This window comes from Sminthopsis crassicaudata, chromosome 3 (genome assembly GCF_048593235.1).
Source record: "Sminthopsis crassicaudata isolate SCR6 chromosome 3, ASM4859323v1, whole genome shotgun sequence".
Taxonomy (NCBI): Eukaryota; Metazoa; Chordata; class Mammalia; order Dasyuromorphia; family Dasyuridae; genus Sminthopsis; species Sminthopsis crassicaudata.
In genome coordinates this window covers 43,989,014-44,061,102 of record NC_133619.1, presented here as the reverse complement: position 1 = coordinate 44,061,102, position 72,089 = coordinate 43,989,014, and positions in this window count along the sequence as shown.

The window sequence follows — 72,089 nt, the reverse complement described above, 5'->3', positions numbered from 1 at the left end:
TGAGTGTGAGTGAGGAGTTGAAGATAATTCTGAGGTTATAAACTTAGATGACAGGAAAGATAGCAATATTCTTGGCAGAAATAACAAAGTTTGAAATGGTTGTGAATTTAAAAAAAAGATAATGAGTTTTTTTTATTATGTTGAATTTGAGAAATCTTTTGGACATCCACTGGTCAATGCTCAATAGACACTTGATGATATGGATCTGGAGCTTAAGACAGACGGGCTGAAAATATGTATGTGGGAGTCATCTTCAGCGAGCAGATAATTAAATTTATGAGACTTAATGACATCATGAAGTAAGAGAGTATAGCAAATCCATATATATATATGTATATATATATACACATAATCAGGCAATTAATAAAAATAGCAGACACATTTATAAAGTAAAGGCGCTTTAGAATTTTCAAAAAATCTCCATACGATAATGAGCATCACAAAAACCCTACAAGACAGTTTCCAATTATGTTCCTATTATAGATGAGAATACTGAAATTAAGGAAAGTGTTTTTTGCCCAGGTCACAAAGCTAAGATGAGTGTGAGGTGGAATTTGAATCCTGATTGATCCACTATAATATTTGCTTTTTATTACAGAACATTAATTTCATAGGAAAATATTTCTAAATTCTATTGCTGTTGCCCATGTTTTGACAAAGGAAATGGTGATTTTCAAGAATGTTAATCTCAATCAATAAGAAAGAACATATGTATTTAATTTTGAAAGGCTCTGGATTCTTTATATAATCAATTTTTTATACCATGATGTAATTAAAAGGTCAGATATTGACTTGCTTAACATCAAGACATGTAGTTTATGTTATCCAAGAACTATCAGCAAGACACTAATTAATTGAGGCATGAGATAGGAAGCAATGCTTTATGATGAAAAAGGCAGTGGGTATGAAGTTAAGAGATACTGAGTTCAAATCTACCCCTGCGCTCTCTTACTTCAATAAATTAATAATAAGTTCAGTAAAGTTCAGTAAACCTGGTAAATTTATCCAACAATCATGAGCCTAAATTAACTAATTTTTCTCTGTATAATAAAGAGGTTAGATTAGCTTGTCTTTTCTTTTTCTAAATCTTAAGTTTCTATTAATACCAACAGTTTACAACTGATGACATGAAAGGACTGAATTCTTTAATGTACCTTGAGTTCTCTAGAGGGGGTTGTTTTTCTATAAGCCCCTAGTTTGTTTTCCTTCTGAGCAAAGTCCCAGATAATATATTATCGGATCCCTAGTCTCTGGGGAGAAAGATTCATTCTACAATATCAACATGTTGCTTGCTCAGCTTCCTCAAGTATGTTCCATTTTCAAAGGATTCCAGATCATCAGGTTAGTACCAAGAAGGCTGGATATCTTATTACTAAAAAATCATTTCTTAGATCCGGCTGAAATTTGTCTCTTTCCATTTTCTGTTCATAGTTCCCATAACCTCCTGCAAAATAAGTCTATTCTTTTCAGTAGAATAATCTTTCAAATATTTGAAGACAGTTCTCATGTCATCCTTGAGTCTTCTCTTCTTTTGGAAAATATTCCCTGGTCAATCAATTGTATCTCATATGACACAATTGTCAAGGTTCACGGGCTGTGCCTCAATGCGTATGCAATAATGCACCTAATGCCTTGTGCCTCAGTCCTTTGTTCTTATATCCATATCTTAGCCACATAGAAGGACCATCTCCTTCATGAATTCTTTCCAGCTTCTAAGCTGATGTTACATTTATTATCTAGACCTGCAGATTTCAAAATTTGTTCTGAAGACTTTGGCAATCCCTAAGACACTTTCAGGAGGTTTAGGCATTCAAAAAAGTTTTACAATAATACTAACATAATTCATATTTAATTTCTAATATGCTAAATATCAAAATATATGTCACATAAAGAAACTTTGTGAGTCAGGATTTTTAATAATTCTAAGAAGGGCTCCTGAAAGCAAAATCTTGTTAATTTTTGGTCTACATTATGTTTCATGAATATTGATAGACAGACAGATAGATGATAGATAGATAGATTGTAAGTTCCTTAAAAGTAGACTTTGACTTAATCATATTTTACACATCTCCCAGTACCCAGCATTAGATGCTTAGTCAATACTTAATAAATGAAAGGACACATATTCATCTTCCCCAATCCAGTATCATTCCTTCACTACATATCTAATATATGTGAGTTTTAAGGACTAAAATTTCGAAGATGATATGGAAAGCATAAATGCAAACTTCACTCAGAAACTTAGATAACAATATTTAGGGTTTTTAACGTTGATATTCTGAAAGACAATATTTTATTTTTTCTAGTTTCTCTAAATTATATATTCTACCCCCTTCTAATGGAATAGATAAAATTTGATCAGAAAAAGATCAATTATCATTAAAATAATCTCAAGAAGCACAAAACTATTAAAGGTAAGTTTAGACATGTTAACACTAAATTATTTTACACTGCTTCAAGATTTGTAGAGTGGCTCTCTCATGATTGCTCCAAGGGGCAAGCAGTAGAATTCATTTTATTTTATTAAATGCAAATATTATTATCCTTTCACCTAGAGGTATAACTAGCCCAAGGTGACTAGGGATTTGTTTCAGAATGCTTATATTGGGTGTCCCACTTCTTCCACAAGAGGGAGAGCTTCCTCACTGTAACCACTGCTTTCTCTATCCTTTGCTTCATGATGTGTGATTGCCCTTAGGCATCCTATCTAGTCCTTGTTTCCTCTCTCCCACACACTAATTTTTCTACTCTCTGACCAACACTCCTAGGGATGTTGACTGGTCTCTTTGGGGAATGAACTTCTTCCTTGCCTGAGATAATTAGACTCTGCGCCCTTAGAAAAGAGATTTGGGTGGGACTGGCTAGATAAATATATATTGGCTTGACTGTCACTTACATGCTGCTTTGATTTAATCCTCAAATGCCCAGAATTTTTGTTATAACTCTTTTCCCAAATGGACTTCCTCTTTCTTACAGATCCCTTGCAATTGTTTGGTTATATTATCCATCCTGATGATTATTACTCCAAGTACCCCCAAAGAAATGTAGCTTAGAAAATAAATTCTTTTTTTCCCCTGGCTCCTGCTGCTACTGAGACTCATGAACTTCATTCCCTAGTTCTGACTTTCAAAAAGACAAACTTTTATTTTTTAATCCCTAATAGAATCCCTAATCCTCATCATTTTCTGGTACTGCTCAGAATCTTGGAATCCCACCTCTTAGTCCTGAATTGTCATTGTCACCCGGAAGAATATTCTTGTTTCCTACACCTTTCTTAGCTGGCTCATGCTAGGATGTTCTATAAGAGAATATGGAGAAGGGAGAATACCCCTACCATTTATAAGAATTAGGATAGAGATTGTTATTGCAGGCCTTATTTTCAGGATTTACTTGATTTTAAACAATCTGCTCGATCTCCTTCTTACTGCGTATTATTAATAGCCTCTTTCTTTATGTCTGCTCTTTGTGACAATAGAAAAGAGAAAACTTGAGCTTTTTCTCTCATAGGGATACTTCTACTGCCTCTGTAGGACATAAAGGCCCTCTGAGTTTTTACTTACGTTGGTTTGGTACTATAGAGAGCATAGAGTTGTAGTCAGTGAAGTTGGGTTCAATTTTCAGGTCTGTCAATTAATACCCATGTGACTTTGGGTTCCTAAGGCTCAGTTTGCCCATATGTAAAACAAGGAAATTGTACTGGATTATTTCTATTTTCCTTCTAATATAAATGGAATGAAATGTATGATGTGAAATTATGGAAAAAATGATCACTAATACTGTTCTAATTCTGTTCTAATAGCACAGATTAAAAGGAGAAAGAGAGAATGTATAGAACAAATTTTAAAATTGTGACAGTTACCTGAAACTTTTAGATGACATTCTTCCATTCAAATTCCTTTCCATCAAACTATCCTGTAACTTTGGTTATGAACCCAAACCTGGGACTTAAAAAAAATCTAAAAAACATATTCATTTTCTTGTCTCTATATAATTCCATCACTTGTTTCACTATAGGTCACTCTGACCTTATCTTCAATGACAATGGGATGGATTACTTTACACACACACACAAACATATATACATATGTGTATAATATATTATGTGTGTGTATTAAAAAAGTTTTGCAAACTAGAGATTATACTGTTTTAACTTTGCATCAACTCTATTGGTAGATTTTACATATAATACAATTGTCAACTTTAATCATAAAGACCCTTGATTTGTATCCTTCTGAAAAAGCATTTATTCAGCTAATGTATATTTTATAGATAATCTGGTTAATCAAACAATATTGTATTTTAAAATTAATTATCCATTAATTAGATTTTATTTTTAAAATTAAATTTCAATTCAATTCAATTTTTTTTTTATACAATCTCGGTTTCTTGACAGACACTTATTTCAGTTTTCTTATTGCTTATGAATGTACTATGGCCAAAATCCTAGTTAAAGAAATAAGTGATCATAATTGCCTTCATGTCAATTATTAGTAATAATTCACTATCAGAGTGTTTAAGCCCCAGATAAAGCTATAAGGATAATGGCAGAAAGAAGTTACTGTAAGTTTCATACCTAAAAGTTTCCCTGTATCATTAGCCCAGATCCTGGCTCCATCCTCCATGGGAAGGACACAGCCGGCACACACAAGCCCGGTCTGACTTCCATTGCTTCATGTCTTGTGAGTGGAATTAGGACATTTATTACCTTGCAATTCAAGACATGTTCAGTGATGGGGTAAAAACAGATCATTTTGGGAGGTAAGTTGTGCTTCCTAGAATGTTGTAGGATCTCCTTTTGCCATTGCTGCTAGCCACAGTTTGGCAATGGGCAATCGGTGAACTGGGAGTAATGGGCAGAAATTTCAGGGAGATAACTGTTGGGATAATATAAGGAACTTAAACATGTGATTAATACGAAAATAGAGTTGGTTGCCTCTAGAGGTAATGGGTATCCCATAATAGGAAGTATTAGAGTGAAAAAGAAAGTTTTAAACAGGTACAGATTAGATTAAATCAATTTGGAAATATTTTTTGATTATGAGTTTTGTGATTCTGATTCATAACAAGTGGTATTCCACTGATCGTAATGGTAGATAAAACATCCGTTTTGCCCTATGGTTTGTGCTTTGGAATAGAGTTATTTATTAACAATGCAATCAATAGTCTTCCAGTGATGTCATAGAGGAGTCATAGAATACTACAGAACTGATTAGTTACTGGGACTTATTAAGTCATCAGAAAAAAAATAGATAAACCTAGTGAAAATATTGGGTCCTTTTACTTGGAGAGTTTAAAAGAAGGCTCCCATAAACAATGAAATAATAAAGAGAAAATGGAAATGGAAGCTGAATGAACAACGATGTGTTATGCTATGCCCATAATTCTAATACAAGCCAGGAGTAACTTTCAAAATAAGGTTGGGGGTTAACAAGGGAAGGCTAAACAAAAGGACATCATAAGTAGACTGAAATGAGTTCTGTTCTGCATCTCTGGAAGATGAAATCACAGATCCAAGGAGATATCGAAATTCATATAAGAATCCCCTACAGAAATGAACATATTTATTTGTTTTCTTTAGTGCTTGGAAAACAAGATATATCTATTATATTGATACATAGACATAAACATACATAAGCTAAATAAAGTGTATCAATGCCAAAGAAAAGATAAAATATTTTTTTCTTATTGGTGTATCAATTATTCTTTAAATAATATGAAAAATCACTTCTAAGAAGACATTCTTCTGGAAATTTTATATTTTTAAGAGAATATCTGCCCACCATTTAAAAAAAACAAAGTTATAATGAAGCTTTGTGCTTTTGTTTGCCTATCCCTTGGCAACTCATTGCCTGGAAATGGAATATTCCATGCTAATAATGAATCAATAATATGTTGATATTCTGTGCTGTGACTAATCAAGAATTCTTATTCTCTTTCAGGACAATTCTAATCTGTCACTAATCAGCAGAGGTGAAGGACTAGGAGGGCAAAGCAAATGGAGCAGTTGATTGGGAAAAGCTCTATGCAACATATCTTCACTCTTATACTTAGAAATTATGTTCAGTCTTCCCAAGGGCTAGAAATCCATGAATGCAGAATTAAAATCACCAATCTACTATTCTTTCTTTGGGTCACCTACTGCAAACTTACGAAATGCTTAACCTCTTGTCGCTTCATCTCTAAGAGGTGATACTAAACCTACCTTTCTAGGTTCTTGGAAATAAGTACATAATAAAGATAAAGATTTCCCCCTTTGGATATAAAGGCTAAATAATTATAGCTGACCATTTTATTGCTCCTTGCTTTCTGAGCATATAACAGCAAACATCAGTTTCATAGATTAGAGTAGCCCATTATGATTCTGATTAAAGTGACCCCCAAACATAATCTGGTGTCTATTGTCTCCTTCAGGGAGAACTCATTGATAAATAATAAAACAAGGACAAAAGATGCTGTTTTAGCTTTTCTCAAAGGAAATGACTTTGAGAAGTTAATGTAGAAACTGATATGAGAAAAAATGAGGAGAGTTGTGTATGATTTTGCACTGCTTGTGCTCATGGCTCAAAAATCCTAAACGTTTCCCCCCCTCTTTTCCTCCCTTTCTCTTAGAAAGTATTATTCTTACTGATAGGAATTATAGAATACTTCTGTAGTGACATAAGCTAGCATATCACTAGATTCCATATTGAAATTTCCCTGCTGTAGTACCCCATTATGAAACCAAGAAAGAGATCTTAAAGTTAGAAAGGACCTAAAAGATTATCTATACCTGAATAACATCCCTCACTAGTGATCATCTCAGTTAGGGACCTCTCAGCTAGATTTCTAGTGTTGGAGAATTCACCACTTTCTGATCTAAGTCTTTTAGTTTTGGGACTATTCTAATTCTCAGGTAGTTTTTCCTTCCTCATAACCAAACCTCTCACTTTTTGCCAAGAGGAGCCAAGTAAAAGGTGTCAAATATAAAGCCATGTGAAAAACCCTACTATAGAGAATACTGGGAGTTTGAGGATGGCACTTGTTTGATAAAAGAGTTAAAAACATGAAAAAGAAAAATTAGTTACAGAAAAATTGACATAAGACTTCTCAGAGTCAGATGATTGCTGTGAGACACTGGATGCAGTCATTCTCAGAGCCATAGAGAATAACTTCCATTTGAATTTTTCATTAGTTAACCTTTTCATACTAACTACATATCTCTTTCCTTTATGACTAGTTTGGTAATGATAGAGTAAAATCTATCAAAGAATCTTAAATGATATAAATATCTACAAATTAGTGTGAATATAAAAGATGCAGTGAAGGTAGAATAACAAAATTTGATGATAGAATTAGCTATATGGGATAAGTGCAGTTAAAAAGATGAAGATGATATCAATGATACCAATGAACCTGATGGAACATGGTGGTGTCCTCAATAGCCATAGAAAATTTGGGGGAAAGGGCAGTGAGTTCTGTTTTATATTATTGATTTTGAGATGACTGTGTTACATCTAATTTGAGATATACAAAAACATTTGCTGATGGGTAACAAGAACTTGGGAGATAGAATAGAGAGAGATAGATCATCTGAGAATCATTTGCGTGAGGATAATAATTGAACTGTAAAATTTAATGAGATCTCCAAGTAAGAGAGTAGAGAAAAAGATTAAAAAAAAACAGTGACCCAGGACAGAATCTAGAGAAGCATTTGTAGTTAGTAAGAATGACATTAGATGGGAATCCATCAAAGGAGACTCTCCACATGAAGTCTATATGTTACCATGTTAGGATATCATAGAAAGAATTCTTTGCCAGGTAGTCATGAAACTGGCTGTCTTTTAAGGACATCTTCTATCTCTAGATTGATAATCCAATGATCTGAATAGGTTTAATCATAAATTTCTGTTATTTTAGGTCAAAGTATTTTAGTAGCAGAGCATAATAGCAAAAATATATCTCTATATATACAGACTCTTCTTGCAGGGAGCCATTTTGCACACCTCTATGTAAAGTGACTTTTACATAATGTATATTTGCTCCTACCCAGCCATTTCCCTTAGCCTCTATAACAAAAGCATAGAAAAAATAATACACTTTTTACAAGTCGTAAAATATGCTGAAATTCAGACTTATTATATGTCTGAATCTATCATGATAATAAATAGGATTATGAAATGAAAGACAAAGTTAAATATAAATTGTGTACAGTACTATAAAGTTAGCATAGATATGCAAAAATGTTACCCCTTCCTCATTCACTGTACCCAGTTTTTAATGTTGACTGTGCAACTTTTTAATGAAGCTATGGAAGAATGGTTAGACAGCGGCTTTCTTTTCCCCCTCCTATATCCAATGATAATAAGGGATATTATCCTCTACTAGTCTTTGACCATTTAAAAATCTTGAAATATTTGGATCTATTTTTTTGATACAAATATACTAAAATGATGAAATGCTTCTGCCAAGTGTTTCAATGTGAACCTTTTTGGTTCAACTTCAGTTTCTTAAGCTTTCCTTTTTCTGCAATCTTCAGCTAGCAGTTCAATCAGATCCTCATTTGACAGTTCTTCTCTAAGAGTTCTCAATCAACTCCTCCAGTCATTCCCATCCACTTCTAGCTCCAACTCTTATATTAATTTTACAATTTAGTTATTCCCTTTTTCATGTGTTTCATCTTTATTAAATCCATCAGGAAAAACTACTGGTACAACTTTTCCCCAAGATTCCTTATATGTTTCTATTATATTTCCCATGTCTTATACTGAATTGCCTGGTAAATATTATAGGAATTCCAGAAATGTCTCAATGTCAAGTCCTTATCTGTGTGTAGTGCCATAAATTATACACCTTGAAATTTGCAATCACTTTCAGCTCCAAAGGATGGTGTTGAGAAAGAAGGTAGATCACTGTTAGATTTTCATTAAAAATCATCCAGATGAGGAGGGTCACCTAAGGCATTATCCAGAATAAGTAGAATCTTGAAAGGAATACTGTTATCATTATAAAACTTCTAAAGTTAGGGAAGGAAGCAGGGCATAAGCCATTGTTCAAAGATGATAAAAGGTAGCCAAGCCTCGGAATTTGCGAAATACTGCACAGATAATGTTTCCTTGCTGAACTCTTTCAGTGCTTTGGGATTTTCTGAGTGGTACACAAGAACAGATTTAATTTGCAAGTCCCAAACTCATTCTCTCCGAGCAGAAGAATAACTCTATTTTTGAAGCTTTATGCCCTGGCATAGTTTTTCCCTCCACCAAGATGTAGGTCTGAGCTGGCGTTCTTTGATAAAATAGGCTAGTTTCATCTACATTAAAGATTTGCTCCAGCAACTAGGAACCTTGATCTATTCTTTTTTGCAGTAACTCAGGGAACTTCTTTGCTGCTTCAAAATCTGCTCTAGCAGCCTGTCCTGACACTTGCACATTATGAAATCCTGCACGATTTTTAAATTGTGCAAACCAACCACCCCTTGCTATAAATACCTGTGTTCCTTCAGGGTATTTTAACTTTAAATCTTCAAAGAGGCTTCAGGATTTGGCTGGAATCATCATCAACTTTTAAGGAATATTCTTCTGAGTCTAGTTTCTGGGTACATAGTTAATAGTTTCTCTGTCTCTGGAACAGAACCTTCAGCTTGTTTTGACAGAGAAGTCAACGTCATGCAAGCATTGCCTTTTGCATGCTCCTTTATCATTATGGTGTATACAGTAGAAACTGAAAGACTAAGTCCCTGTACTATTGATGACAATTTTTGTCCTCTATATTTTCTAATTATTTTTATTTTCATTTCCAAGTCTATTGGCTTCTACTTGGGAGATGGTTGATTTTCCCCCTCAAGAACAAGCCTGTCACCAGTCATGGTGAAAATATAAGGATCTCTACTGAATAAGGCAGAAGTACTGTAGGCAGCCATCCAGAAACTGACTTAGAGATGCTTCTCTGCTTCCGACCATCATTTATGCTGCCTTCATCATACAGCTTATCTCATAAAGCACCTGCTTTGTATAAGGAATTTTTTATCTTTTTTTCTTTTTGAATGTGGATTTATTTTAGAATTTTTTTATGTAAAGTCAAATTTGTGTAATGCGAATTTCTGCAGTAAAGTGAGAACTGTGGAAATGTTGTATACATGTAGATGAATATAAGGCATAAGCCATTAAGACCTCTTAAAGTGATAAGTAATGTTTTGAACACAAGTGAAGCCTGAAAAATTTATGAACAATATCTGATGCTAAAGCATTAACATTTTCTCTACTACATTGATGCTGGTGATGGATTGATTATGATTTCATCATCAATTCTTCTCAAAACCTACAGCCATGTTGAAGCTTAGTCATCCAAATGAAGCCTTGTGGGAAATGTTACTATAGCAAAAATATTGAAGGTAAAATATCATCCCTATTAAAATTGCCCTTTTCTTTTAAAATTCTGATAGGAGAATTTTCTGCAAAAACAGGCTATCTTCCCCTCCCCCCTTCACCTGCTGTGAGAATTATTCCTACATTATAATTAGTTCAGATAAAATGAATAGCAAGATTGCACTTCAAATTTTACTTTTCAGAGCTCATTTACATGATATTCTATGATGACATGGTTATTAGCTGTTCTTTGGGCAAATTGACTAGGTTAGTTGGTACAATTGTTAGCACAAAATGAAACTAAGCAATTATTTTAGTAAATATTTCTCCTCATAATAGAGGACTTCACTTTCATTCAGAGCAAAGTATTAAGATACTCTATTGATCTTTACAAACATGGTAGCTTTTAAATGTTATATATTTTGATGCTCAGAATACTTGACTGTATCACATCAAAATGAATATTCCATTTTACACTACAAATAGCCCATTCACACCTATTCATCCCATTCCATCCACTCTTATCCATTTCTTCCTGTAACTTCGTGATGGGAGGCCCACTCAGAGTGAGTTTTTTCTTTTATTCCCCTTGATATTTCGATGATACAGTAAAACATGTTGAGTGTCCACAAGCTCTCTTTCTTTCTTATCATGTGACCAATCCATTTTCATTTTCAGCTAATACTCAAAACAAATCTGTGGATTAGGTATAACCAAGTAATCTACAGACTGGAAAATGGTTGAAGTAAATAAGTAGTGATCTTTCTTGCACCAAAGTATTGTGGATTATGGCTTACCTCATTTTAATAAAGTGAATTATGTTTTGGTGGTAGCAGTGTACATGAAATATATGATTACAACCTGCATAAATAATAGGAAATAATCACACTGAGGGATTTAGGGAATCTTGCCCCATCTGGGAACAACAGATAGAAATCTCAGAGCAAACCAAAGAAGCAATAGGAAGTAGGCTGTTTTTTGTTGTGTTTTACTTTTCAGTCATGTCTCATATTGTACCTGAAAATTGGCAATAGCACATACTTTAAGCTTTTGGGCTTAGGACCTATTTAACTAGATCCAGCAGAGGGAAACTCATCAAAGAGCCTTCATCTTTCCCATATATGCTTTCACTGATTACCTGGAACGACAGTGATTATCAGGGGAGCACAGAATAACCATCAGTTAAAATAACTGGTGACAAGGTTTATGGGGATTGATGGTAAAGCCAATTGGTGACCTTGGTAGAAAGGAGAAGAAATGATCGCCCCAACTTCATTTGTATGTGTCTTTGTCTATTTCTTGGGGTCTGAAAGTCCACAATGTTAGTGATAGTTCTATGGTTTTGTTGGCATAGGAGATGGAGAATCTCACTCTACCAGTTCTTTGCAACTTAAATCATCTCAGAGTTTCCTAGGGCATTGAGAGGTTAAGTGATTTTTCCAGGTCAGCATGATGACTCTGTCATAGGCAATTTTTGAAACCAGATCTTTTTGGCTCCTAACTCTAGTCATTGCACTACATTACATTTTCCTATTAGAATGTTTCTTTTGCAGATAGCCCTGAGAATGATACACTCCAATGTTATGATGACAAAAAATTCCACAGCATTGTAGTATTGAAACCTAATCTATAAAATAAGAATCTTTCCTTAACTAATGGAATTCTTACTTTGAGCCACAGCCAAGAAGGAGGTGATTCTTAATGTATGGCTACATTATCTTCTAAGTGACTTTTTGAAATTCATACACACATAAATATAAATGATTCATATATTTCATTATATACATCATTTCTTCAAAATTAAGTTATCCTTGTTCTTCTGTTGCTAATTGAATTTTTGAAAAAATATTTGTGACTATGGTATGCAAATATATTTTTCCCCCAATTCCTACTTATGTTTTACCCTTTTAGTTTTTATCACTTTAATATTTGGCATTTCTGTGGCCTAAAAAGACTGGAATCATTTAAGATTTAATGAAGAGCTATTTACCTCCTAAATCTTCTTCCCTTGAGTAATGAAATAATTACCCTCCCATAATCATGGAAACGCTCAACTTGAATCTTAAATTGAGCTGTTGTGAAAAGTGTTAGTGATGCCGCATAGGTGGTCACCATGGTAACGTTGGGAAACGGCACTGATGTCAAGCCAAGAATGCAGTGCTTCTATTCCCACAAGAACTCAACCAGGGACTAGAGATGAACTCTTGCAAGGTCCCATGAAGATGACTGAAAGCTCACATTTGCTGGGTTTCCCAATGGAAAATCTGTATCACCATTTTACATCATCCTCAGAGGAGGAAGCCTAAACACCACTATCATCAACAACAGCAACAAGACATTCTCAATAGTTTTAATTAAAATTGCTTTGTAATGTGATATCACTGTATTTTTGTGTGGTTGTGTTTTATTTTTTTAAGTTGCTGTACATTAATGTGAGACATCCCAAAGGAACAACATGATAGTGCTAGGGAGGGGATTCGCTAAAGCTTTATTCACATACCAAAGATAATTAGATAATTAGAGATTCTCTAAAATATCAGTATAATTTAATACAGTTTTAGCAGCATGGATTGGAAAGATGATTAGATAAATCCTAAAAACAATATGGATTGCCTTGGATTTATAAAGGAACACATCAGTATCTCTCTGATCTTGGCCTACATATATTATTTAATATATACCACTTATTATGATATTTTAAAGAAATCTTATGTAACTGGATTAATTTGGAAAAGGACAGTCCATATTTGTAATAATTAAGATTTATGAAATGTTTCAAGAAATCTAGTCCTTTTATCAGATACACAGAATCACTTGAATTAGGCTAAAAAATAACATTGCCCAGGAGAGGATCTGCTTAAATGAACAGATGATTGCAATGGGTGATATGCTCCATAATATTTTGCATGTAAAAGTACCTGAAATCAATTTATTCTTGTGAAAAGTCAACCTAACTTCATGCAATCTTCTTTAAACTTCTTTTAGATAATGTGGAGGTAAACTTTATCTCTCCTCTAAATTAAGAAAGTATTTTGACTAACCTGTGTTTTCACCAATGAATATTTCCTGCCCCTTTCCCCTCAGTTCTCTTCATACCAGGAAGGAGATATGGTATAATGTAAAAAGTGCTAGCTAGGAAGGAAGGAAGGAATTAAGTAAGGATGTAAGGAAGGAAGGAAGGAAGGAAGGAAGGAAGGAAGGAAGGAAGGAAGGAAGGAAGGAAGGAAGGAAGGAAGGAAAGAAGGAAGGAAGGAAGGAAGGAAGGAAGGAAGGAAGGAAGGAAGGAAGGAAGGAAGGAAGGAAGGAAGGAAGGAAGGAAGGAAGGAAGGAGGGAAGGAAGGAAAGAAGGAAGGAGGGAAGGAAGGAAGGAAGGAAGGAAGGAAGGAAGGAAGGAAGGGAGGGAGGGAAGGAGGAAAGATAGAAGGGAAGGAGGGAAAGACAAAGGGAGCAAGAGAAAAAAGGAGAAAGGGAGGAAGGAAACTATACTAGATAGCACTTAAGATCTCTTGCAACTTCACTTCTGGAGTCTTATTATGTTTTTCATCCTGGGTATTTCTTGTGCCTACCTTACTCTACAATTTCTGTGGAGGATGTTCCAATATAGTGTAGACATACAAACCCAAACACACACACATATAGACACAGATGGTACCATTGCACTAAGATGTTCATGTGTTCTCTTTCATTATCACTACATAATTGGCCTACTTCCTTTTCTAAGTTATATATAGTTATAATGATGTAAGTTGTTTTTATATTTTTTGTGTTTATGAGTCCTCATAATATTAGTAATATGCTACACTGGATTTGCTTATAACTAAGCCTGAAGAAAATAGATATTGATACACACATATATGTATATGTGTGCATGTAGGTATATACAAAGACAGAGGAACAGAGACAAAGAGAAAAATGAAGAGACAGAGACAGAGAATATTTATATATCAAGGCAATATAAAAATAAAATGTTAATAATTAAAAAATTAAATAGCAAATAACTTCCAACTACCTAAGGCTTACTACAATATGAATTTTAAAGACTCTAGAAAATCATCAAATGATCGATGAATTCATGTTGGGCTTTCTAACAACATGGTCAAAGGCAATATCCACCAAAAAAATGAAATAATAGATTTCTTGAAGCACGGAAATAAATGTGAAACAAACTCTCATCATAAAAATGGAATTTGAAAGATGCTTTTTTTTTTTTTTTACTGAGAAGGAAATCAAGACCTAAAGTGGAATGCCTTACTTATTGCCTTACAAGTAGCAAGTACCAATGCTCTGATACCATTTTTTACAGCTCCAAATAGAATGGGAAGTGTATCCTATGTGTCCTACTACACCAAATGAACTACACCACACTTCAATTTTGCTTCAATAAAATGCCTTGTAATTTTAATGTGGAACTTTTTAGGAACATCAGGTGATACCCCAAAAAACTACAAGACATGGTCTCTATCACCAAGAAGCTTACACTTTAGTTGGAGAAATTGGAGGGAGACATAAGAAATAATTAGAAAAATAAAAGACAGTACATTATCAAATGCTAAGTAGTGTAAGAAAAATGACAATGTCAGAGAGGCAGTGAAGGCTCTTGGTGCGACAGAGTTAGGATAACACCAGTTTGAATCCTGCCTCAGACTTTCATATGTGATTTTGAATAAGTCATTTTACTCTTGTCTGTCCCAAGAAGAAAAAATAAGGGGGAAAATGTCATTATATGTATGTATGAAAATACCTTGCTCTTGGTAGGATGAATAGAAAGCTTAGAATTTGAAAAGGAGCTCAACTCAATCTTTAGGCCTTCCCAGGGGCTTGCATATTGTTCTAGGATTGACTCAGCCTTTTCTGCCAAAAAACAAACCAAAAAAAAAAAAAATCTGACTGAAGAATAAAAGTTGTAATTCCTTCTCTCACCCAGGAGGTGTTATGAGCAGCATGGATGGGAAATTAAGAGTCTCGCTATCAGGCATGATGCATGGACTTGGTTTTAGTCAATTATAAATTCCCTTGCTTCTAAGGATTTAAGTCAAACACTTTATGTTGTTTGAATAATGGTTGTGTAATTTAATTGCTAATTCCATTTTAATATATTATATTAAAATAATAGCTGCTAATGGAAATGATATGGGAGTAGACATAATAAAGCATGATAATTTATCATGTAAATAAAGACAGTGAATAGTATATACAGTGGGCCAAATTCTGCTCTTGGATGAACACACAAGGGTCCTATTAGCTTCAGGATTAGCCATGTTCATGCATTTGAATTAGAGTATTAAGGTTTTATACGATTTTCAAAAGGGAATATTTTTCTGAATGAATTGTCCAACACAGATCTCTCTTATTTTTCACTTGTTACAGTATATACATAAATATGTGGGAGTGTGACACTTTATAAATATATAATACTTTATAATGTATCGAGGAATCTTATAATTAATTTTTTATCCTTGATCCATTTTTTTTTCTGTCAATGATTTGAGAAGCCATTGATTGTATCACCTTATTTCCCCCAATGCTTCAATTACATATGGAGCTCTCTACAAGTTCCACAAATGCCAAGCAACTGCCCAAATCTTTCACATCTATTTTAGTCCATTGAGGAAGTTGGAGAAGAGAGATAAAGAGAGAGACAGACAGACAGAGGGAGACAGAGACAGAGGGAGACAGAGACAGAGAGAGAGACAGAGATAGAAGGAGGAAGGGAGGGAGAGAGAGAGAGGAAGAGAGGAAGAGACAGAGATTGAAAGATTCAGACAGAGATTCTCTCAACACTGAGATTTCTAATTTATACCTTAACATGATTCTCATTCCATGATTATTAATAAAACATGATTTGCTTCATACAATTTAAGCTAGGAATATCTTGTATTAATGATCTAGGTTACATATGAGTCCATAATATTTCCCGTCACTAGTTTTACTTTTGTCTACTTGATGGCCCAATCTAAAGAAAACTACATTCTATGACAAATTCAAGTTATCTAAAAGTGGAATAGGTGACCTGGAGAGGTAGAGGGGGATTTTTCCTTTTTTGCAATTTAAATCATTACTACTAGACCCAATAGAGTAAATCATATCCCACTTGTACATGACAGACCTTCAGAAACTTGAAGATGTTCTATCATATCTCCTTCCCCCTAAGTCTTCTCTTTTCTGAGTAAAACATACCTCCTTTAATCATAGTTGATTTAAGACACTTTACTATCCTAGTGGCCATCCTCTGATTCCCAACTTACCAGTGTTCCTAAACTGTGGCATCCAGAACAGAACACAATGCTTTGTGTGACATTAGATGAGGATAGAGGAGGATCATCTCCCTACACCTAGAAACTATGTCCCTCTAAATGCAATATAAGATCATATTCTACTAAAGAACATCAGAAAAATTGGGTACAAATTGAAACTTTGTTCACTCTTCATAAAGTAAATCACATCATCTCATGTTGCCTCAGTTTTGTGATCTTTAAAAAGACAGAATTAGATTAAATAACTGCTGAAGTTCCTTCCACTTTAAATACTAGATGCTTAGGTAACTGGAGTATCCATCTAAAGACCCATGATCACCTTTGTGACACGATAAAGCATTGAATTATTATCTTAGTGAAGGGTCGTATATGATTAATCTTTTTAATCTGATTTTATGATTTCATTTGTGTAAGGAAATTTGCTCTATCAGTGAAGATCTATACCTTTTTAGCACATTATAGTCTCACAGAGTCAATTAGGGGCACTGAAGGACTTAGTAATTTGCTCTTGTAATTCTCTTTCAGAAGCAAGATTTGAAAAAATGTCTTCCTGAATCCACTCCTAGCCTTCTGTCTATTATGTCAATTTTCCTTTATATATGATATATGTGTCATACATGATCCTAGGTGAAAATTGATCCATGACTTGTGGTACATTAGCCTTCCATAACTGCTCACCAACTGCCATTGGTCAGGAGCCTCTAAAATCCAACTGGCAATTTTCAGTGACTTCAGAGACCTTATTGGTTCAAACCATGCAACAAAAGATCACTGGTCATCATAGGGATGGTTGTGAAAAGTCCAATGGCGGGTGAACTTTTACATCTTTAAAATCCCATGAATTTATGATCAATCATTCTGTTTATTAGTAGATTTTGTGGAAAAAAAGTGAGAGTAAAGCATTGAATGATTGTTGTGTACCATGATCATTCATACATCACCAAGACATCTGAAAGAAAAGTTCCAGCATAGACCCTCAGTGGAAAAATGATGGAGAGACACAAACAAGAACTAGACTGCATGAGAAAGCATAGTTGATCTGCAAACTGCACCATTGGAGAGAATAGGCTACTCTTTGCAATGACAGATCCCTTAAAGGATCAAAGTAAGTACAAGAACACTTATGTTCCCAAACATTGACATCTTTACTGGATGTCCCTGGAATCTTGGTGAGAGCATGGAAAATGCTGGCTATCAAGTGATCATCCATATGTAAAATGCATCTTCTTCTTTGCAGCAAGATGGCTGAAAATGTAGAGTTTTAAGAAAAGAAACATCTTAATGTAAGTTCCCAAATATATAAAAGACTGGCTTTTTGAAAAAAGATTTAAATATAAAGGAGAGACATGTATGCGTCAGGGAGACAGAAGCAGAGCAATTTAAATCACCGATATCTAAAAATGGACCATTGTTTAACTCTATTTGTCCAATAACTATTATATGTAACATCATAGATGATTAGCATCTATCAAGTTCTGACTTCTATTGTGACTATAATTCAGGAGTAAAGACACAGGGTTTGACTAATCTAACATTATCACCTATTTTCTGGTAGAAAGCAAGTCTAATACTCATAGCATCCCCAGAGGGATAAACTAGCATGGTTGTAAGCAGCTTACATGGTGATTGGCTCAATGACAAGTACCTGTGGACAAAGAAGAACATTGCATGCAATTTTAAAATGACTTGATTGCATTCACACATGTACATGAAGAAGATCATACTTGCTGTGATAAGCACTGAAGCATATCACTCTTATTCACAGAGGGGAAAAATTAGCATGTGTTACACTCAACAGATTAGTAGTACATGTCAATTATAATAGTGTTTCTCTGAGACAGTCAGTAAAGCTGTTGTGCCTGCACTGGAATGGCAGACATGAGCTTCTCCCTCAGAGGGCCATAGGGAAAGTACCCAGTGCAGTGATGTGGTTTGTCTGCTGCATGTGAACTCAAGCAAGGCTTTCAGAGCATTTTGAATAAGGGAGATGCTACAAAAGATCCGATAGCCAAAAAATGGGAAACACCAATTGGCTTACTTTCTCTAAGGATGGTACCTGAAATATTGATGCTGGTGTGGAAAAGGTAATAATTACATTATCACTTATAGAAACAAGAGTTTACAATCTTGAAGTAATGCTATCACTGGAGCAGTGGGATCGAACATTGGATAGATCCTGGGTCTGAAGTATCAAAGATAAAATTTCCTTAATTCAAATCTGGTCATGGACACTAGCTGTGTGGTCTTGAAGAAGTCACTTCATCATGTTTGCCTCAGTTTCCTCTTTGTAAAATATGCTGGAGAAGAAACTGGCAAACCACTCCAAGATAAAGATCTTGGAGGCAAGAAAACCTCAAATGGATCACAAAGAGTCAGACTCAGACATGACTGAAAAACGATAATTTACAAATATTATTTACAAGTTATACATGCATTTATGCTGAAGCTAGGTTAAATGAGATATTTCAAATTGATAGAAAGCAAAAAGAAGAAAAATAGATGAAGATGTCTTAAGAGTAAATACTTATGGTCCCATTAAATATAAGTTAATATGAGAACTTGTGTATCAAATGCCCAGAAACTTATGCACTTGCTGTATTAGTATCCAAGGATGGATCTTTATTTAGGTTGGGCTGCCAGAACAACAAAGTATAGGTTAGTAACACTGAATACAGACTAAACCCCTCAGGTCAGGCTGTAATGATTCCTAGATGAAAGTCAAAGACACTCTTCATTAACCTACCAAAATTATGCCTGGGGAAAGAAATCATTGTTCATTTAATGAAAGCTCATACTGATTTTAGTGCAACAACAAAGCAAACTTTAGAAGGACATCCAAGGAACAAAACTACTTATGATGTTATGATGAGGTGTTAACCCAGTTCATCCATCTGGGCACAAACTGGGTAGAGCCATTTGGATTATTTTAAATATATTATTTTAATTTTCCTTGTATTCTGTTATGATTATCACATTTTTTATTTTTTCACTCTTTTTCACAAACTTCAAATTTTCAAGTATTTTCTGGATTTACCCCTTTCTCCATATTGTTCTCTTTAATTCTTTTGAATGATGATGGCTCAAGTGCAGTGGGTAGAGGTTATACTGGAAAAGTATCATAAAAATCTTTTCTTGGCACTGAGATGTTCACACAGCAGCACAACTAAGTGTCCAGTGAACCTGTATCTATCTGACCACAGATTTCTCAGATTGTTGTGAAAAGATGAGAGGAATGGTGGTTTCATTTCGTCACAAAAGCACAGAACCACAGGATCATAGAGAGAGAAGAGATTTTCTAGGCTAGACAATCCACTGTATATCTTTGAAAGAATCTTCAGCACCACATACCCAACAGACCAGTGAGGGGGAACTCATAACTCTCTCATCTCTAGGTTAAATATCCTTAAGAATTTTCTGCCAACCCAGAAGAAAACATTAAACTTCAGTTGAGTGACAAGTTGACTATAGGAATCTTTAACATAGAGAATTGCCTGTTCTCTCTCTTCTGTTTTCTCTGCTTGATTTTCTAATTGTGTTGTTTTAGTAATGTCCAATTCTTCATGACTTTACTTGGCATTTTCTTGGTGAAGATACTAGAGTGAGTTATTTGCCATTTCATTTTCTAGCTCATTTTATAGATGAGGAAAAAGAATACAGGATTAGATGACTTGCCCAGAATCATACATTTAAGAAGTGGCCAGCTGCTAATTTAGGAAGATGAGTTTTCCTCACTCTAGACCTGGCATTCTACCCACTGTACTACCTAGTTGTCCTATCCTGCTTGGGATGTCTTGAATTTGGGGCATAGACAACTGAACATCCTTTGCCAATTTGGATGCCATTTAACATATCTTCTATTCCAGTAGTCATTGAGTTTACTTTCTTCATTTCTTTGGGAATCTAGGAATTCTATACCTGCTGGAAATGCTAAAGAAACTCATTAACATGTTCTACATTTTAACAAATTACCATGTGTTTTTTTTTTTAAACTTGACATGATATGTTTCTTTTTTTAAAGTAAGAAATTATGAGTAAATCAAGAGTAAGGAATCATGACTAAATCGAGTAAGAAGTCTTGTTTCAGAATGGATAAGATGTTTTCACAGATTTGTGATCTCAATGTGTATTCTTTCTATAGTTGAAGTTCAGTAGCCATTCATATCTTTTTTTTCCTCCTGAGCAATTCAAGTATAACCACAAGAACAATAATGCTATTACACTTTAAAATTTAATTTAATATAGAAAGTTTTATGAGGGATCTACTATATGAATGGCACTAGGCTTAGAAAAAACAAAATGAAGAACTATTTTTATCTTCCAGAAGTTTACATTTCTTGGGAGAATAACAACCATCAATATGCATATGCATAGACAATTCAAAGTGATAGACTCTCTAGCATATAGGAGAATCAGTGAGGGCTTCCCTAAGAATGTAGTATCAGAGACAGAAGGAGATAAGGAGCTCATTTATGTGGACAACAATTTACAGAACATTCACTCAAAAAAATCAATGGCTAATGCAAAGTCTCTACCAAGCTTGAGATTTTAACATGGGTTCCACAAATTTACAAGTGGCTGGTGGATAGATTTTAGGAAACCTAGGAACTTGGAAAGAGGCAAATATTTATTAACTTGTTTCTTCAGCCAACAAATTTCATTCTGAGAAGGTAGCCAAAGACTTCACTGATTGCTAAGTAACAATGAATAATAATATAATAAATTAATAAATAAATAAAAAGTAAATGAACGGAAGAATGAATAAATAGGATAAAACAAAAGATGAGAACCCTTCTCATGTAGCAAGTTTGCTGAAGTATGTTTACCAAGATTTATGATCATCTACCAGATTCAGTTTCTGGTACTAGCAGATTAATTTAGCAAATCACTATTTTTTATGAATACTTTTATGAATTAAGAACTTCATGTCACTTGGAAAATGGAGTTACAATTTTATTTTTAAAAATTTAGTTCAAGGAATATTTCTTGCACCCCATACGAAAAAAGGATCTGGGTAATATCCATTTAGCACTGCTTAGACTAGGGGTATGTCAGAAATCACAATTGTAAAATGTCAGGAAGAGAAAATGGAGAATTTTAAATGTCAGCTAGGTGACATCATGAATAAAAAACAGTGGACTTGGAATAAATAAAAACCTAAGTTCCAACTGACTTCAGATACTCATTAGCTGACTTTGGGGCCAGTATCTTAACTTCTGCCTCAGTTTCCTCATCTGTTAATTGAGCATAATAATAGCTTTTATTCCCTAGACTTTTTATATAAGGGATAAAATGAGATCACATTTTAAAGTGCTTTTCAAATCTTTAAGTTCTACATAAATGGAATGCTATTCCTCATATTTATAAATGATAGAAGGAAAACAATTCTTGAAAGAAATGTCTTTTTGATTTAATACTGTTATTTGTGAAATAAAAACCTTAGATTTAACAAAAAGGAAAAAATGCAATAAAATGTATGATCATATAAAATCCAGTCTATAAAAGTTAATAAAAATATTCTTCTTTACATTGAAATTAAGCCCTTTTTAGAATGGTTAATAAGTAGTTATCATCTTCTCTTCCCCAACCCTGAATATTATAATATATATGCTATTTTTTTCTTAGTTTCTAAGTCTTGATTGTCAGCTTCACAGAGCTATGCCTGTTACATCACAAATCTCTTCCCATGGAGAGGCTTGTGATGTCTTAATTAAATGCATTGTGAGATTTGAACATCTCAAGAATTAATGAAGAAATTGTTCTACAAGCTCCTCTGAAGACAACTGAAAATGAAAAATATGTTTAAGTGAATAAATTAGGGAAGAAAAAAAAAAGATGTTATAGAAAGGACAAACATTCCCCATATTATACAAATCATTTATGAAGAATATTATTTTTTTTGAACATTTCACATGAACATTTATAAATTCATTAAATATGATCATTAGATCAAGCATGGTATAAATCACCATTTATTCTATTTTAAAACTTTTTTTGAGCAGCTTTGAGGCCTGTTGCTTGAGTTCAGAAATTTTTGAGACTGTCTTTGCAACTCAAATCTGTAGGGTAGAATGTTTGTTTCTATGGTAAGCTTTCAGGTATATAATTTTAAAATAATTTTGGAAGATTCATCTTCTCTCTCTAGAAAAAAATGATCTGGAGGTCTGTGATTCAGTAGTCAATGCCTTAAGGTCACAACTTTAAATCTGGCAAGGAGCTCAGAGGTCATCCAATCCAATGCCTTTCTTTAATAGAGGAGGAAAATAAAACTCAGGGAGCAGTGACTTGCCCTATGTTATCTAGGTAATAAATGGAAGAGCCAGCATTCATACTCAGGTCCTTGACTTACAAAACTAGCTCTCTGTTATAGCATTCTGACTTTTCCCAGGAGGAATCATTTCGAAAGGAATTGACCAAAGAAACAGAAATTGCCAAACAAGAATATGAATGATCTGAATTCTCTCACTGTATCTGTTACAATTCCACTTTGATGTTATTTGCCTAACGATGAAAATGTTTCATTTAGATCTCAATCAAGCAAGATGTCTCTGAAATGATTTGTTTTCTGCTTTTTTTTTTTTTTTTTCTGCCTTAGGAAGGGCTGTCATTCATTCTACTGCTCTTTCATTAAGTCTTGGATCTGTGTGCCCAGATCTGTAGATGGCATGAAAGGCTCCTGATCTAAAGATAATCAAGATCACATGACCCAGGAACGGGCCAATTGTGCGCAGATCTGGGATCCATCAGTGTAAAGTTAATGCCTCCTTGTTGAAAGCGTATAATCATTTTGAAGTATCTTATGTGTGTGTGTGTGTGTGTGTGTGTGTGTGTGTGTGTGTGTGTGTGTGTGTGTGTTTTAAAGAGAATGTCAAAAAAGCAGAGTCTAATTTTATGTGCCTAGGAGTAGCTATCTAAGCTTCAGGCAATACAAACGCTGCTATTACTAGGGAGTCAGAGCTCGGCATAATTAACAAACATCATCAGCCTTACAGTTCCTAGAGAATGTAGTAAGTTCCTTGCCTGAAGGCTGCTCTCATCCTAGTAAGTCTGTTTACCCTGTCCAAGATTAGATTAGTTTAATTATTATGAAAAAGGCTGCTAAGATCTTACAGCCTAATTATGCAAATGTTTCTAAATGTTCACAAAAGTAATTTATTTATTTGGAGATAAATGAATCTGTTTTGTCATAAAGCAGATTGCAGTCCTGGCAATGTACAAGCAGGGTTATATGGCCTCGGGCACAGCTTTCCCCACCAATATCAGTGGGATCCCTGGATTACAACATTTAAAAATACATAAATGTTTTTTTTTTCTTTTCTTTTTTTTTTTTTTTAGCAGGTTTTTATTGTTTGGGTAAATTATAGCAATCCCAGAAAGAACGATCACAGGTTTAATACTCACCGACCTTGTTATGAAAACATGGTTTCTCAGCAGAAGCATTTAAAAGATGCTAACAGCTAAAACATTCCTGGTAGACCTATTAAGGTACACCTGTTTTAGTATGCATCAGATCAGATATCTTCACAACAGTTTTTTCCTCCATTTAAATTTCTTCTTTGTAGTATCTCCTAGCTTAAGTAACTCTTGGAAGAAACTATTGGAAATGGGGATGCTTTTTAGGATAGGAAAGCATTTCGGAGCAAAGCTTGGTAATTTAAGGAAGTCAAGACATTGGGAAATACTACCAAAATTATCACATAACTGAAACTTATTTTAGGAAATTCACAGCATGGAAATAACAGCCAGCATATAACACACACACATATATAAATGTGTATATATATATATATATATATATATATATATATATATATATATATATATAATATATATATATATAACATGTATATATATATAACATGTATCTATGTATATATATAAAACATGTATCTATGTATATATATAACATGTATCTATGTATATATATAAAACATGTATCTATGTATATATATAACATGTATCTATGTATATATATATAACATGTATCTATGTGTATATATAAAACATGTATCTATGTATATATATAACATGTATCTATGTATATATACATGTATCTATGTGTATATATATATATATATATAACATGTATCTATGTATATGTGAATATATATTATATGCAATCTTTATTTCTGTGTGATATCCCAACAGCCAGTACATTTTTAAGCTTTCATAGCTTAAAACTGACCTAAGACATGATGTACGTAGCACGTACATTATATGAAGACTATACCATGTATTTCCATAAAATCTTTGCAGATAGTTCCAGTCTTTAAAATCTATATTTTATGATTAATACCGCTTCCAGAATAAAATTTTATTACATAATCATTTTTACTCAGATATCACAATCAAAGAAGTTCTGTCAATATTCTCAAATACCCACTTCTCAATTTGGAAGGATAGAAAATCTATAGTTAGGACTAAATTTGAATATTAGACAATTTCCAACTTCTTCAATAGGTTTGCTTCCAGTTTGGATAATGTTTTTAAAATTATTAAGAAAAAAGTAACCCCAAAGTGTTCCAAACATCATATAATAAGAAGTTATTATTTTAATTATTTGTGAAGCTAAAATAGAAAATAAATATTATTATTATAGTCATCTTTATTTGCATCTTTTTGATGAGGTTTATATAGAAATGGTTTTCTGGTGCAAATTGCTATATTGCTACTATTATTAGATGTTATGGTAGTAGTAGTAGTAGCAGTAGTAATAGTAGCAGCAGCAGGAGTAATAGTATTAATCGTAGTTATTTATTTCTTTGCTTCAAGGAACTTCCATATTGAAACTTTCTCCACTGATGGGGATACTACTACTACTAATAATATAATAAATTCTGTCTAAAATGTATATAATGCCTACTATGTACCAGATGCTATGCCAAGTACTTCACAAATATCTCATTTTTTCCTAACCACTATCTTGTGAGATGGGTGCTATTTTTATCTCCATTTGACAGATGAGGAAACTGAGGCAAAGAGTAAGTGCCTTGCCCTAGGCCACAGAGATCCACACAAGGGAATAGGCAATTATATTCTTATAACATTTTTGTAACTGTGACACATTCAGTGACTTGCTCAAGTCACAGAACAAGTGTATATTAGAATCAGGACTTGAACCTATCTCTTGCTGTTTTCAGTGTTATCTATTCATTCCATCACTTTGCATGAATAACATTAAAATTACCAAAAAAAAAAAAAACCCAAAACATTTTCATTGTTTTAGTTTTGTTGCTGCAGAAGTAAGTTAAATTCATTTAAGATGGGGGTCTCCCATGAGTCAATTGCAAAGCTGTATACATTGAATGTTCAAGTTAACTGCCATACCTAACCTTCCAGCTTTGAGGAATTCCTAGCAGAGAGGGGAATGCATGGATCATTCCCCCCCAATAAGTGCTTTGAACTATCAAAATCCCCTGCTCAGTGACACATCATCAAGATTCATCTCTTTCTTTTCTTCTCACATCTTTGCCTCAAATGTATCATTGGAAGAAATCCAAAGCAGCCTCTCATTTGGAAGTTAGGATTTCTTCATCTAAATTATACCATCATGATACAAATAAGAACTCCAAATAAATGTTCGCTCAACTAGTAACTCTACTGGAAGGCAATTCACTTTATGACAAATAAGTCTATTATTCTTAAATGGAGTTTTGACTTCTGGATTGTCATTTAAATGAACTGCTATTTAAATAAGCAGGGCAATGGGTCTACATGGAGAATCTAGCTGTATGGATGGTGTGAGCAATGATTTTAACAGGCTCCTATGATATCACCATTATCTTGGTTATTGAAGGCATTAGAAGCTGTTTGCTGTCAGTTAAATGATCACATCTCAAGTGCACCTGCTTTATAATTATTCATTTGGAGCAAGATCATTAACATATTCCTTAAGTCATTTACAGGCAATTTGACTCAATATTAACATTTTTCACTCTTTATAACAAATTAATGAGATATATAAATACATGGGTGCAAAGACATTTTCTACAACTCATATCATAATTAGTGTATACTAAAGGGCTATGGTTTGGGTGGCTTACTTATTCTGAGATAAATAGTGTCTGAGGCTCAGCAACAATTATGGTAGTGAGAATATTCAGAGGAAATGGAGAAGTCATTATCATGGTCACATTAACCTGATTTTCCTTTAGTACTAGTAAAAGTTGGAATACTTTAAAACCCAATTCTGGCACCATGGGGAAGAGCAAAAACATCAATTTAACTGCAAAGTATGTGAGAGGGGAAATACTATTGATTCAGCACTGTGTAAGTAGGCACTATGATCTCTGTAGTCTGAAGGAGCCTAAAATATAAATCAATGTTTTTAAGTGCCGACTATGTGCCAGGAACTGTGCTAGACACTTTTTTATATCAACATAATTGGGATAACAAAACTTATGCATATGAAATACGATTCACATGCTGACTTTGATATACAAATTCCCCCTAATGCTTCCCAATTGCATAGTTGGTGATGAAGAAAGACTGAACTCTTGAAAAAGAGAAAGAGGAAAAATAACCTCACAATTCACATAATAAGTGACTGAGTTTCCTGTGGTTTCCATGTTCCTTTGTGGGAGCTGAAGTCTTGTACAGAGGTATTTAGTGGAAGTGATATTAACTATGAAGCTTATGGAAGAAATAAGCTGTCTCTTCTATTTCCATTTTCCCCCTTTTATATCTATTATGAGGACAACAAAAATCCTCTAGTAAACTGCTTTTCATGTTAGTGGAAGATCTTATCTAACCTACTGGAATCTTTAGCATCTTTATTTTTTAAACAATATCAACTTTTTTATTTTTCAAAATACATGCAAAGATAGATTTCAACATTCACCCTTATAAAACCTTGTATTTCAAAAATTTCTCCCTACCTTTCTATCTCCTTCCTTCTCTAGAGAGCAAGTAATCCAATGTAGGTTAAACATGTGACATTCTTCTAAATATATTTCCACATTTATCATGCTGCACAAGAAAAAATAGATCAAAAGGAGAGAAAAATAAGAAAAAAAAAAAAAAACAAGCAAGCAAACAACAACAAAAGATAAAAATACTATGTTGTGATCCACATTTTGTCTCCATGGCTCTCTCTGTATACAAATGACTCTCTCCAAAATAAGGCTAATGGAATTAGCCCAAATCACTTCATATCTTTAGTACCTTTATAAGTATAAACTAGAAAATGAGACATACAGAAGAGATAGGGGTGGTGGAGGGAGATAAACAACAAGGAAAAGACTTTGAAAGCTATTATATTTAGACCATTTAGAGCATCTCCAAATACTAATAATCCAAACTAAACCAGTGGTCTGAACAAAAAAAGAATATGGCCTACTAAAATTAACTGTACTAGTTGGAATTCACATTTGCAATGATAAAATATTCTGGTAAGATATCCTACCATTAAAATAGCAGCTTTTGAAAATTCACTTCCAATTTGTTCATTCTCTTATAATTTCTTCATTCATTGCATACGTGAAGGGGGAAGAAGGAAGAAATAGTCCATAAGAGGAAAGGATCTCAAAAATAAACATTTATCCTAAGAAAAAGTCTCCAAGGCATCATGTTCTCAGAGGACAATGGTTGGTCCAATAGCTGGTCCCTTGGAACAGATAGGGATCTATTATTCTCAGGTAGTTTGGGAATATTGCTTGCTCCTTGAAGATTGTTCCCATATCTTTATTTCTTCTGAATTCCCACTTTGCTTAGTACAACACTCTGCAAACAGTAGTGCCTCATTATCATCAAAAGTTTCTTAACACTGGGTACAATGCAGAAACAAAGCAGAGTTCCCAAGGGAAATTTTCTATTAAAAGTGTATCCAATGACTACAACAATATAAGTGGAAAGAACATCAGCCACAAAACAGCCAAAATTGAGTACAGGGAAATTATAGTGGCCAATCATAGCCCAATTGCTCCCTCAACTCCTTTGTAGATATGGGGATCCACGGATGCAGATCACAGTGTTAAAAAAAAATGTTTTCAATGTATGGGTTGGTTTTGCAGACATTTTTCTCCTTTAAAGTTTTTTTCCCATAAGTATTAGGCTCTAGGTGTTGTGGGTTGAAGAATACCTAGGGAAAATGAAAATGATATAAAAATAAAAGCTATCAATAAAACCTCTATTTAAAAAAATACACAATGCAATATGTTAAAACCAAAGTTGGTATTTTCAAAAATGACATGAACCCATTACTTTATACTATTATCTCCTTCCTTGAAAGAGCTGTCCCCTGAATATGGCTAGATCTGTCCTACAAAATTAAATAAAATGAAAATTATAATCCTTTAGTTACATCTTTATCACATAAATAAATGTCTAAAGAGTAAAAAATCTTGAATTAGACTTGAAATTAGGAAAACCTGTTTTGTGGAAAACCAACTTTAAGAAGTATTTGTTAAAGAATTATGGACTAGCACTTAACCTCTGAGTCACAATGCCTTCATCTAACCAATGAAGATAATTGCATATGGCGTCCATCCCACACAGTCTTGATATAAGGTGAAGTGAGGTCCAAATGAAACAATGCATGTAAAGTGCTTTTCTACATAAATATCAGTTGTCACGATGGTTGACTTTCATACTTCAGGATGGTTTTGCCTCAGCATTTAGGCTGCTCTGCATACCTCAAAAACTATTAAAATTTCTATCAGGTTAGAGAGATTTCCATAATAATTTCATAGAATAAGATATGTCATAATCATATCACAATTTAATTTTCAACTAAAATTAAAACTATAAAGTTTGATCTTTCAGGGATCTTAAAAAATGTCTAGAGCATAATAATGATTTTTACTGAAGCTATAAATTATGACATTCTGAGAGAATAGCTGATATGGGATAGATGTAAACCACTCTCCCTCTCCAGATGGTCCTAGAACACTTGGCACATTGTCAATCTGACCTATAATTCAATTCCCATCAACAAACAGTTAAATCCATGGTGTGTGTGACAATTAGTTCTGTTTAGACACATGGTGCTTACAGACTGCATTTCTAGACTGATTCCAGAACCACTTAGGCCCTAACGGTAGAGATTAGGTTTGGGTCCACAGCTTTTTCACAGCCTGGAACTATTTCTAAGAATTTCATTCAGAACCAAGGCAAACAACTGGGAAGGGGAAGCGAAAGCTCAAGGTAAACAATTTACCAAGAAATTGTTGGATAAGAGACTAGCAAAGTCAAAGTCCAATCTATGATTATGGTTGAATCAATGTACAATTTTATAAAATGGTGTCTTCAAACTGGTGTTTTCAAATGCAAGGCTGGGGAAAATGGGCCGAAGTTAAGACTCTTTATGAAGTAGGAGACTCACCAAATAGTCCACAGAGAAAAGATGAAATTCAACTGCTTCTATCCAAGTAATTGTTTCAAAAATATATTATCCCATAGCTATCTACTTGATCTCATTATTACCCTCAAACTTTTCCACTCACAAGATGGAGAATGCTTAAACTTCTACTAGTTAAAATATCATTTTTCTTCTTCCACTGCCTTTTATAAATCATAATCCCTTCTCTGTTCTCTGAGTTCATCATTCCTGAGTGGGACTTTGCTTCCCTTCCTATTGGTCTTTCTTCTCTTCACTGACTTAACTCCATAGTCAGCCATTTCAATAAGACATTTTCATAGTTTTTGAGCCGTTCAACCTTCCATTATCACTTCATGAAACTTGTTGTCCCCCAGAACTTTCCCACTCCCACCATCCAATCTATCTTCCCCAATTTCATCTTGGACATACCAGCTTCTATGTAGTTTAAAAGGTCACTGCTTATCCCCAAACATACAAATGGCCACCTGTTGAAGTTTTCCTCTTGCTTCAAGACCCAGCTTAAAATGAAATCTTTGGGAAGTATTTGAAACTTGCTTCAAATACTTGTTAGCTGCCCACCTCTCAATCAGACACTTGATTTCTATTGTCTCATTTTATTGTTTAAAAAAAGTTAAAAGAAAATAATAGATCTATCTCACATGGTTGTGAGCATCCAGTAGGTATTAATAATTGTTTAAAATATAATAATAGAAATTAAAGGATGAAAACTGCACGAATGTTTTAGACAACTTGAAAAGAGCTTTAAGGTTTACAAAGTAAAGGTACTTTGTAAACCTTGCAAGTAATAACTATTGTAATCTTTACAGCAAACCTGAGAGATCTGTGCTATAGTTATCCATCCATTTCATTTATTTTTGATGCATATTGCTTTATGTACCTATCTTATTTTACAGATGAGGAAAGTGAGACGAAAGGAGATAAAATAATTTGCCTACTGTTACACTGCTAGCAAGTTTCTGAGTCTGGATTTGAATTCAGGTCTCCTTGACTACAGAGCCGGCACTCTAAGCACTGTGTCACTTTTGCAAATCAAGCATTCTTATTAGTTTTTATTATTATTCCACATCTCTGCCTTGATCACATTCCAGTTTGTATCATACATACTTGAATAAATACATATTTCCATATTCAAGTAATTTCTTATCATCTATTCAACACAGATCATGCTGACTCTCCTTGACTAGAAAATTGCTTAGGTTGGATTTCATTCCTCCACCGGGAGCTGTGATTTTGTAGTGATTGTCTTTAATTGTTTCAGTCAAGTCTGACTCTTCATGACTCTTTTTTGGGTTGTCTTGGCAAAAGTATGGGAGTGGTTTGCAATTTATTTCTTCAGCTCATTTTACAGATGAGGAAACTGAGGCAAACAGTTAACTGTATTGTCCAGGGAGACACTGATAGTAACTATTTAAGTTCAAATTTGATGCTCAAGATTGGTGATATATCTAAAATGTGTACCACAATATATATTTAGAATACGAACCTTGGGATATGGAGAATTCATTAAATTAAAACTTGTTCTCCTCATCCCCACTTTTATTTTGAAAATATTTTATTTATTTATTTATTTATTTTGGGTAAAATAACAACCAACATTTATACCTCATAGTGCTTTTGGATCATTTTTTGGAATCTTTTCTCATTTTATTTTATAAACATTTTTGTGAGATAGATACTAAATGAAATTCACAATTTATAGATTAAAAACATCACTGAGTGGTTGAGGAATTTGCTTGGGTTTATCAAACTAGTTAGTGTCAGAAGCAGGATTCAAATCCAGATCTCTACACTATCCCATGCTGTAGTCTCACAGTTAAAGTACTAGTTACCTTCATTTAATTTTTACATTTTTACAAATACTTTAAGTGTTCAATAAGTTAGGCTAGCTAGGTGGTGCAGTGAATAGAGCACCAACCCTGAAGTCAGGAGAACCTGAGTGTAAATCTTATCTCAGACACTTAATACTTCCTAGCTGTGTGACCCTAGACAAGTCACTTAACCTCAATTGTCTCAGCCAAAAAATAAGTTAATTAATTAAAATATCCAATAAGTTGAAAAAACATTCAGTTCACAATTCTTTTTCTTCTAAGTAGTCAGCATTTATTTATTATTCTATAAACATAGTAATTATATAAAATTATATAAAATATTAATTGTAGTCTATGAACTATCACTTCAAGAATTCTGCAAAAGTTAATTGATTATCCCTAATTTTAAATGGATACTTCTTCCCAGATTAAAACTATTACTATCCCAGCAAAGAAAGAAGCCACGAGTTTCATTTTCTGCTTTCTCCCTGTACACATCTAAGAGCAGATGATCTGAGTCACTTTTTTCATTGCTTTCATATTCATTTGATTTTTAACTGAAACAAAACAAAATCAAGTTTTTATTGTTCAGTCATGTCTAACTCTTTTGTGATCCCATCTTGGATTTTCCCAGCAAAGACAATGGGATGATTTTCCTTTTCCTTCTCCAACCCATTTTGCAGTTGAGGAAACTGAGGCAAACAGGGTAATGAGGCTTGTCCAGGATCATACAGCTAGTGTCTGAGATTAGAATCAGACAGGACTGAGAAACCTCAGACTCAACAACTTTCTCACACCAGGCCTACCAGTCTATCCACTGTTCCACTCCCTCACAAAAACAAGAGAAAAACTCTATTTCAGGCTTTAAATACTTCTGTCTCTGAAACTCCCCTGTTTGTTTCTTATTTCTTCTTATTACTAAACAACTCAATGAATGAAATATAAAAGAAACAATGAGAAAGAGTTATGAGATAAACTCATTAGATAGATTCATTTTTAATCCACTTTTTTAATGGAGGAATGGAAGTGTGAAGAAAACATCATATTTCAAGTGCTTCACTGAGACGCTGAAAAAATAATTGAGATGAATTCAGAAAAAAAGACTTTGGCTAACTATGTCAACTTCTTGCTAGAATTCATTTCTGTTGGAGTTGCTGATAATGAAGAAGGGAAACTTCTGCATCTTATGATTTTAGTTACAACTTAAAGTATAGGGAACAAAATTTCCAACTCCAGGGATTTTAGCTATGCTCGGGGGAAAAGTGAACAGAATTTCTGAGCCATTTGATTTTAGCCTTGAAGCAATCTGCATCCAAACCCAGTCCTGTAATCCTATTGTGGTTTTATATGTGTGTTAGGAAGGGAGGGAGAAAAAGAACATGTGGTCAGCATTTTGCCCATTCTGTGGGAAAAATGGGAATTTGGCCAATGCAAGGTAATTTCCCCCCCCCCCCAACTTAATTAAATGACTGCTGACTTTCTGGCTGCAAAATTTACTTCAAATCATTGCTCTAGAGATATTTATGCAAGTGACCCAGTGATCACATTTTACAACAAGGAGAATGTATTATCCCTCTCATAACCTCCCCTAAATCAAATTGAACTAGTTCTGTCTATCAGCCACAAATAGCTGATCTCCAAGGCTGAAGCTCATAGCTTTGCTTCTATTTTGGTGTTTCAGCTTTTCACAGATCATCCAATTATGTAATATAAAAAAGGCAAACTTATATTGTTCATATGTATACAATAGAAAGTTCAGCTCTAAAAGACCTGCTTGCTTTTTGCTCCATCTCTCTGTCATATATTTTGTCAAAAATACACATATCAATGGTGCTACATACCCAGACCTAACCTGAGGGAGACTTGTCAAGACATAATGAATGAACATTTCCTGTGAAAAGATTCCATCTTTGAGGAAAAATAATGAATCAGTGGGGCAAAGTTGGCACGGAAAAGGGACAGATGATAGTGAATTGATCTTGATGTCCCGTGGAAGAGAAATTGGTATCACCCACAAATTATTGATATTGTCATCTCAATAAGATAGAACAGACATCCTTGCTGTCCCCCTGCCTCCAAGGCAAAATTGCTTCTATCTCAGGCACTTAAAATTTGGCTACCATTAGGTCTCCACTCCATTTGTTACTCTTTTGTATTTTTTTACACTATTACTTATAAATGAGAGTGTTCAAACAATGTGTCTAGATACCACATGGGATGTCAATTTTAAATTCATTCAACTCAATTGAACATAGGGACTGACTACCAATGTGACTAATTTCCAACTCCATCCTATTATTCTTTATCAAGCAATTAGTCCCTAGAATTTCATGCTTTTTCCATCTCTTCTTCAACTATTCACACTTGATCTTTGATATTCATATTGAATTCATGTTTGATAGATATTCATGTGATACTTAACCATTATTTTCTTTAAAGAAAAAAAAATCTCAACATTATAACAATGGAGCTCAAATTGAACATGGGGTACAACTGGTTTCCTGGGTTTAGGCTTGAAGGGTTGCAAGACTGTTCACAACTTCCCCGGACAACAGTAATGCTGATTACAGATCATTCAAACAAATGTTCTCTGATTTGGCTATTATAACCCTGTCTGCCTGTGCTAAGGCAGGGGGAAAAAAAGCAAGTGATATAATTCCCTATGTGTTGAAACCTTTTAGCTGGGAACAGCTTTTTAATGGTTTTTTTTGCAGTCAGCAAGAAATGTACATTTATTCAACTGAAGGCAACAATGATGATAAAAAAATGTTTCTAACTCTTGTTTCACTACATGATTTTCAAGATGGTTTTGTAAAGTTTCATTTACAGTCTGTAACAAAGCAAATCAGGAGATACATTTATTATCTCCATAGAGCACAATAAAAGTATAGAGGAAAATAATATAACCCTATCAAATGATGGCACAGCATATATGTCAAGATAGGCCCTGAAATGGCACTCTTTTCTGTTCCTAATCACAAAGAGTTGGCAGTCAAATATTATAGTTTTCACCTTCAGAAAGATGTGTTTCTGTCTTTCCAAAGTTTGCTTAATGCTCATGGACTTTCAATTCAATTTAATTAGTCAATTAGTCAATAAACATTTATTAACCACTTACTATATGTCAATCTCTCGTGTTAAATTTTGGTGATGGATGTTCAGAGTGAAATAATTCCACTTTCACTTCAGGCAGCATTTATTAAGTACTTGTTATATGTCCAGCACTTTGGTAAGCTTTGCATTCTAAGTCAAAAAAAAAAAAAAAAAAAAGAAAATAGTCTAGCTTCAAGTTATTTCCTTTTTAATTGGGAAAACAACAGATTCCTATTTAAATTTCAAAGGAAAGAGATAGCAACTTATCAGTGGATGGTGAATTCATCTGGGAGAAAGGAAAACTTGGGTTCTAGCCCAGCTTTACCCACATACTGGTTGAAGATTCTAAACAAATCACTTTACCTCAGTGAACTCTTGTTGGAGACGCTTGAAGACTAAACTGCAGGATCTATATTGGTTGCTGATCTATAGTGGGTAAAGGAAAAGTCCACAGTGGATGTTCCCTGTACTAATAAAACCACAGGGGTGGATTTCTTTAATAGAAAAAATAAAAGAATATAATGCTATAAGATGATGGAAAGGAGGATAAACAGCTTCAGGGAACCATTACTTTTGACATAAAAATGCAGCCAGTTCCTCGTTTTCCAAGCAATGAAGTCATCACTGTGCTAAAATTGAAATTTCATTGCCCAGTTAGTTTATCTAGGCTATGGCCCCCAAAAATTCCAAACATTCTGTATCTGTCTTGATAGATAGAGTCTTTCAGATTCTCAGTAAGAGGGAGTTGATGTGAATAGATGTCCCAGAGTAGATGGCAAGTAATTCATGGTCTGGAATTGGGAGTACTTTCACCTTGGGTATCTTAATGGGAAAGAACATTTCTTTGTATTCTCTCCAAAACAAGACATTAGTGAGACTTTTTATGTCTAGAATCTAATGGGAACACCAACTGTCGTGAGCTGGTGATTTTTCACCTAGTACTCTCCCCAAATCTTTGCGCAAAAGCAATAAGGGGAAAAAGGCCTTTAGGTCTTTATAAACTGGAGTTGTCACAAAACAGTTTGCAACATTCTGTTTGGGAAGAGATTTTTTTTTTAATTTGCCAAATAAGGTAAAATGTTTTTTACTTATTTCAAGATTTTTTTTGCCAGAATCTATTACAAATCATCACATTTTTTCTCATATAATTCATAAGCAGTTGCATGTCAGCCTGCTTTCCTTGCTTGCTAGGAGATCTAAAGTAATGATTGGACTAGAGGAGTGGTATAGCATCTCTTAGACTCTCGTTTTTGACTATTGCAACTGGCAATAAGGTGTGGGGGACATCAAATGGAATACTTATTGGAATGGGACTTATGATCCATTACAAAATTTTAGAATAGTTTGTTAACTGTGACTTTTTTTTTTTTTTTTTTTACAAGACCAGAATTCCTTTACCTGAGCTCAGAGGATATTTATGTATGAAGTCATAATTAATGGAGACAGGGAAACCTCTACTGTTTTGAGGGTATAAGGCTCCATTGGATAATTTATACAATCTATCTTGTATCCTATTATATATAACCACTGAAGACAGACTTCCGTTGTTTTTCATTATATAAGGGAAAATAAGAGGAACTAATTAAAACTGCATTATGCATGCTAAATAATAAACAATTAGTATGGACACAAGTATCCCAAGGGTGTCTTCTCTCCCTGAACTGATTAGTCATTGCCAGGAGAATGGTCTCCAAGGGCCTTCCCAAAGGCCCTTTGGATTCCATATAGAATTGCCAACCTCAATTGGGCAGTAGAATCAGAACAGAGAGAAGTCTTCTGTGAGGGAAAACAGCTTCTAATACAAAGGATCCGTAATGGTAAAAGGGATAAGCTAAATTATCAAGTCTGCAAAAATGTGTTTATGCATGTATACTTTCTCTGCAAGCAATGTTAATTGGCTTATATTCAGAAAGGACTGGCAATTGTCATTATAAAAGTCTTGGTTAGCCAACATAGACTTAGATGTATTATAACCAGACATTAAACAATGTGTAATGGTAGTCCTAATTTACCTGCTAAGATATGACTGCCTGCCTCTAAATTAGCTTCCCACTACGTCAATCACCTTCCATTCTAGTCAATTCAGTCCTCTACCATCCCCCTCACAAATATACCTTTCTCATTGGTATCTCTAGTCTCTATTCATTGTCTTTTTCCCACCCAGAATGCTTTCTTGTGGGCTCTTTGCCTATTCAAATTCAATCCATCCTTATTTTATCCCCAGAAGTCTTCTCTAACTCATTCAAACTTTCAAGTATTGCCCTGTTCCATGAATTCTATAGCACTTTTGATCTTCCTCAAATAACATTATATCCTATATTGTTGGTTTGGTTATTAAATTATTTCCATAGTGTCTGACTCTTCATGACCCCATCTTGGGATATTCTTGGCAAAGATACTGGAGTGATTTCAAGTCTTCTCCAGATCATTTTTATAGATTAAGTGACTTGCAAATAAATGAGGAAACTGAGGTAAATAAGTGACTTGCTAATAAATGTCTGAAGATAAATTTGGATTAGTAATAACCCTAAAACCCTAAAAATAATTCATATATACATATATATATATATGTATATATATATATATATATATATATATATATATATATATATCATGTACCTAATTTTATTAAATTGTATTTGTTACTTTTGACTCTCTTATGAAATCATAATCTGAGAGCAAGGGTCTTATCTTGTACCATTTTTCTCCAAAAGTGTACAACAATGATAAACATAAACAATCAATAAACAATGATGTATTGAGTGCTTTTTTTTACCAGCCATTTTGAGATGACTAGGAAAATAAAGGCAAAAATGAAACCATCCCTGCCTTCCAGGAGCATACATTCTAATAGGAAGAGGAAATATGTGCATATATAAATGCAGACAAAATGAGTGTGAAGTTTGATTGATATTTGCAAGTTACCTCATCCCACATATAGTACGTGACAAGATGTTCCTAAAGGGAGGTCCAGGATAATCTGAAGAATAAAGAATGCAGTGGCTAGAGTTTAGGACTTTCAGTTCAGAAGATATAAATTCAAATTTTGCCCTCTATATTTTCTCCGAGTAGTAAGTATGACCCTGGCTCAATAACTTTATTTTTCTCCCCTTTAATTTCCTCATCAGCAAAATAGAGATAATAATGGTACTTGCAACATAGGCTCATTGTTAGAATGAAAAGAGATAATATTATGTGAAACAGTAAATCTTAGTGTCATAGCAATTCTTATGGTTATTATTAAGAGAAAAGTAAACTAGAATTAGTCAACAGAATTCTTGTCTTGAATAGCATATATCAACCTTTATACCATTGATTTATGATTTATCAATACACTAATTAAACTTTTAGTGCTGTAAAAGTTTAATACTTTAGTATTTTGAGATCTGTGGCTTAATTAATGCTCATTTCATTAAAGTGGCTCACAACTTCTCAGCATCATAAAAGAGTTTATAGGTTGCCATAATAAAAATAACAACAACTTGCTGACCATCTTATCAGAAGCTTTCTTTCAAATGTGAAGAAACCAGTTCTGATATGTTAGGTAATTAGTTTAAGTTGATATAGTAAGTAGTAGCAAAGGCAGGACTCATCTCCTTCTGCCTCAGTGTGTCCTAGAATTACTAACATTTATAATGTATGTATATATATATATGCATATATATATATGTGTATATATAAAAAGAGAGACACTTATATGTATATATTAATATACGTATATATATATGTGTATATTCGTTTATTTATATATCCATTCTTATATGCATGTCCACCATGTTCACCCCTATTCCCACATATTGACATGGGTTAAGATTCCTTTCTGATTCCCAACCCCCATGAATTCCAATGGGGGATATCTGGGCTCTCCCAGCCCCCATTGGATCTGAGCCAACTTGGGCTGGCCCAGCCTCCATTCCAATGATCTGCTCAGGTTTCCCAATCCCCACCCCAAGCACAAGCAGCTCCTTATCTAAAAACCCATTGAATTCTATTCAAATTCTAACTCTGGCTGAAATCCAGCCAGGAGCCAACCTGGGACTCCACCCACCAGCCCCTTCAAGATTACCAAAAGCCCCCCATTATAAAAGGGGAAAGTAGAGTCTACTCTTTGCAGAAGTCCCAAACATGGCATCCTTATGCAGGTCATGTCAAGGGTTTCTGCCCAACGGTGCCAGCTCTGGCCCTGGTGTCTTTCTACCTTTCAACCTTACTTCCAAACCCCACAATAAACCTCTTTTATCAATCTAGGTTTTCGGGTCTGTAAGTTCCTTTACAGAGGACTCTTGTGCTGCTGCTACTAGACCTCATTTAACTCTATATCCTTGTGCTGAATCCAAAGGGGTTGCAGGGAAGCTCTGTTTGATTCCCTGTACCCCGAACCTGCCATAGACCTCAATTAAACCTAATTTCATTTAGATACTCCTTATCTAATTTTCATCAGTATGTGTATACATACATGCATATGTAAGTATATATGTGCACATGTGTGTGTATATATATACATATATATATATATATATATATATATATATATATATATATATGTATAGAATGTTATCCCATTGCAAAAAAGTCAAAAGAAATGAACATTTAAAATAGGTGGCAGTAAATCTGTATTAACTAAAGTATTAAAATGGAAATATCTAGCATGGTAGCCAGAAGGGAATTATGTTAATTTTGATTAATAAGATTTCTGATATTAATTCAGACTTCATGAATAGACATATCATATATAGTGCCCATTACATGCCAGGTGCTATACCAGGTTCTTTAAAAATATGATCTTATTTGATTCTCATAACAAACCTGGGAAGGGGGAGTTATCATTAGCCTCATTTTACAATCCAGGAAACTGAGACTTGTCCCAGTAAGTGTCTGCAGCTAGAATTAGACTCAGCACTCTATCCACTGTGCTAGATGATGAATGAATAGACATAAGGAACAGTAGGAAAAGAGTATATGTGTGGAAGATCACAGTTTAGACAATGGAAAGTGCATCACATTTGGAATCAAGAGATTTAACATATCAATCTTTGTTCTATTGCTTATAACCTGTGTGATTTTTGGCAGATCACTTTGTTGCTTCAGGTCTCAGTTTCCTTATCTCTAAAATGACACAGATATACTAAATGATCTCTAAATCTATAATGCTCTGAAATAATTTAAATTGCCTTTAGGAAAATAAGTAAATAACCCACAGAGCCTTAAGTTCTTAAGAGACAAATAACCTTCTATTTTGAAATGTAAGTAGGTACATTAGAGAACTCAGAATTCCTTTGGAGAATTTGCATCTTACACTTTTAAGACATCTTCTCTAAGACTTATCTGAATAGGAATTTAATAAAAGGCTGAGGAATTCAATTCAAAGAGCCAAGATGCCCTTTGAATTATAACACAAGACATAGAATAACAAAGTGCCTATGCTGCAATATTGAATAAAATGAATTCAATCAAATAAAAATAAAATGGTAAATGGCAAATGCCAATACCCTGTTAAATTTCAAATACATTGAAAAACTTAAAAGAATGGAAACAGCTTAAAATGAGCATGAAAATTAAGCAAAACCAGCTAAACTGAGTTGTTAAACAAGGCCATTAAAGAGACAAACTACTGCTCAGGCTATTTTCCAACCAAATAACAATTTGTTAATATAAGCACATTGGCTGCAAATTAATTCCTTGTAATGTATGTAGAATGGGCACCATTTTCCCCCACTTCACTGATGCAAAAATCTACCCACTAAAAGCTAAGGAAACACAAAAGAAATAAAGCAAAAGAAGGATGCGTTGCTGAAGCTTGATTCCTCTGGTTCTGACTAAACAACGTAATTGTAACAAAAATGGTTGTTTTGTTAAAATCAAGCCGATCTTATTCTATGGAGTGAATATGGGGGGAGGGACAAATCCTCCAGGATCACATAGTTCATCCCCCTGCATTAGTATGGATTTGACCTCTTCACTCTTTCTGTAAGTATTTTGTCTAATCTACTCTTCCATATCCTTAGTGATGGTACCTCATCGACCTTTTTTCAGCAAATTATTCCAAAGTCTAATCAACCCTATAGTTAGAAATGCTTTCCTAATGTCTAACCTAAATGTTCCAGTTTCAGGCTGTTACTCCTCGTTATACTACTCTTAACCACCTTAAATGATTCCTGCTCCTCTCAGTGTTATCACCTTCCAAGCATTTGTACTCTATCATGCCCATTGCGGTGGTTTTTTCTCTAAATAGCATGGTGCACATTATGCTACTTTAACCTCACTGCAAAGCTTGTGCCCTCCAAATTTCTCATCATTCTTGTTACCCGGACTCAGCTCATATCCAGTATATGGAAGCAGCATCGCCTAGTGGCCAACCCAAGAGTTGAGAACAAAGGTTGCCTAGCTGGTTCCCTACAGCATCACTAAACTTATTCTAAGATTTGCTCCTCTGAGACAAAGAGATGGTGATGGACCATATCTCCATTTCATAGAACTCTTCTAGATGCAGGGATGGGGACTATAAACTTTTTTTTTTCAAATATTTTAACTATTTCAATAGAATTGCTTCCTTCTAGAAACTCGTGTATTTAATTTTATGCATTTAAAACTAATATTCTGAAAAGGGGTCTCTAGACTTTACCATGACAACAAAAAGTATAAAGACCCCAGTTCGAGACTCAGCTCACATATGACTTAATTCAAGAAGCCTTCCCTGATTCCCCAAATTAATGCCTTCAAATGGATGAAAGTACTATCTATTTATTGTATATAAAGTTTTTATTCACTTATTTGTGAATCACACCCTACCCCTGTAGAATGTAAAACAATTGAAGGCAAATATTATCTCATGTTTTTCTTTATAGTTCAATATAATTCTTAGTACAGCATAAGAACTTTATATATATACATAAATTTATTTATTTATATCTGATTTCTTAAAATATAAAAACTTGATTTAATTAAATAGTTATAAAGATGAGTTTCAGATGGTGTTAAACAATATGTTCTTATGAATATGAGCAGTGCCATCCATTTATTTATTTATTTTAAAAGTTTTATTGTTATCTTTTATTTTTATATAACAGCCAGATTTTCTTAATTCTTTCCCTGCTTGGAATTCTTCCTAAAGACAAAGAAAACCTTTTAAGCAAAGTCATTTTCCATTTTTCATTCTGCATATATAGTGTCCACTTCTTTGACTAGAGATCCAATTCATTTATTCCTTACAATTCACGAGGGCTCAGCTCTTCTTCAGTGTTATTTTTATTTATGTTCTTAAAGTCATTTAGTATATTATTAGTTTTTTCTGTCATCTTGGTATTGTGAATAAAGAATCATCTTGGAATCAGGAAAATCTGAATTCAGATACATTTCTCATGTTGTCCTGGTCAAGAACTTAGTCTTTTTTTTTTGCTCAGTTTTCTCTTCTTTAAAATAGAGATAATAATAGTACCTATTTCACCAAGTTGATGAGGATCAAATAAGATAATAATTATAGAGTTGTTTATAGAGTCTGGCAAACAGGAGTGCTACATAAAAATAATATTATTACCTTTGTTTATGCATCACTTCATGCTAGTCTTTCTGTGTTTTCCTGAATTCATCATATTCATCTTTCTTAAGGGACAATAGGTTCCAAGTTTTTTCCCTATTAGTAGACACCTATTTTGACTTTGCAACTGCAAAAAAAAATGCAACCTGTATTATGTATAAGCCCTAACCTTTCTTATTAATGGTCTCCTTGAGCGAGATTTCTGTGTTAAAGAGTATATCAAGAGTTGAGTGACTTTCTTTGAATAATGAGAAATTGTTTCTAATTTGGACAGTTAGAATTGTGCTTGTCTCCCTTCTGCCCCTTTGATCACTGCTTGTTTTTCTCCTTATATTTATTTATATTTTGTTTTTATCTTTAACACTTTGACAGGTGTGACGTAAATCCTTATTGTTTTGATTTACATTTCTGTTGTTATTAATGATGTCAAGCAATCTTTTATAAGGTTGTGAATGATGTGCACTAATTCTAATAAATTTCTTTCTTATCAAATACTGTCCCAGGCACTTATTAAAGTCATGCTTACTGTGATGATGCAGGATTCAATTATTGTTACATTCTGTATGATGGGGATAACAACAGCACCTATCTGAAATGATTTTCTGATACATGTTATTGTTGTTTCTTTGTTTTCGAAGAGGACCGTGACATCAGGGAGGTGCTGCCATGACCTGCAAGTGAATTGGATTTAAGTTTAGCAGGTCTATGCAAGGTCACCTGCCTCACTTTCACCTCCAGAGTCACCTGGGTGCAGAGGCCAGATAGAGATCAGGATGACTGGAGATGGCCCTGGGTCTTGTTAAGCTAAGGTGTTCAACAGGTCTCAGTTTGAGTTAGAACCCAATTATTTGTAGAACACTGAGGAAACTCTAAAAGACTATATAAAATATTAGATATTATTGTGAATATCCTTTGTATCATCTACTTTCCACATCCTCTTGTTGAAAAGTCACTGAAAGAAGAAAAAACAAACCCATGCCTCATTAGTGATCCAAGCTCAACTATTCCCTCCTTTCTATATTTGTGGAAAATAATGGGTCAATTCTCATCTTCATTGCCCACCTTTGATCTGTGAAACTTCCATAAAACTCTATGATCAAAAAACAAAGTACAAACTCTCCAAGTCCATTCACAATCTGAATACTATCTCCTCATGCAGCCTCTCCATGCAAACTTAGTTACTCATTCTTAAAATATACCTTATGCACTTTCTTCTTCATGTTTTTGCTTATGTTGCTCCCTTTCCACACTCATCAGGAGACTTCCTTGCAGTTAATGTTACTATTATTCAGTTGTTTCACTTATCTAATAACTCTTTGTGACTTCATTGGGGTTTTCTTGGCAAGGAAACTGGAGTGGTTTGCCATTTGCTTCTCCAGTTTATTTTACAGATGAGGAAACTGAGGCAAACAGGCTTAAGTGACTTGTTCAATCACATAACTAATAAATGCCCAAGACTAGACTTAGAATGAGAGAGCTGAATCTTCCTGTCTCCAAACCATCAGCTTTTGACAGCTCTTTGTACTTGGTAGGTATTTAATAATTATTATTAATGAATAATTTAATAATTATTACTAAGTCTGACTCTACAAGATATTTTTATAGCTTTTTATAGTACAGATAAAATGAAGAAAAATAAATCCCAGAAAAATCCATTTATCCTCTATGCTTTAAACAATTGGATATCTATTCTCCAAATACATATACAACTTAAAATGAGCACTACTTCTTCAAAAATGGCTTTTGTCATTTAAAGTACAAACAAGACTAGCCCTTGGCTTTGGAATAATATTTAGTTCAAGTGATTTTGAATAAAAGAACAAGGGTGACAAGAGAAGCTTTATTAAACTTTAGGTATCAGACTTCTTGATACCAAGTCTTGTTCCAGAAGAAAAGCTTTGATAATAAAGCCAATCTCCCTTGTTCTCTAACTTAAAAGATAATTGGCACACCAGAAGCTAATTACAAGATTCTTGAGAGGGTGTTCAAAACAAAAATACTATATCCACTATCCCTTGCTCTCTCAGTTCCCAGATGTAGAATATCTGGCTGCTAAATTTAAAACCAACCCTTCTCCTTGCTCCTTCTCTCATCCTCATCCATGTCCCAATACAGTTCTCTTTCCTCTTGGAGATTTTCTTTGTGCTGCTTCCATCATCATGGAGACATGGCTCTCTGAACAAGCCAAAGATCCCTCACTATCCTTTAAAATTTTAATTGCAATTTCCCTCATGTCAACCCCAATATACTGATCTTGGTGTAATCTTTGTTCTTCTGATGGGCATTTAAATCTCTTTACAATATCACTCCTATCCCACATTTCTAGGCTTTATGCATTATTCCAAACTGAGCTGCTATTCTTTTTGTAAACAGAATTTGATGTAATTTCTATTTTTTTTGGCATGAGTTTTTTTTATTGGAATATTCTGGCCTTTTAACACCGAGATCAAATCCCATCTCCTACACGAGGCCTTTCCTAATCCCCCCGACAGCTAGTATTTCCCCATGCCTATGTATCTATTTTCATTCTTTTTTCCTAAATCTATGGATGCTCATGGGACTTCTCCCATTAAATGTAAGCTATTTTAGGACAGGAATTATTTCACTGCTTTTCTTTACTAAACCTATTTACTTACATAGTTCTCATTTTCATGTTCTCTGTTTCTATTCAATAATATTTTTCTTGAGTCTACATATTTCATTCTATATCAGTTTATCTGTATCTTTCCATGATTTCTCTTGCTCCAAATTCAAAATGCAGTTAGCTTGAAATAGAATGCCTTTAGAAATACTTAGAACAAACATTGAAATGACCTTGTCAGATTTCAGCAGCACAGGATCATGTAACTGTGTACAAAATAAAGTATTGATAGATTCAATAAAATAGCCTACAAAGCATCAAAAGTGATGGCTTATCCTATGAAAATAGAAGGCAGCAAACTTTCTTTCTGAGAGTGCAATCACGACACCTGTCCCAACCTAGAAAACATGGCTCAGGTGAAGAACTAGCTGCAAGAAGCTTTGGCAGCTATTTCACTAACCTTTCCTCCCTTAGGACATATTAAAATAAAAGAAACTAGCATTGTTTACCTGGGGCACCTGAGAGTGAGTATTTACAGAGCTGGTTTATAACATCCATCCCTAATATAATTAGATTCTACAACAAGCTTCATGTCTTCACACAGGAACCATAATCAGAAACAGAGTAACTATTGTCTTTGGTTGTATTGCATTGTCAAGCATTGGAATATATTTAACTTCTTTGGTTGAATAGAAATGTTTTATTGTCTTAGAAGAAGGAACAAAAATGAGGTTATACTGGCTAGAGATTCCCCAGGACTCTTTCAAACTTCCAGAGCTTTGAGGCACAGCTTGGGAAAAGCAGGGAAAGATACAAAATGGTCCCTGCTCTTCATTCCAGACTAGCTGTTGGCCAGGGTATTCAGGACAATAGTTCATGCAGAATATGTCAGATATATCTTTTTATGTATAGTCAGTAAATATTGTTTATTTGATTTAAAATTTAATGAAATTAAAAGGTCAACTAGATAATTACCATGTCTCCATCGTTCTTCACCCTTTGTAGACAAAATGAAAAGATTAAATCAAAGAATTAAATGGGGAATACATTCTCCCTTTACATATGAACCTATTCTTAATGAGTTACACCTTTTTCCAGACATTTTTTTTTGCTATAGCACTTGCAATTGGTTTTAGAAATTCTCAGAAGCTACCATTGCTACTAGGGAACAAGGTAGAAAGAATCAAGAATTTATAAAGGTCCTACTATGTTCCAAGAACTTGAAAATACTTCATATATACATACATATATATATATATGGTTATATCATTTTACTCATACTTTTTGATTTCATTGTTGGAAATTCGTTCTGAAAGTGTTATCAAAAGCAAAATGACAAAAAAGAGCTCTTTATTCAAAGATTTTCATAGAAACTTGGTATGTGTCAAAAATGTGTCTAAAAACTTTAATGTCAAACAAAAGGAGAAAGATTGAATAAATAGTAGAAGGTCATATAAATAAAGTGACTGATGACTGTAATTCATTTAAGAACAAGAAATCTAGAAAGACTACTGTGAAATAATGCAAAGCAAAAGCATAATACTTGAATATCTAACTAACCATAATCACACAAAGTGAAAAGTGAATATGAATGAACGGGCAAAGAATCCTGGTGGAGGTTTAGAGCCTTCTTAATCATTTAAGTTATAAATACAAACAATTACAAATTAGGTTTTATTAGTTGTCTTGATGTTTAATTTTAAGTTTAAACTAAATCATAAGTTTAGGGATGGGTATTAGAATTGTGATTTCCTTGATATATGGAATTTCAAAGTGATGAGTTATTCATCTAGGGCGCCTGGGAGTAAGTATTTGCAGAGCTAGTTTATTATATCCATTCCTAATATAATTAAATTCTATAACAAGTTTAATATTTTCACACAGGAACAATTAACTGAAATAGAAAGACTTACATTTCATTGTGTTGGGCTGTTGAAGATGAGATTTCATTTGACTTCTTAGGCTTATTTTAAAGCATTTTATTTTCAAAACATATGCATAGTTTTCAACATTCAACATTCACCTCCTTTTCTCCTTTCCTTCCTCCCACCTCCTGCCTTAGATGACAAGTAATCCAGTATATGTGAAACATGTGAAATTCTTACTATATTTTCCATGCTTATCATGCTAGACAAGAAAAATCAAAGAAGAAAAAATGAGAAAGAAATCAAAACTTGAAAGTTCTATGCTGTGATCCACACTCAGTCCACATACATAGTCTTCTCTCTGGGTACAGTTGGCTCTTTCCATCACAATTCCACTGGAGCTGGCTTGAATCACCTCACTATTAAAGAGTCAAATCCATCAGAATTGATCATCATATAATCTTTTTGTTGCTATGTACAATATTCTCTTGGTTCTAGTCACTTCACTTAGCATCTGTTCAAGTAAATCTCTTTAGGCCTTTCTGATCATTTCCTATAGAACAGCAATATTCCATACCATTCATATACTGTAACTTATTCAGCCATTCTCCAACTGATGGGCATCCACTCAATTTCCAATTCCTTGCCACGACAAAAAGGGCTGCCACACACATTTTGTACATGTGGGTCTTTTTCCCTTTTTAATGATCTCTTTGGGATACAGGCCCAGTAGAAATCTAGATCAAAGGGTATGCATAGTTTGCTAGCCCTTTGGACATAGGTCCATATTTCTCTCCAGAAGTGTTGGGTCAGTTCACAACTCCACCAACAATGTATTAGTGTCCCAGTTTTCCCACATCCCCTACAACATTCATCACTATCTTTTTTTTCTGTCATCTTAGCCTTAGTGGTACTTCAGAGTTGTCTTAATTTGCATTTTTCTGATCCACGATAATTTAGAGAATTTTTTCATCAGACTGCAAATAGTTTTAACTTCATCTGAAAATTGTCTTATGTTCCTGTATTCTTATAAATTTGAGTCAATTCTTCATATATTTTAGAAATGAGGTAAGGCTACACTTGGATATTAAAAGTTAATTTCTTAATTTCTTTTTCTCTTATTCTTAACATTTTAAATACAATATTGAATATTAATGATGACAGTGGACAATCATATTTTACTCCTGATCTTATTGAGTATTGTTGTAGTTCATTCTCATTACATATCATGCTTGCTGATGCTTTTAAATAGATGCTACTGATCATTGTCAGGAAAATTCAATTTATTCCTATATCTCTAGTAGTTTTTAATAAGAATGGGGGTTGGATTTTGTCAAGTGCTTTTTTTTTTTTTGCAAGGAGATAATTACAATTTCTGTTAGTTTGATTATTGATATAATCAATTATGCTAATAATTTTCCTAATATTGAACCAGCCCTATATTCCTGCTATAAATCCTACTTGGTCACAGTGTATTACCCCAGACATAACTCTAGACCTGGATAATTATTATTCTCCTCTAATGGCTTACCTAAGACGTTCCAGAGTTTTCTTACTATGGTGACATAACTACAGTCAAGCTCTTTATGTCCAACTTTTAGAATTCCTAGATGCCTTTAAATCCCTATGAAATGTATTTCCAAACCATAATTTTGTGGGAAAATTCTGGCAGTGAGCAATACCAAAGTTTCACTACTCAATAACACTTTCATTTTTTAAGGCACTTACTTTAAAAAATAAATTTAAAATATTGATTTTATCTTTCTTCTTCCTCCTTTTTTCATCTTGATCCTCAAACTCTTCACCTCCTTTCTTGTTTCAAGATCCTAGCTCCCACCTCCCACATTACTAGGAATAGCTACAGTTGGAGCTACAATGGGTAAACAGTCTGAAGAAGGACATGTCTATGTTTTGCCAATCCTCAGAATTAGTTGGGATTGGAAATGCACTAAAACATTTGATGGGATTTGACTATTGTGATAAGTTAGAGGTATATAATAAGCCCTTGATTGATATGTATTAGAGTTAACAAAGGGTTGCATTGTTGATTGTCTAATTCTTCTGATTGATTCCTGCCATAACAAACAAAAAGATTCCTAGCTTAAATATATGGATGTATCAGTAGTAAAGCCATCATTATATTGATGATATCATATATCTTTTCTTGAGCTTGCCCAAGTGAATTTCTATTCTTAGAGCCACCAATTGAATTAAGGTTCTCAACATCTTGTATCTACACTGTTGTGATAGCCTCCAATTAATTCCATCTTAATCCCTCCCAACTCATTATCCATGCTGATACCCATGATTTTCCTAAAATTTAGGTCTGACCATGCTACTTATTAAACTCTAATATCTCTATCTAGAGTGAAATTTGAATGTCTTGCTTTAGCCTTTAAAGCCTTTCACAAGCTGTCCACAACCTACCTTTTCAGCTTTACTAGGTATTACTCTCTATCTCCCACTTTGCAAATCTTTTTTTTTTCATACAAAGTATTCCATCTTCCACTTATACTCATTTTTGATGATCTCCTTCATATTTGATTGTACTCTATCTCCACATCTTCATAAAATCATTCTCTTCCTTCAAGACACAACTCTAATGAAACATACTTTATCCCTCCCAACCTAACACCATCCGTATTTAATTACTTAGTAGTGATATTTAATCAATTAATTCAATTTATTTATTTATTCCATAACTTTATTTAAAATCTATTCATATTTTTTCACTTTTAATTTATTATGTCTATATCAACATATTTCTGTCTCTTCTGTTTGAATATAAGCTCCTGAAGAGTAGGGATTGTCTCATTTTTAAGTTTAACATTATGCTCACGTTAGCATAGTGCATGATACCTAGTAGACTCTTAATTAATATTTATTTGTTGGTTTGATGGTTGCCAGCATTCCTGATGTCCCTCTGCTGTGGAGCCTTCTTCCTGAGAATGTCAATCTAGACTCCAATTCCTTTTTTCTACCCGTTCTTGCTTGAGCTCTTGACCTTACTTACTAGTGTGACTGAGTAAGCCACAGACTGTATAGACCTAGGGATGCAAGCAATTTCCACAAAAATAAAATACAATAAAAAGGTTTGGAAAGGCAAGTTAGATTTGCTATATCTGTATTGACCTCCCAGTCAGAATGCTGATTCTTGTAAAAAGTTTTTCTGTTTCTCTTAACAATTTAAATTTCACCACTCCAAAACAAAACAAATAACCCACAGGGGACCAAGTTCATCTGACCTTTTGTTTCATGCTTATACCATTACTCCAGATGGAGATAACTTTCCCCTGGGATTTCCCTTATCCCTGATATGTGATGACTGTCATTTTGTTCCCATAGATTTCCTAGTTCCATATATTTGATTTGCCTTAAGCTTTGATAATAAGAGACATCTCCAGTTATCCTGATCTATAATCTTGTCTTACCAGATTTAATTTTTTAAATTAAAACTTTTTATTTTCAAAACATATGCATGGATAATTTTTCAACATTTAGCCTTGCAAAACCTTGTGTCCCAAATTTCCTCCCTTCTCCTCATCCCCTTCCTTAGATGGCAAATAATCCAATATATGTTAAACATGGTAGAAATATATGTTAAATCCAATACATGCATACATATTTATACAATTATCTTGCTATAAAAGAAAAATCACCTTAAAAATGAACAAATGAGGAAAAAAACACAATGCAAGCAAACAATAACGAAAAGAATGAGAATGTTATGTTGTGATCCACACTCATTTCCCACAATCCTCTCTCTGGGGGCAGATGTCTCTCTTCAGCACAACATCATTGAAACTGGCCTGAATCATTGTTGAAAAGAGCCATGTCCATCAGATCTGATCATCACATAATCTTGTTGTTGCCACATACCATGATCTCTTGGTTCTTGGTTCACTTTACTCAGCATCAGTTAATGTAAGTCTCTCCAGGCCTCTCTGTATTCATCCTGCTGGTCATTTCTTACAGAATAATAATATTCCATAATATTCATATACCACAATTTATTCAGCCATTCTCTAACTGATGGGCATCCATTCAGTTTCCAGTTTCTGGCCACTACAGAAAGGGCTGCCACAAACATTTTTGCACAGGTGGGTCCCTTTCCCTTCTTTATAATCTCTATGCGATGTGATCCCAGTAAAAACACTGCTGGACTAAAAGGGATGGATGGTTTGATAGCCCTTTGGGCATAGTTCCAAATTGTTCTCCAGAATGGTTGGATCAGTTTACAACTTCACCAACAATGTATTAGTATCCTATTTTCCCACATCCCCTCCAACAGTTGTCATTATCTTTTCCTGTCATTTTAGCCAATCTGAGAGGTGTGTAGGGTACCTCATTTGCATTTCTCTGATCAATAATGATTTAGAGCACCTTTCATATGACTAGAAATGGTTTCAATTTCTTCCACATATTTGCTGTTCATATCCTTTAATTATTTACAGATTGGATTTTTAAAATCCAATTAAAAAGGTAAAGGAAGCCATTCTTTGCCTCATTTCTTAGCTAACCTTAATCACTGATTGGGTGTTGCCTCAGTCAAACTGAGATCTGTTGAAAACTTGAACTGAAAAGGGCCAAGAACTCCCACTGCATCCAGGCCCATCTTCAGTTGTTCTAATGTTTACCCAAATGCCTCTTGGGGAGAAAGTGAGGCTGGTAACTTTTCAACTCCATTTTCACTTCAATATAAATCTCTAGCATATCATGGCATCACCTCCCTGCTATCATGGTCCTCTTCAGAAATGAAGGGTAAATAACAATATAGAACAAGAAGGAGAAAAAATTCTGATACGATTGCCTTCCCTCAGTTGGATTTTAACTGAGACTGTATCTCTGAGTCTTTGTCCTAGTACATATATAAGCCTGTTCTGTACTCTTTACCCAGCTTCTTACTGTCAGATTTCTATTACTCCTTAGGATACATTTCTTCTCCTGTGGGCCTCATCCTGTGATTGCAAAAGCATGGAAACTCCCAAGTCCGTACTTCCTTATCTTGTTTAGATAATCTACTGTCATTCATGGGTAATTCTGACATCCAAGCTACAGAATAGGTATGATCATATCCATCTTATTCCCACATCGAAATTGATTTAGTTCTTGAAGTACCAAAATGACTTCATTCAAAGATGGAATGAATGTGCTTTCCAGATTTACAGCTAGAAGGAAATAAGTCAACTATATTTCAAAACTCTTAGTTTATAGAAGACAAACTGAGAACCTAATGTTTAATTATTTTAATATAGTTCATCCACACTTTTTATCTTTATATCATAATAAATTCCAAGGAAGTCAATGCCTTTTTTTTTCAAGACTGATATGTCATAAAATAATGTTTTTGTAGGATAAATAAAAATAGTTAATATAGGGAAGTTTCTAGAATGAAGAAGGATTGGGAAAGTCTTCTTGAAAAGATAGGATATTAGTTTGGACTTAAAGGAAGCTATAAGAGATGAGTAGGTGGAACAGAGAAGCAAGTGTGTTCCAGGTATGAAAGACAGACAGAAAAAAAAAAATGCTTAGAATTGAGAGATAAGTGTTTTCTGTGTGGAACAGCCAGAAAATCAGTGTCACTGGATCAAAGAATCTGGGATAGAGAGTAAAGTTTAAGAAGACTGGAAGTTTAAGGTAGGAGGGGACTGATGTCAAAAGGGCTTTGAATGCCAAATAGATTACGTGTGTTTGATTTTGGAGGCATTGAAATTTATTGGGTAGGAATGGAAGGTGACAATTTCAGACTCATGCTTTAGGAAAATCAAAAGCAGCTGAATGGAGTACAGTTTGGAGTAGGGAGACTTGTGACAGTTAGACCTACCAATTGGCTGTTGCAATAATTTAGGCATAAGACAATAATGGCCTATTACTAGAGTAGTGATAGTTACAGAGGAGAGAAAGAATAAGTATTTGAGAAATGTTGCAAACATAAAATTGATACATCTTGGAAATAGCTTTAATATAGGTGGTACAAGAGATGGTGAGGAACCCAGAATGACTCCTAAGTTGCAAACTTGTGGTACTAACAGAATGGCATTGCCCTCTAATGTGATAAGGAAGGTGGGAAAAAGGAAGAATTTATTCGTGTGACCTTTTTGGGATATATGCCCACTGGTGGATTCACGGGGTCAATGAGTATGAACGGCTTAGTCATTTATACTGCAATGTGATATCAAAATGATTGTCCAGGTAATTTAAATAACTCATCTTAAGATCTCTCCCCTAACTAGTCATAAGCTGGATTCAAATAGGTTTCTACTCATAGATCAAGAACAATTTCTACTTCTCTATTGTATCTATAATGCTAATATGTGGCCATAAGAGATGATATAATCATAATACTTATGTGTTTTTATATATCCTATCTTTAAAATCAAGTATTTTCCCTTTGTCTCCTTAAGCAGGATTTCTTTTTTTTTAATTAAAACTTTTTTTATTTTTCAAAACATATGCAAGAACAATCCTTCAACAATTCTTCTTGCAAAAACTTGTGTTCCAATTTTCTCCCACCCTCTCCTCTAGATGGCAAGTAGTCTAATATATGTTAAGCATAGTAGAAATGTATGTTAAATCCAATATACGCATACATATTTATACAATTATTGTGCTGCCCAAGAAAAATCAAATCAAACCAATAAAAAAAGAGAAGCAAAATAAAATGCAAACAAACAACAACAAAAAGAGTGAAAACGTTATATTGTGAACCACATTCAGTTCCCAGTCCTCTCTCTGGCTGAAGATGGCTCTCTTCATCACTGAACAATTGGAATTGATTTGAATCATCTCACTGTTAAAGAGAGCCACGTCCAGCAGAATTATCATCGTATAACCTTGTTGTTGCCATGTATAATGTTAAGCAGTATTTCTTGTGTAACAGCCAACCAACCCTGTTACTGCCAGAGATACCTGCAACCAAATATATCCGAACCTTAGTCTTATTGGAATCTTTGGTGATAATCATGTTATTGAGAACATATTAAGCCGGGAAGAGAACACAAAAGAGTCCACTTGGGCAGAAGGTAAGAAATAATGATGTGGTTGGAAAGAAGAAAGGAATAGGACAATTTCTAAGAAGATGTAAAATAGAGCTAGGAGAAGATGAGAGAAACGAAAACAACACAAGCTTTATAGAGAAAATGCTTTCAGTTTTTTGTTTTTGTTTTTTTGGGTTTTTTGTTTTTTGTTTTTTTCCTGTTGGAATGGAGAATAACTTCCAAATATTTGAAAATAATTTTCACTCAGGGGCTGATCTGACTAACATTTTAGAAGGATGTCTTTCAGCTTCACCCATGGAACATTTCATCCCCCAAATCTCCTGTTGCTTAATAGAGTTAACACGGCCCTGTCCATTTATTTGTGCTAAAATTCCTCTTTTTCTTTGTTCAGCTTGATCCACCCACTTTACATATCTTAATGACTGGCAGTCCTCTTTACCATAATACACCTATTATTATAGCATCAAAATAAATTACTTGTACAGGATGTCCAAGGATTTTTCTAGTGATTTTCCAGGGATGGTGATGCATATGTTTAATCCCTACTACTGGGGAGGTTGAAAAAGATGGATCATTTGACCTCAAGAGTTCTAAGTGCAGTGTGGTTAGCTGATTGTATGTTCATCAGCAACAAGTCCAGAATTAATATGGTGAGCCCCTGAGAGGGGCAGGGATGGACCTAAGAAGAAGTGAACAAGTTCACGTCACAAATGGGCTAGCTCAAAGCTCTCATGTTAAGAGCAATAGCAATAACTGTGAATGAGTGAAAAAGAGAGAGAGAGAAGAGAAAAGCCAAAACACACACACAGAAAGAGAGAGAGAGAGAGAAAAGAGAGAGAAAAGAGAGAGAAAAAGAGAGAGAGAGAAAAGAGAGAGAGAGAAAAGAGAGAGAGAAAAGAGAGAGAGAGAAAAGAGAGAGAGAGAAAGAGAGAGAGAGAGAGAGAGAGAGAGAGAGAGAGAGAGAGAGAGAGAGAGAGAGAGAGAGAGAGAGAGGAGAGGAGGGACACAGAGACAGGCAGAAAAGGGGCTGCTAGGTGGCACAGTGGATAGAGCACCAGCCCTGAGTCTGGAAGAGCTGAGTTCAAATGTGGTCTCAGACAGAATACTTCCTAGTTGTGTGACCCTGGCAAGTCACTTAACCTCACTTGCTTCAGGAGAAAAAGACAGGCAGAGACAGACAGACACGACAGACACAGAAAGAGAGAAAGTCCACTTTGAGCCTCAGTTTCCTCATCTGTAGATGAATACAAGATTTTCTATGTTAGCTTTTAGCCTGTACAGGGAAGGTACTACAAACAGTTGAGGTTCACATGAGCTGATGAATTATACATCTAGGCAAAGCTTATGGCATGCTACATAGATCTGTTCCTATTATTTATGCAAAACTGAACATTATTTGTAGGTGTTTTATAGATATTTACTTTTAAGATCTGTGTATTTGAAAATATTTTACACTGATGTGTGGAATGAACATTTAATTTACGGCCATATGAATGAGTATCCCTGATGTGAAGCTATGAGCTATATATGGAATTGGACACTCCCCTTTTGGGGCAGAAGTTAAGAGGAAATTATCAAATGTTACCTATACTATAATGTCACTGTATACTATAATATCACTATTGTCTGCCACATGCTATAGAACTTGTGCTACTTGATCCCAATTTTTACAATTGGAACAGCACTCATGTTCCTGAATTTCATCGTATGCCTCACAGTCCTTAAAACTGGTAAAAATTTAAAGATCATTTAGTCCAGTCCTGTGCCCCTCGCATCCATGCCAGCTGCATTTCAGTTGTGGAAACTGAGATAGGATAAATTACTCAATGGCGGTCACATTTATTTTTCACTTATTTCTTTTCACTCAGTGAAATAATTTTTGCTCTATTTCTCAGGAATGAATTCTGACTCAATAAGTAGAATATAAGTCATGGGATCATACATTGTGAGTTGAAATAGATATTAGAGGTGACCTGGTCCAGAGTTCAATTCTCTCAATTACAAGTGAGGAAACTAAAGTCCACTGGAGTTTTGTGACTTAGTCAGTATGAGCAAACTAGTTAGGACCAGAGCCAGGACTTCAAGTCAGGCATAATAGCTCCAACTTTAGTCCCATTATACACAGAAAGTTATGTAAAAAGCATAACTGAATGCTAAAGTGATGAGAAGACCTATTTCTTTTCTTCTAACTTTCAAAAATCTAGCTTTCTCTCTATTTTCAAAACTTCTACTCTTTGCATCATAGATATACAGACAAAGCCACCTTTCACAAGAAAATCCCTATAAAAGGCTTCCAAATTTGCTTAACTAATTTGTGAGAGTCAGGTTGTAAGAGGAATTATTCCCATGCCCCCCAAATTATCTGACAAAATATTCCTCATTTTCCTCATTCATTAATATCTATGAACTCTCACTTGTTTTTGCCACATAATTACCATGACATTCAAGTTCAATAGCTCATACAAACACTTTGTCCAAGATTTCAACTCATGATAGACACAAAAAGAATTGGTGTCAAGATATACTTGGATAAAATGTCTATTCTCAAGCCTCATATTGGGGTTTAGAAAGACTTCATGCAGATTACCTCAGACTTGACAAATGTCCAGAAACATCAGCCTTCTCATCCCTCATATCTCTGTCTTTCAATATTTTCTACAAAGTGAACCTTTATTAAACATTTTGCAACATCAGCACTTCCAATCCTATAATGTCTGGACTAGCTTTCTGGAGGTCCGCTGGAAGGACCTTAGTCTCAGATGGATAACACCAGGAGGATGAACAAGAAAAGAGTCCAAAGTCTTTATTGTCTCTTACAGTCTGTGTCTGTCATAATCTGACCCAGTCTTCTCCAGCACTCTGCCAGTCTGCCAGTCTGATTTCTGTCTTTATATCCTATTACAATTACATCATTACTACATACTGAATATGTGTGAACTAGAGAACTATTACATCACCATACTAAGTACTAAGTATATGTAAACTAGAAATTTCTCTGAGTTAATGCCTTCTTTCAAGTACACTTCTCCAGAGTTCTGGCTTCCTACATAATCCAAGTGCACTCTTTTTGATTAAAACAACTGGAATGGTTGATAAAGTTCATTCTGTTCTAGCTTTTAAACAAGATGATGCTCCAATTGATCCTAGGTAGTGCCACCTAGCTGCCAGATTTGAACTCATCTTCTTGATTCCACTTGGGCATGAGCAACTAGGTGGTGCAAGACCTGGAGTCAGAAGACTCATCTTCCTAGGTTCAGATCTGGCTTCAGAGACTTACTAGATGTGTGACCCTGGGCAGTCATTAACCTGTATGTTTTCATTCCTTATCTGTAAAATGAGCTAGAGAAAATAAAAAGGCAAAGGACTCCAGTATCTTTGCCAAGAAAATTCTAAGTGGGATCATGAAGAGTTGGAGACAACTGAACAACAAATTCCCAACTCTGGGACTCATGTTGATAACAGCAATCATAATTGCTTCATGGGTGTCAATAGCTTCTTATAATCTTGTATAAACAACCAGAACTATCCAGAATGAGATCTCCCCCATTCCATTATTTTTCCTTGTGGAGACCAAATCACCTTCAGCTTTGAAAAAGAGGAAAAGGACAGAAAAACTACTCCTGAAGCTCGAACCTGTTAAGGAGCAGATGCTCCTGGGCTGGGAATAATGATCTTATCCATCACCCTTTAGTAATTGCCTGATGAGCCAGACTAAGAAGTGGGGTCTGACAAAATGGGGGGAAATGGATTTCAGATTAATACGATACAGCATAATATTAATTTTCTTCACACCATTTTTACTTTGGGAATGACCTCTTGTTTTCCCAACTAAATCATAAGCTGTTGCATGGACTGGACTGAAGGAGTTGCTTGGAGCAGTAAAAAAGTTAGGTGACTTTCCTGAGCCACATCCATTGTGGGTCTAAGGCAGGAATTGAATAGGGTATTGCTCACCCAGCTGTCTTTCCTCTTTATTAATACTGTCTTGCAATTTTATGTTAAAACATTCAACATTTCCAATATAATACAATAATACTTTTTCCCCTGGGGCAAATGGGGTTAAATAACTTGCCCAGGGTCACACAGCTAAGAAGTGTTAAGTGTCCGAGTCCCCCTGACTTCAGGGCTGGTGCTCTATTTACTGCGCTGCCTAGCTGTCCCTACAATAATACTCTTTAGCCACTTGCCCACTTAACCCAAGCAATTGACATTTTAGTTGAGCAAACAATGAGTAGAGAAGAATAGATCTTATGGAAGGAGGACAGTGAGTTCTGGGAAGATCATTTTTTGAACAGGTAAAAATGAAAAAAAATGTACTTCTTTGCAAGCCTTCTATAAAATATGCATGGATAGACTTGGCCTTTTGGAGGTCTAATAGGTTATATTTATGTGTTTGCATTTATAACTTTAATGTTGCATGAACATCACATGCTGACTTATAAAGTTATAATGGAATGACTTGGTTGATTTAGGATTATTTTTGTTTGTCTTTGTATTTCCAGGGCTCAACACATTGCCTGGCACATAGTGAGCGTTGAATAAATGTTTGTTGATTCGCTCACTAAATATGTATAAATATAAATCCCATACACGCACATCAAAGCACTTTATCTCTCATGCAAAAGATCATTGAAAATGGGTGCACTGGAAGTAAAGTGCTGTACTGATTATTATTAAAGAACTACAAAGTCTTCCGGTAGTTTTTCTCTAGACACAGCATTTGCCTCAAAGGTGAAGAAAAAACTTCCTCTATCCATCCGTGTCTTCAGTAATTGTTACAAGGTAGAATAATGTACTGTAATTACATACAGCCATGATAAATCATTTAAATATTAAGCAATCCGATCCATATTCCACAGTAAAGTAAAACTTGGGCACTCATTACATTTCTGAATATCCATACTTCAGCACTATTAAGTTCCTTGCAGTAGTTACAGGACAATCACAGGAGACAAATGCACCAAACCAATTAACATAACATTAAATATTTGCTAAGTAGTAGAAGTATACCTAATTACTTTTTATTGTCCTGGAGGAAATACTATAAACAAAAGGTAATGGGAATTTTTCAATACATTGTTTTGAAATTTTGTCACACTTTTTTATCTATTTCATGACATATATCCATGTCTATATAGATATACACACATGTATATAGATATACACACACATATATATATATATATATATATATTGTTATTGTTCATCCTTTGTTTTTAAAGAGCACTAATGACTTCCAGATTGGCCACCTTCGTGGCCATTGGAACATTGTTTTCATCCATTTATTCACCTGGCAAAGGACTATGGGATAGACATCCCTTTAACTCATTGATAGGTTTGAGACCTGTCATTTACTCTGTCATTTAAATTGTCTGCAAAAAAAAAAAAAAAATACAGCTTCTTGGAACCACCACAGTCTAAAGTTGAGTCAAGTACCAGGCAGACACAAAAGGTAGATGAGCAGCCTTGAAAAAAGCTCAGCAAGCCTTCATATATGAGATGCTAGTACTCATGTCACACATATGCTCTTGCTGGGAATATATGTACGTGTGGGAATATATGTGTAGATATATATTTACACATGAGTGCATATGTGTGTATTTAATCCTGTGTAATATCATAAGCGCCATTTTTCAAAGCTGATGTCTTCCCAAAACTGATTCAGAGCCTTCGTTTATGGACCCATCTCATGACCCTTTCCTAATCTCTCCAAGAGCACATAAAAAAAATCTTGTAAATAGATTTTAATTGCATTTAACAGCAAATTAATTCTTCCCCCCAGATATTCATTCCACTGCCTCACCGAACTAGAAAACAACTCAAACATACAGGCACTGACTGAGAGCCACATTTTTCAAAGTTATTCAGGAGAACTGGACTCTTTCCAATAGGTGAGAGTAACTAAGGTGATTTAAGAACAAGCAGACCAAAGGAGAGGCGCCTGAGCTCTACTGCTCTCTTTGTTGAAATTCGTTCTTTCAGAAAATCGTTTTCTTTTGCCATTGGACAACAAAATGCATTGTCAAGAAATTTTATAGCAATAATTATAAAAGATGTCCATTTGAACCCATTGAGGTCTTAGTGATTTTATAACACCCAGCAGACCTCCCTGCAGGAGAACTCTATATTTATGTGTGCAATATATGCGAGAATTGAGATCGTAAAATTAAATGACCACATAGAACTGTCATTTCTATGATGAGCGCCTACATGTGTGAAGGCTGGTTTATTTTGTAGCATCGGGTTGCGCTAAATGGTCCACTCTCCGTGAACATTTTTAATCACGCATTTCTTCACTCTTTCTGCAATATTCCACTTGAAGGACTGGTAAGCAGTTTGCTATGAAATGGTAAATGGCCACTGGCAGCGCTAACCTGACAGAAGTGCTCACTAAAATAGAAGTACAGTACATATTGTATGCAATTGTTTTATGAGAGACATTATGGTTACTAGAATAACATTTCACCATTACCAACTGCTGAGAGAAAAGTCATTAAGATATTTGGCAAGCCAATGCAATTTTTCAATAGCGCTAGAGTACAGACCTTAGAATAGCTTCAATGGAAGGAGGCTAGCTGTCTCAAAAAAAAGAAGATTGGAGTGGGGTGGGGGAAAGATGCACCTCAAGTCTTTCATGTTATTTTATTTATGGTGCTTCATTTTCAGATTCCAATACGAAAGTTATTGTGCTTCTCAAGTGAATAGGGGCAGCTGCTTGGGCTAAATTATTCTTCCCTTTTAAATAAAGATCTCATTTTAAGTTCTCATGATAACTACTAGATTTGGCTTTTAGATTATTTATTATTTAGATTTCTTTTCTAGAGAGCTATTTTGGCATAAAGAATAATTAAAACTCTTTTGCAGTTGACTTTTCTTAACTATTAAAACAAATTAGCTGTAAGAGGGAGCTTTCCCTAAAAATTGTTCCAGATAAAATGGATTTCAATTCAGAATTTTAGATGTATATACACTATATACGTACACATGCCTATGTTATATCACTTGATTATTAAAATAACAATAATAGTTTTAATAAAAATCTTAAAATTTTATCATTTTCAGAACATTGGACTAATTGAGTCAGAAATATCTGAGTTTAAATCCAATTTAAGGGAGGATTTAAATTAAATTAAAATTGAACTGGGAATAAATCCCACTTCAGGTCCCTATTAACTATGTGACCCTAGGCAATCCTCTTAATTTCTCTTAAACTCAGTTTCTTTGTAGGTAAATTAAAGAAATATACTGGGTAGCCTTTAAAATCTCTTCTAGCACTAAATTTGTAAGTTTATGTATTCTCTGAATGCCAAATGTCCATTGCTATCCAATCATCTTTATCAATGTGGCTTCCTTCCACTCATCTTACTATTCAAAGAACATTAACCTTCACCTAAAACAAAAACTCTATCCCATCTGATGACTGAAAGGATTAATTGTCTAGATGATGTGTGTTTGTGTGTATGTGTGGAAAGAGAGAGAGAAAAAGAGAGAGAGAGAGAGAGAGAGAGAGAGAGAGAGAGAGAGAGAGAGAGAGAGATTGAGAGAGAGAGAGAGAGAAAGAAAGAGAGAGAGAGAGGATATTAAAATCAAAAGAAAACTTTAAAGATCAATTAGTTCATTTTAATGATGGCTGGACATTTGAAAATGTTCAAGTGATTAACTGCAATATTTTCAGTTGCCTCCAGATTGTTATGAAGACACAATGTTAGAGTTTTTAATTAATCATAACATTTTTAAATTTGAGTTCCAATTTTTTTCTTCTCCCTTCTATTACTTCCCCATCCATTCCAAAGGCAAGAAATGTGATAAAATCATATGGAATCAAGCAAAACATATTCCCATGTTAGCTATGTTGTCCCCAAAACAGGGACAAGAAATACTTCAATTTGCATTGAAACTTCATCAGTTCTTTCTCTGGAGCAGAATTCTTCCTAAAATAAATTCCCAAGTCCTGAACCTCTTCTAACACAATAACTTCCTTTTATTTCTGTGGCTGGCAAGAATGAATGGTGTTGCATCAAAAATGATTGAGGCCTGAATCAATGAGCATTGGCCAGTCTCTGAGCTCTAAGAGCTTTAATCTTTCTTTAATCCTTTCTCTTAATATATATGCGTGTTGTACACATATATACATGCATATATATATACATATGAATATATGTATGTATATATAGATATAGATATATATATTGAGCATATTAATGCTCTCTTTTTTTCTCTTCAACATCCAGCAAAATTGGGGAAAGAGACTTTTCTTCCACATTTCACTTCTGTTAACCACTAGGCAATGTTTAGCCACAATCATGTGGCACTGAGAACATGAACATGACTATGAGTACTTGTCCTTCTCCTTTTTTTGCTTCCCACATAATAAGCCAATGACCATTCATTGGTCCTGAAAATAGGATGTTTCTGGCCCTAGCAATAGTCAATTAGAAAGGTAGAAAGTTTCTGATCCCGGGTGACAGTTGTCCAGTGGGAAGCACTTTCTTTAACAAATGACTCCTGACGTGTTCATGCTAAACTGAAGGACTAAAGAGCCATGCTTGACTGATTTTGGCCTGGACTTTGCAAGTTTCTAGGACAGTGCAAGCCAGAGGCAAATGTAGCAGATTTTAGTTAGCTATTCAATAGCCCCACAAAGTTGTCTTTACTTCCCAAGAGACAATAGGATCAAAGGTTGTTGTTTTATTTCTGTATTTTCTTTGTTTTTTTTTCTCTTTTGTTTTCCATTGTTGTTTTGTTTCTGTATTTTCTTTTTTTTTTCCTTTTGCTTTCCATTATGCTTAAGCATTTTCTATGGTGAAAGTAATAAACCACTCTGCTTTATCTCATGTGTATTTTATACATTAAATGCTTTTTCCTGTTTACCTACATTTTAGGATGATCCTAAACATCTTTTTTTTCTTTTAAATATTTTATACAGCATAGAAAGGAAGGCAGAGAGATATAAAAAAAAACCTCAGTCTCATCTTTCATCAGATTATCTCAGGACTTTCCAAATCTGTAGGAGCCTGAAGAGAAGAGTCCACTTGTAGAAGAACTCCTGAGAATTGGTCTCCAGGAAATAAAAGAAAAGTTTCAGGCAGAAGGATTAGCACATGAGCTAAGCCTTAAAAGAATTTAAGCATCTTAAGAAACAGTATTGAGGAAGGAAAGATTTCAGATATGGTTGGGTTACCCCAACTTTACAGAAAAGATAGCAAGATATGTCTTTAGAGAGAGACTGGTCTTGTTTATAATCTAGTAAAGGGGTCTGATACACACATAACCATAAATCCTATGATTTTATCAGAGTAGGGTAATGGAAAGAACAATAAAAGTCAGCTAACCAAAAATCTCATTTTTCAGATAGGGAAACTTAAGGCCAACTTTCCCACCCGTGGAAAGATAAAAGCTGCTAAAGATCTTTCACAGGTATTGACAATATATTGACTGATCAATTTTATCCAAAAATAAAAATGGTAATAATTTAAATTTCTTTTAACACACACTCTAGAGTTTATCATGTGTAGTAGCCAAAGAAACTTATTTGAAGAGACAACAGAATTATAGTTTTATTAATCTGTCATTGTTTCTTTGCTCTCATATGCTTTAATCCCAGGACTCCCTTCTTTACCAACTTGATCCCAACTACAATCTGATCTGCAAAGCCTTTGCAGTAGTTGGTGATGCTTGGGGTAAGGAAGGACTGATCTTTCCCCCTTCAGAGACCAATTTAAAGACTGCCTTGAGAGTTTATTCTTCAATTTTCCTCGTAGCACCTTCTCTCTACTCTGGTCCAAGACTCCTACCCTCATAAGCTCCTGACATATTCAAGCTCAGCTAAATTGTCCCTATTTAGGCCTTGATGGGGGGCATTTCTATTTGATGAAAAAGAAAACAATCACTAAGGTGATTAAGGGACATATTTGAGCCCAGAAGGTATTGTTTCTGCCAAATGAGTGAGGCTTTTATTTTTTTTTTTTAATGAAACAGCTACATTGACCTTTAAAATGCTGAACAGCATACCTTGGAAGAAAGATTTTAACAAAACATATACTTCAATTGGAAGAGAGCTGGGAAAACCTGCCGGGTAAACATAATCGCTTCATTTTTTCAAAGTTTTCCAGGCTTGTGACCCTAGGGAAAGCTTAATTAAACTCAACGAAGAAGAAAAAAATTAAATCATAAAAGTTGAATAAGTCAAAATATGAAATATTCAATTATTATTGCCTGTGGGGTTTGTTTTGTAAATATTTTATCCACAGTCCACACTCAGCTTCCTTTCTTCCCTGTCTAGAAAAGTGCTATCAGGGGAATAAATCTATGCTTCCCCTCGTAGATTCTCACTCTTGTCTTCTTCTTATAATTTATTAACTGATGTTTTTAGAAACATAAGTATGCCAAGGTTCTCTTCTTACTGCTCTGGTTCTGCATTCTCTCATAGGATTGCAGCAATTAGAGATTAAAAAAGATCCATTAGAGCATCAGTCCATCCTTTGGGGCCTCACACAAGATTATTCCTTTCATAGGCTATTTCCACTCCTATTTCAAATACGGCACACTAAATGACCTAGGCAACATGACTTTCTCAAGGTGGGAGCAAATATATTTTCTTTTCATTGATGGAAAACCACTGGAGTTTTTTCTTTTTCATCCCAAAGTGATGGGAAAATTCCTTCAAAAATAATTATTTGAAATGTCAAAGTTCAGTTGATCGCTTCTCAAATTTGCATTTCTTTGAGAATTCTGAGTCCACAGTGAAGTCTATTAAGACTTTAATCTTTCAGAAGATTAAAAAAAGTCCAGATTTGAGCTTTGTACTAAGTAAATGATAGAAAGTTAGAACTTGCTGCAGAGGGAAAGAAATGTCATGAAGATCTTAAGAAATTTCCTTATGTGAAAGAAATTCTATCTCTAGGGTAGCTAGAAAGCACAGATAGCACTGGGCCTGGGTTTCTCATCTTCCTGCATTCAAATCTGTCCTAGCTTACTTACTAGCTGTGTGTCCCTGGGAAAGTCACTTAACCCTGTTTGCCTCAGTTTTCCCATCTATAAAATGAGCTGGAGAAGAAAATAGCAAATCACTTCAGTATCTCCATCAAGAAAACTATGAGTCAGACATGACTGAAAATGACTAAAAAACAATAATCTATAGAGAACCAATCCACTTTGAGATGGCTGGCAGCAGTCCTGAACAATGGCTAATATGAATATTAACATGGACATTTATACTCCTGGATGTTTACTTATAGAAGCCTTTCAGCCTGAAATGGGTAATGATCTACATGATTACGTGTATGTACTGGAGTAGATGAGAGAAGAAAGACAGGTGGCCATATGGCAACCCAGGAATATGGTACCCTATCCCAGTTTCAGCATGAAACATTTTTAAAACTGAAGAAAAATCAGGGAGCTTAAGCTGATTGCAATCATCTGCAGGAAAGATTATTTAATCTGAAGGAGGATGATCGTGGCTGGGCTACAAAAGAGAAGGGAAAAAAATTGGTGAGACATGATAGAAAATTGGAGAAAACAGAGCAAGTAATTAGATATGAATGATGAGGGGAAAAAGATATTTAAAAGTGACTCTTCGGGTGTGAACACAGATGACTGGAGGTATGTGAATGTCCTCAGAAGAAACAGAAACATTTAAAAAATGGGTGGATTTAGAAGAGAAGATGAATTCTGCTCCAAATCTTTGGGGTACCATTTCAACCTATGCCCAATTTTGAAATCAACATATATCAAAAGACATATTGATTTAACTTGAGGGATCTTATCAAGTTCTTCATAATATTTCTCTTCTTTTTTTTATTGTTATTGCTGAGGCAATTAGGTTTAAGTGACTTGCCCAGGATCATGCAACCAAAAAGTATAAAGTGTCTGAGGCCATATTTGAATTCAGGTCCTCCTGGCTTCAGGTCTGGTGCTCTATCCACTGTGCCACCTAGCTGCCCCATTTCTCTATTTCTTCAACAGAATTAAATAATTTTATTTTCATGGAAGTTTTTCAACTATTTATCATTATCACTGAATATAGTGTGGCAAACTATCCCATGAAATGATGCTTTTTTTTTTTTTTTTTTTTTTTTTTTTTTTTGCATTGGGATGAACAATATAAGCAACTTTCTAAATTTCTTAATTTACTGAAGCTGTACAACAACCTTATGTTTATTTGCTAATTCCTTTTGTCTTTTAGAGTTCTTTATAAGGAAAGTGTTGAGATTGATATAAATTAGTTCCTTTAGTCGTATGACAACTCATTGGTCTTTATACAAGAAACTAACACTTATTATATAAAATGATTACTAACTGACAATAGTCCCATTAAATGATCATGTTTAAAAAAACAACAAACTTTGTGCTTGGACAAATAACAATTGCTGTGGCCCTGGAAGATGAGGAGATTGGGCTAGACAGCATTTGGGATTCCTGTCTACAATCTATAGATTTTAGATCTACGATCCTATCATCCTTGTTTTCTGTTGTTCAGTTTTGCCTGATTCTTTGTGAGTCCATTTGGAGTTTTCTTGGCAAAGATACTTTTTTGCCTCCAGCTCATTTTGCAGATGAGAAATTGAGGCAAGTGGGAGTACATGATTTGCTCAGCATCACACAGTAAATGTCTGAGATAATTTGAACTCAACACTTTTTGACTCTCCAGTCCCACTGAAATCTAGCTTTTTAAGAGTGTAGCAAATTCAGTATTCTCTTTTCTCTTTTTCTATTATTCTATAGAAGTAGAAGGGGCAGGGATGCATTACTTCCTTTAGGTCCTAACCAAAGGCCCACCTTCTGCAAGAATGTCTCCCCTTTACCCCTAAAACAAACACCTTCTCTCAAAGATTACCTTCAATTTATTCTATATAAACTTTTTTTTTTTTTTGTCAAGGACAGCTAGGTGGCATAGTTGGACATAATTAAAATAATTGAATAACAATAACAACAACAAATGCCTTGTTTGTGGGCAGTTAGGTAGCACAGTGGATGAAACACTGAATCTGAAGGAAAGAAGACCACTAGCTATATGACTCTGGGCAAATCACTTAACCCTGTTTGCCTCAGTTTCCTCATTTGTAAAATGAGGTACAGATGGAAATGGCAAACCATTCAAACATCTTTGTCAAGAAAATCCAAAATGGAGTCATGAGGATGACTGGAATGATCAAACAACACTATATCTTGTTTGTATGTATTCTGCATGCCACCTTCCCTGTTAGATTGTAATATCCTTGAGAGAACAGACTATTTTCTGCTCTTTCTTTGGATGCTCCACACTTCATATACTGTCTGATTTATAATAATCATTTAATTACTATTTGTTGATCTGGCTTATGATGCATAGACAGAAAGTTGGCTATTAAGACAAAAACATAGGTTAAATCCAAGCCATACTATTCACTAGCTGTGTACCCATGAGTGAGTCTTGCTGAGTCTCAGTCTCTTCCTTCATCTCTAAAACTATATGATCTCTAAGGCTTCTTATCCTCTGAAAACATACCCATAGGAGACACAGTATTGCATTAGGTGATGGGATTTCTCTCTGTATTTTAGGACTAATGTGAATTTGCTATTTTCCTCTCTTTGGTTAGCAAATTAGTAGATTATGCCGATGTTGACACTTCTCTTCTCACTCCAATGGTTTGCTTATTTTACTGATAGCTACTATTCTCAATAGGGACTGCTAGAACATAAAAATTGGGTTGCTAAGGCTAGAAGGCTGATAAATTGTTTCAGCACTTAATTTTTGCTCCTAAGGCTATTAGTAAAATATTCTTCTATGCCCCATTTGGACAATAAGGCAACAAAGGTTGTGAGTACAGGCCCATCAACCCAATATAAATCTGTCACTCAAGGACCAGCCTATGTAATATTGCAGATATTCCTTCAGAGGTTTATGATTTTTTTAATTCAGAGAAACTCATGAATCCTATTAGCTAAGACAAAAAGAGGCTACATTGTACAACTGTATAGGGGATACCTACACTATGTTAGCCATAGATTCTGGAAGTATTTAAATAGCAACACATTTATTCACTCACTCACCCGCTGCTATGTACCAGGTGGTTATATATTCGATCTTGAAGAGTGACAATTAAAATAAAAATAAAGAGAAGTGCACCTGTGAAAGGATGAGAAGATGTGTAAGTAATCATTATCAAACACCTCCAGAATAAGTTATTCCTGGTTATAATGGTGACTCACTGGCAACTATTTGGTGACAATGCAAAAACTGAAGTGCCAAAGAATTCTTTTTAAGCTACTGTTAAGTTTAATTTTTGACAAAAGAGTGTTTTCCCAACTTCTGTTTGGATATGTAATGACTCTTCATCTTCATCTCCTCCTAATTTTCTGGCTTCTTTCAAGGCCCTGCGAAAGTCTAACCTCCTACAAGGAGCTTTACCCAATTCTACTCAGTCTTAGTAGGGAATGTCCTCCTTCTAAGACAATGCCCAATTTATCCTGCTAAGGTCTTGTTTGAATATGGTTGTTTGCATGTCATTTCTCCCATTAGATACTGAGATCTTTCAAGGGATGGTTCTTTTTTGCTTTTGTATCTTTAACATTTAGCACAGTACCTGGCATAGAGTAGTAGCACTTACTAAATGATAGTTGACTGATTGAGTTCTCCTTCCTGTTCTACCCATATACTGCCTCTGTTTTGGTTTCACGCCACTCTATTACATTGTGACATAATAATTGTCCAGTTTAATAAAACACTGTTCTATACATTTTTTTAAATCTTTAGTCCTTATCCTTCATGTATTCCCAATTAATTTCTTCAACACTGGGTTACCCTCATCCACCTTCTCTGTTTAAACTATTAAAGAGCAGTACAGTAGTGCGTGGTGATCCTTCCTTCACTTTTGAAAGTGAATTGCTCATCAAATTATTGCTCATCAAATTCTCTCCTCTGACTGTTCCAAAACTTTTACTTTCTTTTCTAGTCTCTTCATCCCACTCTTAACATAATTGCCTCCTTTCAGAAATTTGCAATTAATTTGAATTTGAATTATAATTTTTCAGTCTTGCAGAACTCAAAACCTGTCTTTACTCATTCATTCTTTTGTTTCACTCAGAGAATAAACTTGTAATTCTCTGATAAATTTAATCTCTCTATTTTCTCTGCTTTGGATTATCTAAGAGACTGACTTTGGGCTAGCTACTTTAATTCTCTCAATAACCATTTTAGATATCAAGTTGGAATATTTTTAAATGATCAAGTCATTTGTGCTCCTTGAACTTGTGAATATCATTGGCTATAAACCCAACAAAATCAAATAATAGCTAACATTGATATAGTGCTTTAATGCGCTCAAAGCACTCAAATGTATATATTATCCTTGGATGCTCACAACAACTCTGGAAGATAGATCCATTATTTTTCTCATTTTATGGATGAGGAAACTGAGGCTAAGTGATTTGCTTAGTGTCACTGAACTAGTAAGTATCTGAGAAAGAATTCAAATCTAAGTCCAGGATAACTTTTCTCCTACACCATTCTGTAACAGTCACATTTAGAAACAATTGTTGCACATATGTCAAAATATTCATAGCTAAATTCTATGTGGTAGCAAAGAACTAAAAAGAAAAGTGACTTATCTTCCCAATAACTATGTGAAATGAAGAGAACAGAACATCATTCTGCAATAAGAAATGAGGGATTCAGAGAAGTATGAAAATAATATGAATTTTTGAAGGATAAAAAGCTCAAAAAATACATAAGCACTATAGCAATGTAAAGAAAAAGATCACAAAATAGGAAAATGAACTTTGATTAAATGATGAAAAACAAAATATGACCAAGAAAAAAGAGAATAGAGCATATTTCCCTCACATAAAGATGTGGGGATCTTCTAGGGCAAAATGATTCATGTTTTGTCAGACTCCATCACTGTATAGGACATTTTTGCTTAATCATTTTTATGTTTATATTGTAGGGTTCAGTATGGAAAAGTAGTATTAGTTACCTAAGAAATTATTGTGTTATAAAGATGTAAATAAATTATTTAAAATAATAATATGTAGTTTTCCATACCTGTAAGGATGCAGTTCCCGCAAAACAAGAGAAGGGAATTGTAAAGGCCCTTTAAATGGGTGGCACCACAGTGCAACAGGAGATTTGAGTGGTCCAGAAGAATTCTCTGTGGATATAGGAATGCCCTGTGGGTGGGATCCTGTCCATATTGAGATAGCTTTGTAATGGGTGATAGCTCTCTCGCTGATTGGCTGTGTGTGTGACTTCACAGGCCCTTTATAAGCACACTTCAAATAGCAGTCACTCTCTTTAACCTGGAGCTCTTTAACCTGGCTCCCTAACTTGGGGTAACCAAGCCAAGTCAAGCTGATGGAGCCATGAGAGGTAAGAAGTCTTGTAGTGAACACGTGGATCTTCAGACCAGGTGTTCACTAGGGAGCTAACAAGTCAGGGCATTATGTGAGTAGGTATAATAAAAGCTTTTAAGATGTGGCTGTTCTTGAGCGTGCTACTGGTTATTAAACTATAGATTCAAGAGATCATAGCCAAAGACCTTTGAAGGCCTCAGAGGAGGCAAGCCGGGTAGAGTTGACACTGCAAAGGTCAGTGGTCAAAGGTACTCTGTTGGGCCTAGGGCAGACTAGTAATTGTAACTGCCAGGAAGGCATGTTACAAATGGCGCCCAACGTGGGGCATCAGGAATTATCAGGTTTTGAAAATTAATATTTAATATTCAGAATTAAGATTCTGAAAGATCCGGTAGAAACGCTGCCTAGGAGGGAAGGCAGAGAGGCAATATGGATCCAGGTAACTCCGGGATCAGGCTCAAAGATACATGCTTATATAAATAGGTTAAAGAGACAGATGGAAGATCTTTTAACAAAGATCACCACTGAAGAACAGCAGGAAGCTTATAATCAAGTTCAGAGAAGGCTATCCCCACACCCATTAAATATAGCTCAGAGAGGGAGCAACCTAGAGCTAATGTGTTTGTATGACAGTATAGAGTATAAAATGCGACAACTTGAAGTTGAGTTGAAAATAGAACGACAAACAATCAAAAAAGAGTTGCTAGAAAATAGAAGATTTTGATTACATCAAACTAAAAAGTTTCTGTACAAACAATACTAATGCAAACAAGATTAGAAGGGAAGTAACAAATTGGGAAAATATTTTTAAAAGGAAAGGTTCTGACAAAGGTCTCATTTCCAAAATATATAGAGAACTGACCCTGATTTATAGGAAACCAAACCATTCTCCAATTGATAAATGGTCAAGGGATATGAACAGACAATTCTCAGATGATGAAATTGAAACTATTTCCACTCATATGAAAAAGTGTTCCAAATCACTACTGATCAGAGAAATGCAAATTAAGACAACTCTGAGATACCACTACACACCTGTCAGATTGGCTAAAATGACAGGAACAAATAATGATAAATGTTGGAGGGGATGTGGGAAAACTGGGACACTGATACATTGTTGGTGGAGTTGTGAAAGAATCCAGCCATTCTGGAGAGCAATTTGGAACTATGCCCAAAAAGTTGTCAAACTGTGCATACCCTTTGACCCAGCATTGCTGTTATTGGGATTATATCCCAAAGAAATACTAAAGAGTGGAAAGGGACCTGTATGTGCCAAAATGTTTGTGGCAGCTCTTTTTGTTGTAGCTAGAAACTGGAAGTTGAATGGATGTCCATCAATTGGAGAATGGTTGGGTAAATTGTGGTATATGAAGGTTATGGAATATTATTGCTCTGTAAGAAATGACCAGCAGGAGGAATGCAGAGAGGCTTGGAGAGACTTATATCAACTGTTGCTGAGTGAAATGAGCAGAACCAGAAGATCACTATACACTTCAACAACAATACTGTATGAGGATGTATTCTGATGGAAGTGGAAATCTTCAACATAAAGAAGATCCAACTCACTTCCAGTTGATCAATGATGGACAGAAATAACTATACCCAGAGAAGGAACACTGGGAAGCGAATGCAAATTGTTAGCACTACTCTCTATCTACCCAGGTTACTTATACCTTCGGAAGCTAATAATTAATGTGCAACAAGAAAATGGTATTTACACACATATATTGTATCTAGGTTATATTGTAACACATGTAAGATGTATGGGATTACCTGCCATGGGGGGGGGGGGAGGGAGTGGAGGGAGGGAGGGAATAATTTGGGAAAATGAATAAAAAATAAATAAATAAATAAATAAATAAAGAGTTGCTAGAATTGCAGGTTAAACTACAGGTTGAGATAGAGAAAGAAGAAAAAGCTAGGTTACTACACAAACCAGTTGCTGAAG